Genomic DNA, 72,089 nt, shown 5'->3' on the forward strand with positions numbered 1-72,089 from the left:
CTTATTGTCTCAGGACAGAGTACAAAGTCTCTCTTCTCTTTAATTTCACCAATCTATTAGTCAACATTGCATTGTCTCCAGCTGTAGGAAGTTAAGGCCTACCAGAAGGTGAGATAAGCCAACACCTAGAGTCTGCCTGGCACTGTCAGAGGTCCTGATCACACCTAGCCAATGAGGAGATGACCACAGGATATCAATGGATCGGAACACCTGGGTGCTTGGAGGGTATATAATGTTCTCCCCATTGCCAAATAAACGAGTCTGCTGCTTGCCTTTTACCTGACTCCCAGTGTTGGTGTTACTGACACCTCGCCTTCTCACCCCCTCCCACAAGGAAGTCCTTAGGACCCAGCTATGCCTGGCATCCGGGACAGGGACTTCAGAATAGGTTTTGAGCTCACCTGGTCAGAGTTCCTTTTTTATTGCAGCTGTAATCTTCGAGTTTTGCCCAGAGCAAGTTCTAGTAGCCTCCCTCTCCTCTCTTGCAGCACTGGATGGTACCCCCAGGACAGTGTATTTCAGCAAGAAGGGCCCTCCATGTTGTGTGTTCTCAGTCCCTTTAGTGGGTAAGCATCGGGACCCCCGTCCTTCCCTTCGTTCGTGTTGTCAGTCATGTTTGTCTGCCTGGCCAATTAGGAAGACACATTTTTGTTCCTGTTTATGGTTTGCCCAGCACCTCCACTAAGCATCAGACATGAAGGTTCGACGCAATTTTTCACCCCTGCCGACTGCCGTCTTTTCTTTGATTGTTGCCTACGTGCTGTCTTCCTCTATAAAATGGGCGACCTCTCCTTTACCTCTACCCCTTCCAGGTCTGATCTCTCCATGACATCTGGTGACGAGGAGTCAGACAGCTCAAGCCCTCGGAAGATGCTAAGGAAAGCCACAGTTAAGACCACACGTGCTGCCTCCCTGTCAGCTCCGCTCCCACCACGAGAGGCTGTACCTCTGCCACGGTACTCTTGGCATGAAGTGCCACAATGGCCGCCTGCCTCTGGCGGCAGAAATTCCCTTGCACTGTAGTACGACACCAGTGACTGCAGCCCCTCCTCACACCCCATCTCAGGCCTCAAAGGCTGGTGGAAGCCTTCCCAGTCAAGCTGGGATAAAATGCCACTAACCAGCCGTGGATTCCCAATCCCACAGTTGAACACTCCCTTATCCAGAAGGCAGATGATAAGTTGGCTCAGATTCACCTTACTTTGAACAGGTCCTCACTCAATGGGCAATGCAGCTATAGACTTGCTTTGATTGGTCATTTGATTGCTCTGTTCAAAGCTGTGCTGGAGCCAGCTGACTTTTGGAACTAGAAATTGGCTTACAGTGACCAAACAGAAGTTCAAGCATGAATGAACTTCTTAATTAATGTCCCAGTGACCCTTGATATCCTCACTGGACGAAGTAACTTGTTCATCCCATCCATCAGGCACAGATTGGCCATCAAGGCTGCTATCAAAAGGTTTCCGACCTGACCTTCAAAGCTCTTACGGTATGCACCCCATGGGACCCTTCAGCTTACTTCCTTCTACTGATTTTCTCACACATGTCAATGATGCAGTGGATCAGAGAGTAGACCCAGCTCCTACTAGGGAAATATTAATCAGACAATTGGTTTGGGAAGGGCTTAATGCCACCACCCACAATGCAGTCACATTGGTCCACAGTGAGGACATTCACAAGTGGGTACTGGCAACAAGAGCACTTGACCCCAGAAACGGTCCCATTGCCACCCTCTCCACTTCCCTGGATGCCCTCCTTGTGAATCGATAGCATGTCAATCATACACCTAAGGTCCCCCAAGTAGATAGATCCTGTGGGGGATATGGCAAACCTGGCCGTCTGCAGCATGACTGCCTCTGGGAAAAACCTAGGACCCAATGTCTTAGCTACAATAAGGAATTTCATTGGGCAAAGGATTGAAGATCACAATCTGTGGGAGCATCTGCCCCTTTAAACAGCAGGCAGGGTGCTCCTCAGCCCTGCCAGTAAGGGAAGGCTCTGGTAATCCAAAAATCTACTGAACACTGCCCGTTTTTCCACACTCCACGATGCTGACCGTCTTTCTTGATGGACAAGTTGTCAGAGGCTTGGTGGATATGGGTATGGATGTCACTATATTAACAGAAATGTAGGTGCTCCACCTCCCCTTTTGAAAATTTAGACCTGGCCCTCCCAATCAGTGGAGTAGGAGGCCAACAAGATTCAAAACTTACCACCTGTCTGGAACATTGGAAAGACCTTCAAGACAACAAGGGAGTTATTCGCCTTATCGTTTCTATGGCACTGAGAAACTTCTGGGGCAGAAACAGCTTGGAGGGTATGAGTGTTGCCGTAATTACTGATGATAGAGTTTTCTTTGATGACTTTCAGGCCCATGAATAGACAGGTTTGGGACATTGTGATCCTATTCATGTGTCACACATCCAATTCTAAAGGCCACTGTCCCTTAGAAATCCACCACGACTGAGCCTACTAGCCCCCATCCTATTGACATGGCTCTTGAATCATGACGTTGGGGTAGAACAGTGGCCTGTAATTGGACCCAAGTTGTCAATCCTAAAGGAATTAGTTGCAGAACAGCTAAAGATGGGGCATATAGAACTGATCACATTTTTTTTTTGAAAGTCAGTATTAACCTTGAGTTTTCTTAATGCTAATGAAACAGGAATAACAGCTATGGAGAGACATTGGACAACAGAAAAACATCTGTGTTAAATCAGTATGAGTACTTTGAAGATGTAATGACCTCATAATGGAAACCAGGATATGTGTTATGTTGGGGAAGGGGTTTCACTTTTGTGTCCACAGGAGAAGAAAAGCTATGGATGCCATCAAAATGAATAAAGATTCAGTTTGAACAAGAGACACCTCTTAATGAGGAGAAATGATAGCTCATCCACTGGCGTGTCAATCCTACAAGTCGTAAGGAAAACTCACAAGGGTTGGGTCAGGGTTCTGTTTTTGTATTTACAGGAAAATAGAAATACCCATCTTTAAGAAAACAAAAGACCTTGAACATCTAGATGTCTAAAGAAGAAAGAAAAGCTATCCAGAAAAAAAGTTACAAGCAAAGAAAAAAATCTGATCTATCTACCAATATTGTCTGAAGAGTAGAATCTCACTACCTAAACATCCATATCTCTTTACTTCTCAGAAAAGTTGTAGTGCCAACTCAGTTAAAAATCAAAACTAGCTTTTGATTTAGAATGTGGCTCATTCCTTCTCTAAATCCAAGCATTTGCTTAAAGAAAAAAATCAGTTTCTGTCTCATATCAGAAGAGCCATCCAGTGTGGAACAGAAGGAAACCAGAAATTTGGGGACTATGTTGTCAAGATTCTGTTATCTCCCCAAAATTCTATTTCTGTCCAAGGTTAATTTTTGTCCCTTTGGTACCTTTTGTTGGATATTTATCTATAAAAATTTAAACTTTCAAAAAAATTTAAACTTTCTGTCTTGATGTTTAAGTTTTCCACAGTGAACAATAGATTTTCCTAACAGCAATCTCTAAAGAAGGAAGATGGGCCCCATAACAACAATTCTACCTGGTTCTTAATGATGCCATCGAGCCTATAACACTACTCAAAGATTGACTAGAACTAAAAACTGCTCAAGACAATTCCAAGTTGAGTAGTTGAGATGGTCCACCTTCTTACAGCACTCTGGCCAGAACTTCATGAAGTTCAGAGAAGCCTAACTCACTACTCAAGAGACTGGTTACAATGTTACAGCTAGTCCTTAAACATTGTTTTACGCTTTTTTATTTTACAGGATCCCATAGAGATATTGTCACCCCCAAGACAGCTGGAAGTAGTATTAAGAAAATGGTGGCCCTTTCTTAACAGATTTTGTTTCTCAGGTTTATGGACAATTGTCATCTGTTAAGAGTTGGTTATAAGTTTTATTTGAGTTGGGGGTGGAACAATGAAGCTTAGACTTGGGAATCTCTTTAGGAAAAGAAAAGGGGGGAATGGACAGGATGGGATAATAAGGTAGATTAGTGTATCTACTTGTGATCTATTTTAACAATTATCAGTTACGGATAATTTACATTGGTATAGATTCTTGTATAATGATACATATATAAAATTATTTTTGTATTCCTGTCTAAGATAATTCATATATTGATACAAATTCAAAATTTATATTGTTATAGTGTGGATATTCCTATTTCTGTTTACAATGTTTTTGCACACAAATGTAAAATTATTTTAGTTATACTGTATGTATGTAAGTTTCTATATCTACTTAAGATATTTTGTATATTGATACAATTTAAGGATATTTTTGTCATTATTGCACTGTACATTTCAACGTCTGATCAAGATATCTTTTTATATTGTTACAATTTCGAGATCGTTGTCCTCATGCTGCACATCCATTAAAATATTATATATTTTTATAAATTAAGCCTTAGTCTTTAAACTATATAGGTTATTAAGAATTACAGATTAATAGTCACCCATGTTTGTCATAATTATAGTTATGTTAGTTAGGTTCTCTAGATACACAGAGATGTACTCCACATAGATAAGTAATTCCCAAAGACTTCAAAGACCTATAGAATATGATATCATTTTCTTTCTCAGGTCTTTGATGAGTTGAAGACTAGATAGTCACAGTTACTATCTTCTCGTATGTTAGCTAAGACATTTTAGGTATAAGACTTAGACTTCTCAGGATAGTACAGTTTTTGAAATAATCTCTATTATTTGCTGACGTGGAAAGTCCTTCTGTCTATGTGTTGCTTTTATTGGTTAATGAATAAAGAAACTGTCTTGACCTGTGATGGGCAAAAAAGTAGAGCTAGGCTGGGAAAACTAAACTGAATGTTAGGAGAAAGAAGGCAGAGTCAGAGAGAAGCCATGTAGCCCTGCTGGAAACAGACGCCAGAACTTTACCAGGTAAGCCATAGCCTCATGAAGATAATGCAGATTCATGGAGATGGGTCAGTTTAGAATATAAGAGTTAGCCAGAAATATGCTTAAGTTATTGGTCAAACAGTATTGCAAATAATACAGTTTCTGTGTGATTATTTTGATGCTGAGCAGTCAGGAACAAACAAATGGTTTCTTACTACCACTTGCTAATTACCTATAGCCTGGGTAATTAGTATGTGTTTGTGTTTCTTGCTTGACATTTTTCTTGTTGGTTGTAGTTCTAGTTTTGTGTAGATTATTATATTTTTTTGTCTTGGACTATATCTGATATTTTTTCTTATTATGTGCAGTTTTGTATTAGGTTCAGAACCTTCTTATTTATATCTGTCCCTCCTTTATTTATGTCCTTGTCTTTCTGGGGAGAAAGCCATTAATGCTATCAAGGCCCTTAAATAGGCCATGGTAGGTATGGGGGCACCTTGGGCACTTAAGACTGATAATGGCCCTGCCTATACCTCTCAACAATTCAATAATTTTCTGGGATCCTGGAAGATTTCCCATACCAATTGCATCCCCTAAAATCCACAGAGACAAACCATTATGAAGAGGACCAACAGAGCTCTTATGGAGCTGTCGACTGAGACTATCTGGCCAGAGGCTAGGGGAGATCCTCATCTGATCTTAACAGAGGTCCTTTTCCATATGAACTTTCTCAGATTTGAAGACAAGGGGCTCATCCCAGCCTACAAGCACTGGGCATCGCTTCCAAGGAACACACCTCTGCCTCTGGTGAGCTGGATGCCGATGGTAACCTCCAGCTCCCCTGCTAACCCATGGGTGAGGGTATGCTTGTTCTTCCTCAGACTGACATAGTGTCAATATAATATGGGTCCTGGTAAAAGATGTAAACATGGCCATGGATCAACCTACTTCCACCAAGGAAAGAATAACACAAAATGGGTAATGTATATACCCTCCTGACTTGCTCTCTTTGCCCCCTCCTCAAACAAATTGCTTTATTAAGGGCAGAAGTCATGGTCTTTGAGTTTTCATTATTGAAAAAGTTTGGCATACTATAAAAAAAAGCTATTTGGCTATTTGGTCCCTTCTGGATGCTCACATGCATTAATTAATGAGGTGGTATTGTTAATCCTTATTCTCTTTAAATGTCCCCTGCAGTCTATCCAATAACAGTGGGGCAGCACCTTCCTTGCGTCCTAGTCAAACCAGCAATTGAGGCAAGGGTAGTTTCTTTGTCCCCATGGCTAGGTTTTGCCATAAAGAAAACAAACTCCCTATGGAACTTCTTCGATGACCATCATCTTCTCTGAAGCAGATTGGTGATGTCAGGATCAGATGTGTCTCACTGTCATAAAAAGTTTAAGGCTATTAAACATATTAAACATCTGTAGGTCTTTGAGGTGTTTTAAGACAACCTATCAATCTAAATATATCAGTGTAAGACCTTGAAAACATATCTAACATGACTATAAGTTAGACTATTACAGATTACTATTAATCTGTATTTCTTAATTATACATTACATTTTTAAATGAGCTGCATAAACAAAATACCTTAAACAAGAGTATAAATATACATATAGTATAACAAAATTAACTTTAAACTTATATCAAAAACACAAATGTAAAATGTTTAAGATTAATGATTGTTATTTGGATTAAAGTAGATTTAACAACCTACCCCTTTATCCTATCATTTCCATACCCCTTAGAGGTCCTGATCATGCCTAGCCAATGAGGGGCAATCACACGATGTCAATGGATCCGAATGCATGGGTACTTGGAGGGTATATGATGTTCTCCCCATTGCCAAACAAATGAGTCAGTTGCTTCCCTTTCTCCTGACTCCCAGTCTTTATGTCTTTGACGCTGTGCCTTCTAATCCTCTCCCCCAAGGAAGCCATTAGGACCCAACTACGTGCAGCCACTTCATTCTCAACTTCAAATTTGCCTACATTTCCTTCCTTGCCAAACTTCAGTTTTCCCACCTTTCTGACCCATTTTCTACTCCCTTTTCCTGTGAGCAAGAATAATGGCAGAGCAGTAAGCATGCTGTAGCCAGTATGCTATGATGTCTCATGCATTTCCTCTGGCAAGCCCATTGGTGTATTATTTTGAGCTATTCCCCACTCAACATTTCAGGAAATGGGCAGAAGACAACAAGATACGCTTAACATCAGTGGGCTATAGTCCAGACTCCAACAGAATCCATTCTCCTCTGAAATCTCATGAGAAATTTTTACTTTCCTCATTTCTTCAAGCATTCTGGCCTTCTTAACTCTGACCAGGATGTCTGTGAAAGTCTTATTTCCTTGTTACCTAGCTTCTCTGGGGCTGTAGATTGTAGCCTGGTTATCCTTTGCTTTACATTTAACATCCACTTATGAGTGGGTGAATATATTCCATGTTTATCTTTCTGGTCTGGTAGAAGCAGATGCAGAGATCCACAGTCAATCACTGGGCTGAGCTCTGGGAGTACAGTTGAAGAGAGGGGAGAGAGATTAAATGAGCAAGGGGGGTCAAGATCATGATGGGGAAAACCACAGAGGCAGCTGACCCAAGTTCATGGGATCTCATGGATCTAAAACAGCATCAGGGGAACTTGAATGGGATCAAACTAGCCCCTCTGCATGTGAATGATAGTTGTGCAGCTTGGTCTGTTTGTGGGGACCCTAGCAGTGGGACCAGGACCAGTTCCTGGTTCTTGAACTGGTTTTTTTAAAAATCTATTCCTTATGGTGGGATACCTCATCCAGCCTTGATGCAAGGAGGAGGAGCTTGTTCCTGCCTCAATTGAATGTGCCAAGCTTTGTTGACTCCCATGAGAGGCCTTACTTTTTCTGAAGAGTGGATGGCAGTGTAGAATGGAGGTAGGAGAGGGAATAGAAGGAGAGGAGGGAGGGGAAATTGTGGTTGGTATGTAAAATAAATAGAAAGAATAATAAATAAAATAATAAAATAAAAGCCTCTTTTCAGCAGTCTGGGGCTTCTCTAGCTCTAAGCACTAAACTTTTTTAAAAAAAAATTCATTTTTTTTAAAAAAAATATCCACAGCACTAAACTTCTTTTACATTCCTTCCATCAACCAGTGCCAATGACTTAACAACCATGTAGTATGCATATGTCATATACCAGTTTTCTTTGCTAGGAGTACTTTTTCATTGCTGTGACAAAATACCTGACAGAGATACTTAGATAAGGAAGGGTTTATTTCAGATGATGTCATCCATTGACAATGAACATAGAGATGCCTATCATATTGTGCATGTGATGGAGAAAGGAGTCTCAGGATGTGGCTCCATGGTAACAAGGCTGTTTATGGTTGTTCGAACAAGAATAGCCCTCATAGGCTCATATATTTGGATAATTTCCCAGTTGGTGAACTGCTTAGGAAGAATTGGTAGGTGTGGTCTTGTTGGAGGAGGTGTATCACTGAGGATGGGCTTTGAAGTTTCAAAGGCCCATTCCAAGTCCAGCCTCCTCTCTCTCTCTCTCTCTCTCTCTCTCTCTCTCTCTCTCTCTCTCTCTCTCTCTCTCTCTTTCTCTGATGTGTGCTTATGGATCAGATGTAAGCTCTCCAATTCCATGTCTGCTGCCTGCTACCCTGCTTGTCACCATGATGGTCATGGACTCACCCTCTGAAACTACAAGCAAGTCTCCAATGAAATGCTTTCTTTTTAAACTGCCTTGGGCGTGGTTTATCTTCACAGCAATAGAAGAGTATGTAAGACAAGTGTGCAGTACTACTTGCTCACATTGTGGCAGACCAGTAAACAGAGAGAGTAAAGCATGGGTTGGAGTCAAGGACATACTAAAACACGAAGGTTTGCCCATCACCAGTGACCCACTTCCCTTTTTTCCTAATGGTTACAAAATGGCCTGAAATACTACAACCAACTGGAGACTACTCAGCTTATAGATGACAATTACCAATCCAACCATGCAGGAGCTTATCAGTTAGAAATTCCTATGACTGAAAATACCAAAGTCTCAGAAACACCTGCCATAAATCTCAAAAAAAAATCCATCAAATATCCCTGTCCTTGTGTTATTTTAATGCCATGTAATAAATTCAAACAAGTCCCTGACACAGTTGTATTAAATCAAGTGGGAATGAGAAATGGTGATGGCACTTGGTGTTCATAGCCAAGGGCTTGAGAAACAGCAAACGGCATACCCATGTCTTCATTTATTTGGTCATAGAATAGGTGGGCATTGTCTGGAACTGATTCAAAGGGTGGATGCCTTCACCCTTGGGACTTTGGGAATACTGAAAGGCTTTTCAAATCTGGGTACTGCCACCACGTCTCACTGGGCTCTGTGATCCCTTCCGTTGATGGAATGCCACAACACACATCTGTGAAATGCATTTTCTAGACCCAGAACAGGATCAAGAATCACAGCTTTAGTGTCCTCCACCCATGCTACTAGAAATGAGATCCAGGTGAAAACTCTTACCAGCTGTGACTGTGTGGGCACAGAACTACTCAGAGGGAGCTGGCATCACAGAGGAGCCGGGCATTTGGTTGAGTCTTGCTCTGGATGAGGAAGACTGTCCCCCAGTAGCTGCATAACTCTCTTCCTGACTAAACCAGAGGTGGCACCTGGAACAATTTAAAGTCTCCCTCAATTACAACTATATATTTGCACTTAAAATCAAGTGCTTCAAAAACCAACACGAAACACTTTTGTTATTTGGCTTTATCTTGAGTCTAGGTCTTGCTCTGTACCTTAAGCTAACTTTGAATTTACTTCTTGCCTCTGTTTTTGAATAGCTGAAGAAAGAAGCAAATACCCACTTGGAACCAGTTTCTCTATTTTGAAAAAAAAATCCAATTTCAAGTCTGTTTTATCTTCCCTATTATATTTGGGCTTGACCTTTAAGTAAAGACCTTGCTTAACCTGGAGACCTTCTTCTCAGCTTCTTGACTTGAGAAAATGTTCTCTTTCTGTTGAGTTCTAAGGAATTAAGCAAATATTTGCCTAACCTTTGCTTCAAGCATAATCTCACCTTTTAATAAAGTACACCCAAAAGACTGCTCAACAAGTCTGTCACAGCTCTGAGCCGTGTTTCTGCCAGGAAGCAGAGGAATTAAAGGACTGTCTTGTTTGGATAGTAAGTCCTGTGTGATGAGTCTGAAAGAGAGGGCAGGCTGGGAATAGCAGGAAGCTAGGAACATGAGGTAGAGACAAGTCCTGTCGCGTCTTTATGTGGTGATGTGATCTTGAAGGGAGTTGAACATAGGCAGCTTGTAGTGTTAGCTACTGTCCTGGTAATAGCCTAGGGGTATCCTGGGGGAAAGATGAGCCTTTGGGAAGAGAAAGTTTTTTGCTTTAATTTTTCCCCTTGTTTGACAGAGGTAGGGTACTATGAAGTGGGAACTTAAGGGGAACTCTCCACCTCTTTGCTACTGTGTCCTCTAGGATCTTTTTCCCAGATGGCAAAGAATACCAAGAATGGTTGGTCAGTCTGAGCCACCCAAAGGCAAGGCTCTCTAAGAGCCTGGAAGACATACAGTTGTGTTACCACTTGGACTGTGGAGTGCTAAGCTTTCTCTCAGGCTCAGACCCCTACAGAGGGCCTGCTTGTTGGGGGCAGAAAAAAAAATCATGCTCTTAGTCTTAGTTTTTTGTTTTTTGGATTTTTCCCCAATAAGTAGACTGTGGGGGGAAAAAAGGACCAAAGTGTAAAAAACTTTCTGTAAGGAGTGAGTGTAGAGAACATCAGTAGGAGATCAGGAAAGACTAGCAGGGAGGAAAAGAGTCACAAGGATGGCTAGACAAGAAGGCTGCCATGTGTTCAGTCTTGGTCAGGGACATCTGGGAGACAGTGGAAACCACACAAGGAAGGCAGGCCCTTCCAGTGTTGGTATGGCCCTGTAGTATACACCACCACCCATCAATCGTTAAGTACTTACTCCTGGGGTGGGTGGTAAACTCCCTAGCATTTCCAGATTGCTTTAAAAAGGTACACTTCAATGCCCTGATATGTGATTAGGCACAGACACCATGGTCTGGACCAGGTTTCCATATCACCTACTATCCTCACTATTCTTTCAACTTTTTTGTACGAAGTCAGGAGGATTAATTATTGATCTTCATGGCTAGTTGAATTCTATTCTACATAATCAAATGACATCGATTCAGGCAACTTGTACCCGGAAAATCCATGTTGACTTCCCAGTCTGAGCCAAGTTCCCCACTCTAGCTTTCGCGTCAGAAACCCTGGATTGAGAGATGGAGGCTTTAGCACGCTTGTCTAATGGTCTGTACGCTATTCTATCACCCACTTGACTGTTTCACCCCATATATGTCTTCTTTATTTCCCTCCCAGGTCTCAGGATTGGAGAAGTTGGTAAGCGCAGGACTTTGAGAACCCTCACTCAGCTTCCAACTCTTGCTATGCCCTATAGCCATACTTCACAGCCCTATTGCTCAGAGTTCATCCTGGAAAACAATACAATGTCACAAGAGGACATGAGGCTGTAATTCATTAAAATTTAAATTCAATAGCAAGTTAAAAAATCATGCCAGCTTTATTCAAGCTATGAACAGGAACAATCTAGACTAGAGCATAAATTGGGTAGATTTTATCCAGCCTTTATCTTATATGCTTTGAAGATAGAATAAAGCAGCAACACATTTCAAATGAGGCATTAGGTCTCACCTCCTCTCCCTCTTCTTTCTGTCTCTGACAGGATCATGAGGTGCAGCTCAGGATGGTCTCAAACTCAAACGCCATAATGATGAGACTACAGGTAGACCAGCATGCCCGGCTATGTATCTCTTTTGAATTTGCTCTTCTTGTATATGAGCGTTGGTTGCTACCTTTCTCTTTTTCCCAGAGCTGAAGCCTGGGCTGCAGAGTATACTGCACAATTTGTACTAATATTTAAATTATTTCTTTCTCCACAAAATAAACAGTGTCAACATTGAACCCAGTATTCAATGTTTAAATTTTAATTGTACCCACAAATACAGAGATCCTCTAAATACAATGGGGTGCTTAGGAAGATCTCCAGATAAAGGTTAGACAGGTTGACAAGAGCAAAGCAAGGGATATAAAGGAAAACAGAGATGCAAGCCGGGTAGAGACAGCTGGTGCTATTGAAGTCGACAGTGCACTCCTTGGAGAGGGAAAAGGAAGTGCTATTTTTATTTGAAAAATAATGGGATATTGTAATCATCTTCAGGAGGAAGCCGTAAAGCAAAGAGGACATGATCGCTGTTTGAAAAGCAATTAGGCTATCTCCTGCAGGAGATGGAAAATGGATTCCAGAAGAAATGCACAGAACCCTCTTGACCTCATCACGTGTCAGCGCTTCACAAGCCAGGAGCCCTCCTGGAGCTGATGTGGTGGGGAGCGCATCGGGGGAGATGTCACAACAGGGGTGAAGCAGCCAGAGTAATGCGTGGAGAGCAATGGAGAAAGCGGATTGTGGTTGCTCTTCCACGTGCCATAAATTGCAGGTGGCAATTCTGACTGCATCTCAGACTGTGTATCCGATGAATCTGTTGCGGTAAGTTTGCACAAACCTATGTTTCAGGTACCAACTCATTAAAAAAAAAGATAGGCATTCCAGAGTGGACTTGCAAAACTAACACCCGCCCAGATTGTTGCTTAGGCCTGGCCAACCTATGTCTTTCTTCCAAAATCCACCTCTTAGAGTAGGCTATTTCAACCTCAGTGCTGCTCACACAGGGGTCCAGGGTACCCTTGCACAGGGTGCTGTCTTTAGCACCTCTAAACATAGATGCTCAGCAAGCCTGACTTGCTAAGTTTTGCAGTTTTTCTTTGAAATGTAGTTCATTGTGCTTAGTTACTCAATGTTAGTAGTTCCTCCCAGTCATGCCTGGAAACTGCCAAATGCTGGTGGCAGGGACAGACCACAGTGATGAGTCAGAACAGCCCTTGCTTAAGAACTATGTTGTTCACTGAAGCGAAAAAGGAAGGAATGCTTGTTACTAGCCATACCCCAGCAGAGTGTTGTGAACACCTTATAGACCGTCATAAGTCTGGCTGCAGATCTCAGCTCCTGTACTTTACAACTCAAGTGAAAGGGGACACAGTCCTGTCCTTTGTAGCCACCCCACAGAGCCTTTGAAGATACCAATTGTGTGAATTGTTTTCCAGTCAAGCTTCCGCTCTGAACACGGGGTGTTATTGCTGCTTTCTATAAAAAGAATTAAACCAAGTAAAACAAATTATAAACTCTGCAGGGCCCCATATCAAAAGGAAACAGGCAAGATGGGTTTGAAAGAGAAATGTCAGCTCTTCCCTAAGGTGTGGGTTTGCAAACCTGTCAAATTTATGTTAAGGTCTGCAGCAAAGGCAGTCGGTACCTCTGATCCATGCTAGGTGTCAAGCAGATTTGAATACCATGCATTGATGGCAAGAGGGGACATGGAGGCTCTGTGGGTAACTATTCTGGATGCTTCCATGACAACCACACCTGTTTTCCCTTGAAAACGGCTCTCATTGCGCTGAATCCAAGCCAACCACTGGAGGTCACCCTCGACCTATCAAAGTTTCCCAGGATTGCCATCTAAAGTTTCAGGATCCTCAGCAGAATGTAACAGAGGGATTCTTAGGTTAGACTATCTGTTGGAGCTCCAGGATGTGCAAGAGGGCTTCGTGCCTGTTCTGAGATGCTGAGGGGATGAACAAAGTGAAAATGGATCCCATGCAGCAGTAGCTGCAGCAGAGGAGGTCAGCGCAGAGGGCAGATGCTTCCCTTCATGAGCTTCTCGTGTTCCACTGATTTTCATTTCCAATCTCTAGCACCCACATCCTACTGGAACTACCTTTGCCCAAACACGGAGCTGCGTGGGAATGTTGCTTACCCTCTACAATCCTTAGTTGATGACTTGTTTGTCACCATAGTAAAATACTGGAGATACCGTTTATGAAGAATTGTTTAGCTCACAGTTTGGGAAGGCAGTATGTCCAAGGGAATGTTGCTGGCATCTGGCGAGGGCTTTGTTTGCTCTCTGGTGATGTAGTAAAGGGGGTGAGGCAGGACAGAATAAGTACATGATGTAGAGTCTGCTTTGAAAGTAAAGACACTCCTGAGCCCATTAACAAGCAGAACTCTCACGACTTGATGCTCTCTTAAAGGCTAAACATTTTAAATGTCTGTGTTGTGGATTAAATTTCCAACAAGTGAAATCTAGAAACTCATTCAGACCATACCAATGAGTGATAGGCTAAAAGGAAGCTCAGTCTCTTTGCCTTAGTTCTGGGTGACTCTGTGGTAATTTAGCACACCCCAGAGTCCTCCATGAGGTCAGGCCAAAACCAGTAACCAAGACTTTATCTGAGGTGGCACTGTGGCAGAATTCATCCTTTTCCTGCCCTTCTGCCCCAAGCTTCCCTTTTCCCCGTGAAGCCATCCTTTGATAAATAACTATGCATAGGTCTCCATCTTTGTCCTGCTTCTGAGGAACCAAGCCCAACACAACAGTGTGTCATCAATGCTCATACATGTTGATTCCTTCACGCCTGGTCATCTGCCTGGCTGCTGTATGTGGTGCTTGAGTTTGTGAATGCATCCTTTTAGAATCCCCTCTCTGCCCCTCTAGCATTCCTGTGGTGTTTCTTCTGCAGGACTGGTAAATGCCTATTCTTGGGCTATCGTAGGTTTCAACTGATGTCTCTTCTGTCTACTGTCCAGTGCATGGGAGAAGATTCTTCCTGAGAACCAAACTCAGTGTGTCCATCTATCTAGGGGGTCACTAGCAGAATGATTTAAAGCCCAGAAAGGCATTGGGAGTAGAGCTCAGAGGGAGGGAACTTGCTTAGCATCCATGAGACCCTGCGCTTGGTCCCCAATACAACAGTAATTCTATCTAGAGAAAATTTTAAATTTTCAATTTCAATGATTTGATTTTCCTCAAATCATTTTGGATTGATTGAGGGAAAGCAAAGGAGAGGAAGTCAGAAGAGAGTGGGCAAATCCCAGGTAGCTCAAGTCCAGTGACATGGGCACCCTTTGTCCAAGGCTCGGGTATTTTGCCTTTGGTGGGTAGAACCTAGACGCTCACATTGCCATTAATTTTCCCAGATCAACAAACCATTTTTTAAGCAAATTAACATTCTGATCTTGACGAATTTACTTGGCTGGAATAAATTTGCATGCTGCGGGAGAAGGGACAAGGAGAGGAAAGGCAGTGGTGGGAGGTGGTGAGGTACTTCACAGCAACCTCTCAGCTCACACTCCTGAAACGTGCTGACTTTAGCATGGCACACACTTGAGAAAAGTGATTAAAGCGATTGCTCACATGTGACAGAGAAGTCATTTCCATTTAGAAAAATATTCAAATCAGGAGTGGGGAGCCTTCTCTGTCTTGGTTAATAATGGGCTAGATTACACGGAGAGTACATTATATAAAGCCTGTGGATCAATACACCATTTTCCTGATTAAATTGCTGGTGGACTGGGGAATTTGTAGAGAGGCCACTTGAGGAGGTATCTGGAGACCTGAAACTGTGGTTCAAGGGTAGATAAGAAGGAGTGGAAGCTGGGGTAGTTTCTTTCTCTCTCCCTGCCTCGTGTTTTTAGATGGATGAGGTTGCCTGCTGGAGAAATGGGTGTCTTCCTCGAGCTTGCTCCTTCACTGTCTCCACTCAGCTGACACACTCACTCCCTCCTCCAGAGATTTGCTTAAATACTACACCAGCACACTTACGTCCCCGTCTCCCCATATTGAATTGATCCACGAGGGTAAACTCAACAAGCATGGGCAGCAGTGCCAGGCTGCATTTATCTAAGGTCAGGCGCGGGCGACGCTAACAGTGATCTTTCTCCCACACTTACGAAATAGCTGGAGTTTCAACTTTACTGCTCCCAAAGCCCATTGCTGGGTGCAGTCGCATTGTTTCCTGGGAACAATGAACTAAGTCCCGAAGAATGTCTTCATAGAAGTGACTGAGGAGCAGCGGGTGGGATGAAGGCATCTCTGTCATTTCATCATTTCTAGTAAAAGATCATTTCTGTGTTTTTTTTAAATAAAAATATGGCTGCATACTATAGTTCAGGTTACCCAGGAACTCACTGTGTAGCCCAGGTTGACTGTAAACTCATGGCAATCCTCTTGCTTCAGCCTCCCTCTTCAGTATTAAGATTACCATAGCCAGCTCTAAGTCAGCCTTTAAATTGCTAACTCTGACAGTTAATTCATGTAGTCATTCCCCGCTGCAACACCACACTGTAAGTCTGAGGCCTTACTAGGCCAGGTGCGGACATGGTCTTCTGAATTTATGGTCAGAAAGCTGAAGAATGGGATTCTGATTTTAGTATCTGACGGACATTCTAATCTGTGATTTACCTTGGACAGTTTTATAGGAAGCAAAAGCAGCTGTCTCAATCACTGATCTCCTGAGCAAGAAGTGTGGCTTTTTGCTTGTTGGTTTGTTTCCTTATTTCTTTCTTTGTTTTTCCTTCTCTCCTCCTTCCTCTGGTGTGTGTGTATGTGTGTAGCTAATTTTGAAATTAAGCAATTGTACATGCTGAGCATGAAGTCTTCCTCTGAGCCTTGACCCTGGCCCCTGGCCCCAAGAAGGACAGCTTCTACAAAAAGACACACTATAATAGCAGGACCATGCTGCCAGGTCTACAGGCATGACCCCAGGATGTTTAGCAAAATAAAAATAAACGAAAACCAAAACAACTACAACAATAAAACTGCCTTAAGTTGCTTTTTATTAAAATGCATTTTTATTTTACATTTGCTTGTTCTCAAGAAGTAGCCAAAAAAAAGTGTTTGAGAATGAGAGATGGGATTGTTTATCCACAGACTTATCAATTAGGTTCGTGTTATTGTTTCCACGGAGTCATAAGACTAATCTTCTAAAGATCCTTCGCCACTTATTTACGCACAACCCTAATGTCAAACACTCAGAGGAAATGTCAAAGTGAGATCTCTGGTGACTAGGTATGGGGCAGCAGGGAGAGGGAGGAGGGTTTTTTTTGTTTGTTTGCTTGTTTTGATTTGCAGCTTGATTTGAGGACCCAGAAATAGGCATACTAGAAGTTTTACTACAATGTACCTCCCTAGCTTGTTTACCCTGCACACACACACATACACACACACACACACACACACACACTCACACACACACACACACAGAGAGAGAGAGAGAGAGAGAGAGAGAGAGAGAACAAAACAAACAAAGAACCTTTATTGGAACATCTGACATTTTCCTAAAAATGAAGACAAAAATATATATACTACCACAGACATTAAGAATAATGTTTGTGAACCTTGAATGTAAGTATGCATGTGTGTGTGTGTGCACGTGTGGGTGCACACGTGTGTACACGGTGTGCTATTTATTTGCAACATTCCTTAAAGACAACTTCAGAAAAATATAAGCATAAAATCATGGGTTTCTGGAAAGAATAGATCTTTAAGATCAATTCACTTAAAAAAAACAAGAACACTGCTTCCTCAAATGTTTCACAGATGTTAAAAACCCTCTCACTTTAAATGTAATCTCATTGTTATTTATTTGTATATATGATGTGTTATATACTACATGGAGCGGTTTTGTGCAGAATGTCTCATCTACCTCAATTTTCATAATTATGCTCCAAGTTAATTATGACTGCCCCAAAAGCATTGCTATGTGGGAACACTTTGAGGATGAATGAATTGGGAAGCAAGACAATTGTTACATCAACAACAGAAGCCTGAATGCCACTCCCCACTTAAAGACTCTCCTGTGTCTGGATCATGCACGTCAGTTATAGGTAACTCTTGCTACAACCCAGCCCTGGAGGTGATGCTAATCTGTGAGAAGTCGCTAACACGGAGGTTTAAAGGAATTGGAACCTTTATCCAAACACGCATGGCCAGGATCTGGCAGCAGGCATTACTTCTAACAATAGCCTGGGCTGTCTACTCTACCCACCAGCACCTTCTCCAAACCTCCAAACTACCTGGCAAATTTGATATCAAGGAGGTGGTGAGTGCGCATGTGCATGTAGGGAGCGCCCGAAGAGGACTGAGGTCAAGCTTGCTGTTTGAGACAGAGTCTCTCACGGGAACTTAGGACTCTTTGATTAGACTCAGCTAGCTAAACAGTGACCATCAGGAATCTACCTGCCTCGACCTCTCCAGCTCTGGGATTACAAGTGTTCTCCAATATAGTTGTGTTTTGTATTGTTTGTTTTTGCACCTCAGTGCTGGGGACCAAACTCAGGTCCTCATGAGTGTAATGGTCAAGTTACATAATCTTTTATCACAAGAAACATAACTGAATTGCATCTCTGACTCTAGGTAGAAATGTGGCATCTCAACTGCTCAAAAGATCCGAAGATTACAAAAAACCAGGAGTAGGGCTCAGGTTGCCTTCACTACTACTACTACTACTACTACTAATTCATTCTCTCTCTCTCTCTCTCTCTCTCTCTCTCTCTCTCTCTCTCTCTCTCTCTCTCTCTCTCCCTCTCCCTCTCTTCCTCTCCCTCTCTCTCTCTCTCTCTCTCTCTCTCTCTCTCTCTCTCTCTCTCTCTCTCACACACACACACACACACACACATATAACAAAAACATGCTATTGTATACTCCCTTAAGTGTTAATCTGAATCAAAAACCACCACTCAAGAAAACTATCTGTTAAAACTGAAGACACATTCAGAGGGGCGGAGGGGAAAGCACCCCCAATGAGCTACACATCCTCCGTGTCCTCTCCGCGCCGTTGCTTATAGATCCTCACTGCTTAGCCTGCTCTCTGAGTTCTAATTTAAAAAACAAACAAACAAAACATAATCTTCCCTTCCTCCACTTTCTGTCTTTTTCAACTGCTAGCCCAAAGCCTAGCCCCCTTACCCTGGCATGTTGGGCATTCCCATTCTCTAAAGAAAGAGCACCCCGTTCTCTAAAGAAAGAGCACTCCGTTCCTCTGAAGCAGCTGACAAGAGAGCACCACCTCAGAAAACAGGGCTTCCTCTCTTCCTCTGACTCACTCCCTCCTCACAGAAGCTGCTGGGAGTTTTCTTCTGGGTCTGCTTTAAATGTTTCAGATCTCTGAGACTGGGAGCCTACAAAGGCGGTGGGAAAAGATAGGGGCGTGCTCATATGTTACAGCAGCACACTGGATACTTCTTGTAGAAAGGAATCTGCGGGTCCACACTGCAACGAGCCCGGCACACAACACTAACAGTTTGATCGGAGTTGACCTTTAACTTGGACACATAACCCAGTGGTGCCACTGTGCAGGCTCAGCGGCCTCGGGGTACAGAGGCACAGCTACACAAAGAAAGCTGATAAAGTGTGGGAACATAGGGGACAATAGGGCAGACTCACCAACACCGACTCTCAGAGGCAGAGCTGACCCACACCAGAGAACTAAGACTGTGCTTCGCAGATGTCTCTGCTAGCTACAGCTGTAGATGGGGAGAGAATGGCAGACTTGGGGACATTGACTCTGTCTTCCCAGATTCCAGCTCTCCGAATTAAATGCAGCTTAAATTCATTTTCTGGTTCTGCTCTCTGGTGTTTGGCATGACAGGCATCAGGAATCTCAGCTATTAGCTTACAAAAAGGGAACTCTTGACTCCTTGGTAATACTCCAAGGTAACTTCTTAATGCGTTTACACTTGCTAAGCAGGATTTGTATGGAAAGAGACAGAAGTGGAGGAAATAGTCTTCAGTCCTGGATTTGGCTATCCCTTTGCTGACTAAAAGCTTAAAAAAGACCAGACAGGCAGCAGAGCCAAAGGAAGCTGGGCCACCAGAAGAGCTTCCTAAGATTTCCATCCCAGCACATACGCACCGACCGATTTAAACACAAATTGATCTTTTAGAATGTAAAGCTATCTCCCACATGAAATAACATGTGACATATTTTTTTTTAAAAAGCCAGAGACATAGTCCAAATATTTACAAGTCCAAGTTTTTATACTTAACATTCTCACATCCAAGGGCATCCACTATAAGAAGTACCAATACTTGAACACCCTGACAAGTACAGTCTTAAGACTTTAGATGCCCAGAGAGACAAATAACAGAAAACACGTTCAAAAGTCAGACTTACGACTCACGGAGCTTACGAACCTGAAGCCAGAGCTGGGAAGAATAACCATTTAAATCTAACTACACACAGAGCACCTTGTGTGTGCACCACTGAGTGATTGAAGATTCTCTTCGCTGCAGATTGAGTCTCTAGTTATAAACGACTGATGTGATTTGAACAGTACTCCGTGGCCACCCATGGGAAGACCAGGGCAAGAAAACCAGGTCGAGTTGACAATTCCCAAAGATTGCCTCCTTCTAGATCCGTACTCCTGCCGTACGGATCAAGCAAAGTCAGAAAGGTGCAGATACACCAGCTTGGTGATTTCCATTTCTGGTTTTCATCATTGGTGTTTCCTTTTTATCTGTAGTGTTAGCTAATGTCTTATTCACAGAAGAAGTCAATCTCCTGGGAAGGGGAAAAGATTGAACTTTCAAGCTGGACAAAAAAAAATGCACATAAAGATTTTTAATTTAAAATAAGATTTAATAACAGAGAACTTTGGATTCACGATAAGTCAAGGCTGAAAACCTAAGGCTTTGAAAGAATTATCACTTCAAGTCAAATACCATTTAAAACGAAGGTCTTCGAGTCTACCTCAGGTTTGTAGTTATCTGACGGGTGGAAGGAACGCAGCACAGTGTGGCAATGACAGGTGAGCCCCGTCTGCTAGGCTGGACTGTGTCTGAAGCACAGCCATCAGCTTGGGAAACTTACTTCAAAAAAACCGTCTTGCAAAGGAGCTCAGAAAGGATCTTTTATTTCTGCCACTGTCTCCCCCCCCCCCACCCCGTGCCACAGTTTACAGGGCCCCAGGGCAGAGGGAAGAGCGGGATTTTATTTCATGCATAAGTACAGTCTAGCTGCCACAAAAATAAGACTCAAAGGATTTTTGATTTTCTCAAAAACAGGTGCTAATTTTTTTCTTCAGTCTACCTTTCACAAATAAATCTACCTTTCACAAAATCATCAGGGAGAACAGCTTAGTGATTTTTTTTTTTTTTTAGTTTCCTTCTTTATGCCAGAGATACCTTTCCAGGATAACTTGCATTTAAAACACAAAGAGAATTGTGCTGTGTAACTGAAACATGCTAGGTCAGTCTCCATTGCTATACACACATGAGACGTGGAGGTGGGGAGTGGGGGGAGGGGAGGAAGGGGAGTACTGTGGCAGGTGTGAATCGTGAATCAGCTTTGGTGGGATGATCACTTTATGATGTCAAAGCATCAAGTTGTACATATTTAATAAATAATTTTACTGGTCAGTTATAGCCCTGATAAAGATAAAATACAGTCTTTAAAAGTTGAAACATGTAAGAGCTATACTCAGAATGACTGTAGGGTGTGAAGGAAGTGTGCCATCCTCATAAGACTGATAGTCAGTATATACATCCTAAATGTCAGTCTCTCATAAAGCCACCATTGGCACCTCTGTCATGCAGCATATACTGTAAGCTGAAGAACACACTCCTATTTTTAGGACCTGTCTACATTACCCCCAAGATCTGAGTCATCCTCCAGCCACCCCTGAAATGCTTACCGTGGTTGAGACTTCCTTGGTGGCCTCCTGGTAGACACGCTGCTCTTTAACTAGGTTGCTGGGGAAATAACCCACAATTCCCATCTCATCCTGGTGGTCACTGTAAACCTGTGTGCCCAGAACAGCAACAGTCAGGGACAAGTTGATGTCAGGGGATTTGAGAAACTTCTTTCCTCATAATGAAAACTCCATGAGCCAGAGCTTCCTTTTCACTGTGCATGCCAGGGAATTCAGAGAAAATCTGAGATTCACTGACAGCACCAGGACTTGTGTGTCTGTTCTTTGGGGAGGCAGATCTGATTTGTCTCACTACTTTAACATTGCTTCACTTTCTGTAGTTTTGGACTTGCCTGAGATCCTCCAGATGCTATAAAAAAATTAAGGTCAATAAAAATTTTAAAGCAAATAGACCTTCATTTTAAAGTATTGTATACTTCCCACTCCTTAACAATTCTGAAGGACATCCACTGAATACATTCTGATTGAATCCTTCCTCAATTTAGGATGCATCTTTGAGATAACAAGAAGCATGCTTCATTCTCTCCTGGGCTCTGCGGGGTCTGTGGGTGCATTTTAACTCAGAGATGCATTTTAACTCGGAAAAGCAGCTCCTGAAGAATCAAAGAGGGTTCTAACTTTTCATAAAGGAATATTCTCATTTAGACAGACCACTAACATTCAACCCTTTCTCTCGGCAAATCTTCTCAGACATTTTTTTAATGAGATTCAACTTCTGTGTGATGTAGAAGCCTCACCATGCATGGCTCTTTGCTTCTCAAAACATCATTTTGACTTAACTTCAATTTTGTTATGAGATCTTTTCTTTAAATACAGTAACAGAAAATGAGTCTGAATTTTTGCGTTTCCATTTCCATTCGTCACGTTATCTTTACAGTTACTGTTAGGCAGTGGAGGGGCTGAAGGTAGGAAAACCAGGAAGAGTTCAAAGCAGCACAGGTAAGAAATACATATGTTTAAGCAATTTCCTCTTACACTGCCGGCCCAAAACTCTCCAGCTCCATTTTCTTTAACCAGCTTGGAATAAACATAGATCTGCTGCCCTTTCTTGATATTGATGAACCTACAGTCGGGGGCATTATAATCTTCCTGTGCTTTAGCCAGAGAAATAGTATCTGGAATAAAAAACAAACAAACAAACAAAACCAAAGTGACCGGTTGTCCTTGGAGTAAAAAGGCGGAGCATATGAGTAATGTATGAAAGTCCAGCTGGGTTTCAGACAGACGGAGAAAACTTCAAGATTAAAAGCTGCAGCAAAATCTAAGGCAAGTGAATTCTCCACAGTTAGACACCAAACACAGGCCACAGGACACAGTGCTGAGAACACACACATTTAAGATTCACTAATAAGTAAAATCCGGCTTTATCCAGACATTGTTTCAATCATGCGATAGGAAGAGAACGAAAACTGAGCCGTTAACAACTCCTTACAGACACACTCCTCATCTGCACACAACTTCTTAGAAGAAAGTTTATCCATAAATACTCCGTGCCCTGCGCACAGGGCCACCAGGCCCCCAAGCAAAAGGATCCATATTCTTGCCATCTTCCCCTGTTGCTGTTTTTACTAGCACTCTTTGCCTGACTTCAGTGGCTCTTTTATTTGAAAGTCCGACCCGGGGGTAAATACTCAGCCAATAGAAAGGGGCCACCCCCACCCCTGTTTTCATAACGCGTGCTCCTGGATTCCAGGGGCTTTTTTTAGCATTTCTTTTTCCAGAAAGAATCAAATTCCATGCCTGCGTTCCACAGCGACAATGCAGCGTGGTAAAGCTACATCTGCCATGCTGTGGTGCCCACCAGCGTCAGGGCACCGTTAAGAGGACTGTGAGAACACCAACCATTGTTTACTTTTCTGTTTTGTCCTCCCGTCCTTTCGGTTTGTGAGCAAACATTTGTTGAAGGCAGAAACCTGTTCAAGATGTAAAACGGGCTGGGGAGACAGCTCTGCGGATAAAAGCTGTGCAGGTCTGAAGAATAGGGTTCAGAACCCCAGAACCCACACAAGTACTGATCAGGCATGGTGGCCCACCTGTTTTCCCAGCTCTCTAGAGATGGACGTAGACATCCTTGAGGCAAGCTGGCTAGCCAAACCTACTGGAAACAGCAAGCTCTGGAGTCAACAAGAATATCAATATATAAAGTGGAGGAAAATTGAGGACGACATCCAATGTCAACTTCAGGCCTCTTCAGGAACACATATGCATCCATACATATGTAAACAACACACACACACACACACACACACACACACACACCATGTTGTACACATAAACACTTTAAAAATGAAAAATGTCATGAGTATAAAATTAATTTTTAGTAAATCTAATAAAATTCCTGATTTACATAATAAATAAAATAGTCTTATACAAATCTTTTATGATAGGTTTCTTAGGAGACATGTTTGGCCTGGGGCCACTGGTGGATTGTATAACATACCACAACCAGATCCTAGCCTGGGCCACTGGTAGATTGTATAAGACACCACAACTAGATCCTGCCAACGTGGAACCAAGAGATAAGTGAGTGAGGAAATGGTGGTAACTCCGTCTTTATTTCTGGGTACATTTGCTTTCCCTCTCTACAACACACACCTGGGACAATCAACTGATAAGCAGTTTATTCTGAATTACGGATTTGGAAGTTTAGAACCATGATCCTGCTCCCATTGATTCGGGTCTGTGGCATATCCTGATGGAAGCCAGTAGCAGAGAATCCCACTTACCTTATGGCAAGAAAACAGAAGACAGAGAGAAAACAGCCAGTGAGGCTCTGTGATCCCCTCTGGGTCACCCCAGAGACACTGTACCCCTTGGTAGGTCTCCCCTCTCAAAGGCACTGCTTCTTCCCAGCTGCCCCAATCTGGGGAGCACATGTTTGACATATGGGCTTTTCAGGGACATTCAAGATCAAAATCGTAGCAACTTCCTCTAAGGTCAGGTATTTAGTCTGAAAATGCCACGGTTTTCCACAGAGAATGAAATTTGAGGTTTGTTACTGTGGCAGTTTGAATAAAAATGTTCCCCATAGGTCATAGGGAGTGGCATTATTGGGAGCTATGGTCTTACTGGAGGAAGTGTGTCGCTGGGGGTGGGCTTCGGGGTTTCAGAAGCCTAAGCCAGGTACAGTGTCTCTCTCATCCTGCTGCCTGCAGAACTAGATGTGGAACTCTCTGCATCCTCTCCACTACCACGTTTGTCTGCATGTCACCATATTGTCCCCTATGACAATATTAGACTAAACCTCTGAACTGTAAGCCAGACCAACTTATTGTTTCCCTTTATAAGAATTGCCGTGGCCATGGTGACCCTTCCCAGCAATAGAAACGCTGAGTAAGACAGTTATCCCTGCATTTACGCATCTCTCCCATAGGAAATGGAACTGAATGGTAACAGGCCAGTGGAAAATCTCCCTCCCCTGGCTTGTCTAGGGGCTGGGAGTTAGAAATTCCCACCCCCATGACTCATGGTTAATGGCCAAGCAATACTTCATGTCACAGTGCACTCTTCCACCAGCTCACCTCTCCAAAAACCCTACAGAGCCCACCCTCTCCCCCAAGTCTGCTGTTGTCTCTGTTCCCACTCAGAGAGCCACCATTCTGTGTTTCTCCCCCAAAGAATTTCTTGTAAGTTTTGTTGCATTGTATGACTTTATGGTATTCCTTGGTTCCCGACTGCTAGGAAACCCTCACACTAGAAAACCTTCTCAGAAGCATTTTAGAAGCCATTACACAGCTCTCTCTGTTTGGCAAAGATTTGCTGAGCATGTACTGTATGCCAGGTACTGAATCAAGCATGTGAGATCTAACATTGAATGAAAAACAGCCTCGTTCCAAACAGGTTACCATTTATCAGGGGAGACAGACAGTATGCAGCTGCTTTTTATAGGGTGCTTGGGATAGGCATTTCCCTTATAAGGGGAAACCCTGCCCCCCAACCACTGTTTCTTAACTAGAGCTCTCGGTCAGTCTGTCCTCTCCAATTCGGCTGACCACGTGGTTTCAGAGACCCAGTATGAGGGACAAGAATTTAATTAAGCAATTTTGTATAGTATACTTTTTCTAAAACTTAAGTTGGTAATGCAAACTATACTTACAATAAAGTTTCTTATTTGGGGCAGATATATGCATAGATGTGAGCACATGTGTGCAAGTTTGTTTTGTTGGTATTTGTATAAAGGCTTTTAGGGTATGTGGGTGTTTTCAGGAAGGATTCTGTATACAGTTTGCCTGATTTGGAAGACTCTTTTATTTAGTATCTTTATTAGAGATGATAAAAGTAAAGCCCACAAGGGCCACCGTGCCCTTTCCTGACCACCTTATCCACAGGTCACCCAGAGGAACTATGATCCTCAGATACTGCCTCTTACCAATTTTAAATTAAAATGGATTTTCAATCCTCTTTCCTGTTTCACATCAAAGAAAGAATGAATTAGAAACCACCATGGAATGGCAGGGTGGGTTTTATTTTTCTTCCTTTAATCCACAGGTCTAAAAGCATCTGTGGGAAAATGCTTTGTTCCTCCCAGAAATCAGTTCTGTCTTCTCCGTTTACCTAAGTTCTGCCCTATCAAGGACCCAAAGCAGTTTTCTTTAATTGACCAATACAAGTAACACATAGAAAGAAGGACCTCCTACACCAAATGGGAGTTAAAATTTAATATCATGCTCCAATTGGATCTCACCATGTTCAGAATTCAGAGACTTGAAGTACAGCCTTGCCATCTGTTAAATCTGTAAGTTGGATCCTAATTCAGATGATATAATTCCATGGATGAGTCTGCTATACTAATCACTGATCAACTCCAAATTCAGTGGGGAATGAAATTAAAGTACAACTGCTGTAATCATTAAAAAGAAGAGTAGGGCAATCTGAAAATGTTCTTGGTGTCCTTCGAAACCAAGCCCACTTCCACTCTCACCCCTATAGCTTTTTGTTGTTTCTTGTTGGGAAGGAAGGTCACGCAAGGTGGGAACAGGTCCACTGGGGGACAGTTAGAGATAGTGTAGGTGCTTCTAGGAAAGGCCTGGTCACCAGGACCAATACTGGTGAATGATCCTGTGACGTCCAGATCCATTGGTTCACAGCCCTTTCATTCCTAATACCCAAATGTCTATCTACTGATGTTACAAATTGCTGCATCCGACACAGAAGATCATGCCAACAGTAAAATCTGCCCATTTTGCTGTTCTGTCTGAGTCTGGGCAACTGTTTACAATCATGCATAGTCATAATTGTTTACAATATTCCATCATCCCAGACACTTCAGTCCTAAGCAACCAGATATCTATCATAATAGTTTCACTATTTGGATAAATTTTACTTGTATTTGGGAAAAAAATAAGTCTTTGATATAGTAGTTTTAGGCATGGCTTGCCGTGTCCAAGTCCTGAGGTGCAAAAGGTCTCTTAAAAGGCACCATTTTAAGTCAGGCAGTGGTGGCGCATGCCTTTAATCCCAGCATTTAGGAGGCAGAGATAGGCGAATCTCTGTGAGTTTGAGGACAGCCTGGTCTACGAGAGTTCCAGGACAGGCTCCAAAACTACAGAGAAACCCTGTCTCGGAAAAACCAAGAAAAAAAGAAAAAGTAAAAGAAAAAAAGGCACCACCTTCCTGGATGGAGGAAGCCTAAGTGATAAGGGTGTTTTAAGGAAATACTAAAATAAGAATATCAAAAAATAGTTATTTTTATTATATGCAATATTTGAAAAATAAAGTCAACTTCTAAAGATGGCTTTATTAGCAGGAGGAAATTGGGCCATTAAGTATAAAGCAAAACCAGAGGAGCAGCTTTTGGACATCTGTAGCTGTTCAACAATTACAAAGAGCTTACGATATGGGCACGTGCATCTAATCCCAACACGTGGGTGACAGTTCGGTGTTACCCTGAACTACATTGCAAAATATTATCTCAAAACAAAGAAACAACCCTAAACAATGGGCAGGGGACGTGAAACCCCGTGGTAAACTGCATGCCTAACATCTAACCTGTGCACATCCTCACCATCACAAAGGAGGAAGATTAGCTATTTTAGGAAACATTAGAGATTCCCTTTGGAAGTCTGTTTTTTCATCTTATTTACCTATTTATTTGAGGCAGGGCTCTCTGAACAGCTAAAGCTAGTCTTGAACTTGCAGTGATCCTTGTCTCTGCGTTCACTGTGCTGGAACTGCAGGCAGGTACTACCAAACCTGGAACCCTTGAAAGCCTTTCAGTATTGAGACTAGTTACTAATAACCTTCTCCAAGAAGGAAAAAAGTAAAACATTCCACTGAAGGCAGCAGACCTACTGTTTGTTTTTCTAGAGAACAGTGAGCAGCTGCTATCAAACAGCCATAATTGAATACAGTATGAATCTACTCCAGTAAACGCTAGGCTCAGCGGGGTGAAGGAGGCACATGTCCGGTTTTCTAACAGCAGGCTGATCGTTTTACTGTTAACATGCTGTTCATTAGTTGCTGCAATCTGCTCCTTTCAACTTCTGTGTCATTTGCTGCTCCAAAATAACACCAACTTCCATTACGGAGTTTTACATACTTTCAGATGTGTTCTATACTGAAATAATCATTTGATGGTTGAACAACAGACCAGTAAACAATGTTAAGTGCACAGAATACAAATAAAAGTTTATTGTACAAAATTAAGGCTTCAGATTTCACAGTTCACCAAAACTAAAAAAAAACAAATTAGGTGACTCTATCCCCCAAACTTCAATTTCACTTCCAACCATTAAAATGACTTGACCGAATGTAATCCAAACAAACACTATAAATAAGACCAAGTCCTTTCAAACCGGCTATTCCAAAGGTTATTTCTTGGCATAGGTAATCTTCATTGCATGAGATGGTGTGATCTTAAACCCTTGCAAAGCATCTCTAGCAGCTCCAGCCTGCCCATCATTTTCAAATTCTACAAATGCAATGTCATGTCTCCCAGGTACCAAGCGAACTTCTTTGAAACCAGGGAACCTAGACAAAAAATAAAAGCAGTAAATACAGGCAAATGTATAAATATATTTGTTGAACAACTTCTTGCTATTGGTCTAGGAAAACTAATCACATTCAATCAAGAATCCCAATCAGGGTGGAGGCACCTGACATGAAATTTCACCATGAAGGGACTGTAGAGGTCACGCTAATTCACGCCTGTCGTTATATCAGTTTGTTTCCCGTCTTACATCTATTAGAACAGCTCCAACAGAGGAAATCTATCTTTTACTTGTTAAGCTTGGAGACAGGCTTCAATCCATTATTCCCCCAGACTTCCTCATGACCTTACAGAGAACTACTGCTGTGGGTGACAGACAAATGAACTCCGTCCACAGAAGGGCTACCTGTCCTGACAGGAGGCTCCACACAGATCTGTTCAGTAAAGAACTTACTGATTGAACAGCATGGATAACATCATCTCATTCGTCTCTTCTGGCAAATTATTAAGGAACAGGATATAGTTTGGAGGGTAATCGGGGACCTATTGGAAACAAAAGGCAAAGTTAGCTTGTGAATATCAACTGCACTGCAAGGTTTAAGAAGCATGAAAACGCGTCTTCAGAGAACTACACTGCAGCTTAAATGGGTCTGTGAAATCTTAACACACCAAACGAAAGCTGAAAACAGAGATACAGATAAAAACCTAACACCGGGGAAAGCCAACATTCAAGTTAAGACACCCCAAATCTGGAAGGTTACGAGTCTGTGAAAACAGTATTTATAGATGAAACACTTGTTGGTCAGTAGTAACTGCCACCTGGAACTCAGAATTCAAAGTCTAAAGACCAGAAAAGGCAGCAACACTGGGTTCCTCAGCTCATCACTTGACTCAGCTAACATTCCATGTGATTCCTGTTTATTACCAGACCATGAGAAAATTAAGAACTAAAACATTACTACTGCCAACCACAGCCTGCTGATTCCCCGTTCCGGCGCATGCACATACACAATAAATGGCATGTACTGCATCTACTTATATAAAATAAGCAGAACCAAGCAGAATATTAGATATTAAGTCACATGCTTGGTACCCCATCCTGAGAGAGGATACTTTATATACTACAGAGAGTGCATAAAGGATTTATATATAAGAAGACACTGTCTACTCACTACTTTCATGAACAGAAATGGTCAAGTATAAAAAACAATTAAAGAACAGCTCAAGATAGAGAATGAAGTGCTGGTATTGTGACTTCAAGTTCTGAAAGAGTTCGAAGAACAGAAAGATCACAAAAGAACGCAAAGGGTCAGATATGGTGACAGCTATCTGTATCAGCACTCAGGAGGCTGAGACAGGAGGATGGAGAGGTGTAAGAGTAACATCAAGACTATCTCAGTGGGGTTGAGGGTAGTAGGCAGCTCAGTAGCACAGCATAGGCTAGGCTCCAGGATTCAGTCCCCAACAACAAAGGAGAAGAAAATTCAAAAACGTGTGCTTTTATACTCTAATACGGCTGTGTACTCTAACACTGTAATTTTCTTGGTGGTGCAGAGAAGAGGTGGATCATGTCAGAGTTAATAATTTAAACTCTACACAAAGCAGACTGAATATTTGTGCTGGAGAAGTGGAAAGAAGGGTGACTGCAAACACCACTGCCCAACCTGAACCTGAAAAAGACAGGGCAGTGTGTCAGCCACCTGGGATCAAAAAAGCCCCTCACAAAGTCCTCAGACTACATATCTGTGAAACCCTGGCATGCGCCTTGCCCAAACAAAAGCCCTTTCTTAGCCCTCACAACCTTTGTCTTCTTGATTTGTTATCAATTCATGCGTAATAGGAATCAGGCCAGGTTTTATTTTCATCGTAGGGAAATTTAGGTATTCTGAAGAGGAATTTCTTAAAAAGACAGGCAATTATGTCTTGAGAACAGATTTACTTGCTTTTACAGTCATGCGCACTATTTTATATTGTCATAATTTTTATGATCTTAGGGTAAACACCCCATGGAGGAAAACATTACCTGAGGATTTGGTGTTGCGTTTCCTTGAGTATTAGCTGAATTTGGTGTTCCCTACAGAAAAAAAAATGGGATTAAAAAATGGTTAAATTTCTGGTCAGGCGGTAGGGCACATGCCTTTAATCCCAGCACTCAGGAAGCAGAGGTAGGCAGATCTCTGTGAGTTAAAGGCCAGCCTGGTCTACAAGAGTGAGTTCTAGAACAGGTAGGGCTGTTATACAGAAAAACCCTGTCTCAAAACAAAACAAAACATAAAAGAAATGGTTAAATTTCAGTCATGCTAAAAAAGTAAAAGCAACTTATAAAATAAACATAGCATAAAGCAATATTAAATTAACTGTAAATATACCTTATTCCATTTAAGATCCTATGTCTTAACTGTTTACCAATTTTTGCCAATTATTTCTATAATGTGTCTCTCAACACTGTAGACCATAACATAAAACTTAACATTTGAACATCTTTCTTTCCCCTCTGCCCCTCCTCTTTTCTTTTAGACAGGGTCTCACTATATATCAGCTATCTTGGAATTTACTATGTAGACCAGGCTACTTGCTTCTGCCTCCCCAGTGCCGGGAATAAAGGTGTGCACCACCACACCTGGCTCTATCATTTACCAAGCATGCTGTGAGGTTGAGGCAGGAGGGTCACAGGCTGAACAGACTTTATCTAGGCTACAAGAGCTGAGATCAAAAACATAATGATAGAGAAAAGGAACAGTCGTACTTCTTAAAAACAAATCCATATGAGTATTATACAGAGTCAAATGGATTCAAATAATTTTTAACTCAGAAGTAACTACTTTGCTTCTAACTGTTCAAAGAAGCTGAGTAGGATACTCATGATGAAGAGATTACAGAATTTAAGAAAAATGGCAACAGGTATGTCTTAGATAAAGATGTCATTAAACGGTAGGTAGTTTATTGCAAATCTCCATGTGTAAAGGCTGATATTCTAAATTGCTGCTTAAGTAGAAACACTAGAGTTTTAAAGTTTAGTTATTCCAACTTCTTAAAACTTCATCTTTAGCTGGGCTGTGGTGGTACACACCTTTAATCCCTGCACTGGAGAGGCAGGCAGATGAATCTCTGTGAGTTCAAGGCCAGACTGGTCTACAGAGCAAGTTCCAAGAAAGTAATGGTGATTACACAGAAAAATCCAATCCAATGTTCTCACACACACACACACACACACACACACACACACACACACACACACACACACTTTTCTGTCTCACCTGGCCAGGCTTTTTGTTTGCAGCTGCTGCAGCCTGTTCCATGGTTTTAGCTTTCTTCTTTTCCTTTTTCTTTTCCTTGTCAGCAAAAGTCCCACGCATTTTAGATATTATATCGGAATCTGTTTTTGCATACTGAATTCGCTGTTTTAGTTTTAGAAAAAAAAATTACATCACTTTGTGGAAGGCTGTTTACAATTGTTACTAACCTTTTAAAAGCTAGTACATAAATACACTGGAAACTAATTTTAAACACATCTTTAAGGAATCAGTGAAAGAAATTAGTGGAAATAAGTAGTGGCCTCTTATACACAAGTAAGGCAAACTTAGACTCAACTGTCTTTAGTAAAGGACAAATTGAGCTGAGTGGCTCAGACCTTGTAACCTTAGCTACTCAGGAGTTGGAATCAAGAGGCCTGCCTGGACTAAGCAAGTTCAAGGCCAGTCTGAAAAACTTAGACTATTTTTAAATAAAAGGTAAAGATACAGCTAAGTAGGAAAGCACTTGTCTATCATGTATGAAGTCCCAAGTTCAATTCCCACCACTATCACAAAAACAAACAGAATGCAACTAGACCGGACTGCATATGGTAAGACCAAGGCTGAAGAAGCTGCACTCCTACTGCTTCTTCTGATTTAATAACAATGAAAACAACTTATCAATGACTCACAAAAGGATCAATATGTATCAATCAGCTATAGATATTTACTTACAGTGACTGAAAGTACTGAAGTCTGTAAAAGACTTTCCTTTGAACCTACCATTTTTTAAAACTGAATTCAATAACTTAAATGTTGAAGTGGGAGGGAACAGAAGACTATCAGTTGCTATGACTGGGCTTAATCTTCCTATACCAGGCAGAGCCAGTAAACTGGCAGGGACCAGAGACCAGCGAGCAGAGAAACACTACGCTTAGGATTTTGCCAACTATAGTGTACAAAAGAGCCCGACACAAAGTCTAGGTAAAGCTTCAGAGTCTATGCTTTTTGCAAGCACAAAAGGAATGATGCTGAGCTTGTAGGAGTGGGTCCTTAGACAGACTAAATTTGCCACATGGCTAAATTCATCATTGAAAAGAAACGCCCTAGTATTTCTGCCAATGACCTATAGTATTTTGTCTGTAAGTTGCAATTTCCATTCAACCAAACACATCTTGGAGCTCAATGAGTCAACATTTCTCAGATGACAGAAAAAACACAATAATCCTACAATGTATTCCCATCCCAAGAATTTGATTTTTGTCTGAAAAGATGCAAAAGCCTTTTAAAGTAGTATGGATCAAAAGGCAAGAATTTCTTAACCAAAGCAATTCTCTTTCTCCTCCTTCAGCTAAGAATACACCAGGGGAAGAGGCAAGCAGGACACATCCCTCAGAACCCGAGGCTTTGCCTGGCCAGTGCGGACCATTCTATTGCATAGATGCCAGACAGCTCTGCGAACCTTCCCATCATGTCCTAACAGACAAGATGAGCTGAGACTCAAATTCTACCAGTCAGATGAATTCAGTTCTCTGGAGCCTTCAACTCTGTCCCTGACCTGAACAGATCTCAGGTACCTGACTTGTCCACCACTGTAACAGTCACCTAAGTATCTGATCTTAATAAAGGCTCTAACAGGACATAATGTAGCCTGTCCTGTTCAGGGACACTCAGCACTATCTAGAGATACTGCTAACCAGATGCTTTTAACTTCTAATGGGTAAAGGCCAAGGATTCTGCTAAACATCCTAGTGAACACTAAATGTCCCAGAGTGACATTACTAATAAACTCCAAATAGCCATAAAAATAAAATTCATCAAAAGACAGCAAAGAACAAAATTTACATTTATTCCAAAAGGCTCATGACAGAAGCCCTCAGGACGGCAGTTCTAATTTCCTGAAGTCATTTTGTTTTGAGTTAGAAATTGAAGCAAATTCTGTTCTCTGCTGATCTCACCTGAAAGCACTTAAATACAAGCATGGCAGCTCAAAGCATTATTATCCTGTCAAGATATTGAAGATCTGGCCACTCCTGCCAAGCTTCCTCAAGGTAGACATAGAGCAAACTTCTAAAATATTTTCAGTGGAAAATCAGACCAAGGGATATTTTGCCTTCATTAAAAAAAAAAAAAAAGTTGGAAGGTGTGTCTAGTGCCAAACACAGCAAATATTTCTTCCTTTCTTGTATCCAGCTAACCAGGCACATGCCAACTTGTCATTTCAATTCAGGCAAACTGTGCTCCAAGCACATGAGACCTAGATTATGTAAAGTCTTCATATTAAGTAGTAGTAACAGGAAACTTCACCTAACTGAAACTCAGGGAAGAGTACGATACAGGACAGAGGCTCCAAACTGCTACTGACAGCTAACACTATAGGTCTGGCTGAAGACAGCCACACCCATTCGCCTGGGTATGTATAGCTTTCACTGATGTCTAAGTAAAGAGCTACAATAAAGGAGCACATGGCTAGTGAGGCCTGGAATCTTACAACCTGACTGTATTCGAAAATATGCTCCCTTCTAGCATATAGAAAGCATGGTAAGCTTAGATGTTATTAGTGTCAGAGAGCTGATGCTACCACCGGCTACAGGAATACACCCTAAATGAAGAAGATAGCCTCATGCCCATTCCTTCTCCATGATATGCAGGGGCTAGAACATCAGTATGTATTACAGCCTTTACGTCAAATCCAGATCATGGTTTGTTTTTGTACAGTATGTGAGTTAACAATTATTTTAACACAATTTTAAAAGGTTCAAAACACGTAAACAAAACAACAGGTATCAAAAACTATGTGGTCAGCAATATATATCTAGTCCTTTAGAATTTCTGCTGATCTCCAGATAAAACCACTGATTCAACTTGTTCATATTTTAGTGGCAGTAGAAGTAAACAGAGATGCAGAATCTGTTAATGGCTGAACATGAACGAGGAGGGTTCAGATCCTCTAAGTCCCAGGTCCTAAGATTTCTTTACATGATTTTCCAATCCCAGCAGAAAGACAGGATGAGTCTTCATTCAGGGTACAGCATATGCATTCACACTTAAGACTCAATACTTCCAATCAGCTGTCACCCAGTCTTATGCCCAGGGGCCTGCCTCCTAATTGAGGTCCATACATGCTCTCTGGACCATCCCCTCCTACTTAGTTGTTTGAGACAGAGTCTCTTGTAGACTGGGATATCCTTGGACTTCTGACCTTCCTGCCTTTACTCCCAAGAGCTGAGAATCCATGCATGTCCCACGATGCTTACCTTAATTTCTAATGTTTTAAAGAATCTTGTCTGTGTGTACATTCCATAATATATTTTAGTTTTGCTTATTTTAACTGTAATAAATTAATAATTAATACAGCTCTAGGAGTGTATTTAATTAAATTACGTATATAGCCTTCTGTGGTAGTTCACATCTATTATCCCAGAACTTGAGGAGTAAGGAGAATTAAGCATTGGCTACATAACAAGTTTAAGGCTAGCCTAGGTTACCAAACTATATCAAAAGAAACAAAATACCTATGTAAAAAGAAGAAGAAAAAACAAATTTCTCTAAACAAACAAAAAACCAGAAAGCCTAGCATCAAGTCCATACTTAAAAACCTATTGTACCACTCAATAGTAGTAATTAAAGCAGAACAAATAGGATTAGCTCACCATTGGTTTACCATAAAAAGGAAATCCTTGTAACTGTCTCAAAGCATTTGTGGATGAGCCCAGTTCCTTAAATATAACAAAAGCCTGCCCCCTCATCTTCATGGTCTTCAAAGCCACAATATCTACCACGTGTCCAAACTGAGAAAACAGTGCATACAGGGATCTCTTCAATTCTGTACAAATAAGAAGGAAAACAATTTCTGAATGAGGGTTCTGAATGTTTAAGTTCTTCATAAAATAACAATATAATGACCACTTCTATCACTCATTTATTATAATAATTTGAAAAAAGAAATACATTGTACCCTTCTCATTAGCTACCTAATTTAAATAGTTACTTGAAACCATTTATGAATCAAAACAATTCAAAAGCACTTTAATACCTGCATATTCTTATATTAAAAAACATTAGAGTTGTGTAAAAATGAGATAAAGCATTATAGAGCACTATGAAAGAGGATTTGATAAGACATTAAAAGTCTCAAGACACAAGTAAATAAACATATTTTAGCTATGAACAAATATTTTTAAAAGAACATACCTTCTTTTTTAATTTTATCATTCATATTGTTGATATAAATCGTATGATTTGGCCTGATATCCATGTCTGGAAAAAACCCTTCAAATAGCCTAAAAGAAATAAATAATCTGTTACTAGCAAGGAAGGTTAAATCATAAAGGTATATGCCATGCCACAAGACAAGAACCATTACTGGTAAATTATTTTTCCACCCCAGATGTCAGAAAAATGTCAGCTGGCAGTAGACAATAATTTCTCCCTAGACCCTACTGGGGCTTTTTAGACAAATGGGAAATAGTTCTCAAGAATAAAACTTGGTAGAACACCAATACATAGATTTAGAAACATTTTATTCAAGGTACTACTTTTTCTAACCGCCAAATAAATGGTGCCGTCTTTCCATCTACATAATGAAATAACTTTTTAAAAGTAACTTACTAATTCTTTTGAGAATGTCATACAACGTATTTTGATCATATTTACCGGGAAAAAAATTTTTCAGTGAAGTAAGTGATTTAAACATTTATGAAAGAAACTAGTAAACATACACTTATTTTTTTTAAAAAAAAAAACAATGTAAAAAATATTGTAATAGAACAATAAAATTTACAATGCAGTTTACAGGTGCACTCACAAACCTATTTATTTGAACATTTCTGTGTGTGTGTGTGTGTGTGCACGTGTGTGTGTGAGTGTCACCACAAACGATGGGGTAAGAGAACCTTTCAAGGACAGGTCTCTCCTTCCACCACCTGGGTCTCAGAGGCTCAACTCTAAGTGTTCAAGGTTGGCAAAAAGTGCCTTTACCTGCTGAGCCATCTCGACAGCCCTCAAATGTATTTAATTTATATACATCACCTCCAGGGCTGCCCTCGGAATTCCCTCTGACAGATTTGAAAGGAATGATACTCTCATAAAACAATTTAGAATGATAGTCAAGAGCTCAGATTCTGGCACCAATGAGAAGTGGATTTGAATTCTGTTTATGCTTTTACACTCGGCTTCGTTGATAAAGGGGCAAGTTCCTTTATGGAACTTTATGGGTCCTCAGTTACAAGTTAGGGATAGTAACAGTACCAACAAAAGGAGCCCAGAAGACTAAATGAGACAGATATCTAACAGTCTGCATCAGTAAGTACCTAAAGTTACTATTTATTACTGATGGCTATTACAAGTTAAATGTCTTAACGTCACACAACATGCTGTGCTGAACATCCCGGGATGAGTGATTTACAAAGAGCACGTACTGTGCAGATAACAATTTATAACCAACGCTTATCAAAGACCTGCCTCCCTAAATGGGAACCTGGAGAAAGGCTGGGGTCTGAGGGAAGAGGACCAGAGCAGAAGCTTTGGCAGTAGCTCCTGCGGGCTGAAAGAGTATAAGGGAACCCGAAATGCCATCCTCCCTCCCACCCAAAAGGCTGCTGAGGGCGGTGAGGGCTGAGTGTCTAGAGAACCGTAAATGCCCCCAAGCAAACAACGGGTCATTCTCTACCCCAGGGCTAATTCCTATGAGCCAGCTTGAGCCTATTCACACTCCGGTCACTCTGCCCCGCACACGGGCCCCGCCGGCGTTAAAACCCCAATCACCCCGGATTGCCACGCCGGGCCTCGACCCGCCAGCCCTGGGGTCGCCGTTCCTCCCTCCCTTCCGTCGCACCCTCTGCCGAGTCGGGGACCACGCAGCCGACTACACCTTCGCCCTCGCCGGCTCGGTTCCGACTGGGAGGATCCGGTCAAGCTTCGAGAGCACCCACGGCAAAGGGTACCCGGACAGACCCACCTGAAGCCTGCGCCGTCCCGCTTGAAGACCAAACCGGAAGAGCTGCCTGGCGCCGGAAGAGCGCGGCCACACTTCTCAATCGAACGCAGATAAGTCGAGGAGCCGAGCACCGAGTCAATCGATGTTTCCCGGCTCGGACCGCCAGCGCCTTAATCTTTCTGCGCACGCGCATCTCTGAGGGTGGGAAAAGAGGAATTCTGCCAAAAGGGGAGGTACCGGATGAGCTCAAATAAGGATTCAGGTCCAAGCTGTGAACTGGAGAGAAGCGAAGGGAGCTGTGAAGGGAAGGGAATCGTTTTCCCTTACCGCGATTTTAAAGCTTCCCAACTTTAATGATGTGATACAGTTCTACAGGAGCAGTCATCAGGGGCAAGTAGGCAAACCTGTCAATGGGTGATGACCACCTTTTAAAAGCATGGCCATTGTCGCTCCCTGAAATGGGTCTCAGATATCTGGGAGTCTGAAGGAACACTCTAGCACTCTGCAGATAGTATTGGTGTTTGCTGGTTCTCTCACCTCGCTGCAGGATCATACAATCAACCTGTAGATCACTTGCCTAAAGTTACTCAGAAACCACTAACTTCCTCCCACCTGCCCACTTTCTCCTTTCCTCGCAAAATGCCTCGAGTTTTCTAGGTTAAAAATTGGGGGTAGGGACCAAATTGGTGGATTTCATCAGCTTGATGTTTCTATTCTTTTTTTTTAATTTTTTATTTATTTTTGAGACAGGGTTTCTCTGTGACGCTTTGGTCCTGTCCTGGAACCTAGCTTTTGTAGACCAGGCTGACCTCGAACTCACCAAGATCCTCCTGTCTCCGCCTCCTGAGTACTGGTATTAAAAGCGCACACCACCACCGCCTGGCTGAGGTTTCTATTTTTTAAAACCACCTGAAGTTGCAACGTGGAACTAGTGTCTTGAGGGTAGTCACTTTGCTTTGTTCACTGAAGTCATTAGAAGAATGACTGATACTTAGTAAATATGCATTGGATGAATGAATGAATGAATGAATGAATGAAGTTTTGGGGAAATCAGGCCACAATAAAACAAGTGTGATGTCTAGTGAGATCCTGTAAGTGTAGGAAATGATGTTAAAGAACCACAGAAAAGTGTTCTTTAATTATAGAAATATAGAATCCACTCTGTTTTGTAAAAAGAATATTGAGTATATTCTTAACAAAAGAACATCAAGTAAATATAAAAATAATTCCTAAGGAGCAACGAGGTTTCCACCCATTAACATGCACATCTGAGCAGCGAATTAACTGCTTGGTGATCGTGATAGTGAGAGCAGCTCAGATGTTTTTCCTGAAATAAGCTGTAATCTGACTGTGCTATAGAAACTGACTTGGCCAATAGTTCATAGCTATTTTAAAAAAAGAAAATTTATAAACATGCAAAGACATTCCTCCTGGGAAGAAAATAGCCTGGGAGAAAAGTATCTAAAGACACACAAACCTAGTCTATCAACAATTGAATCACAGCTACAGTACATTTTACATTGCAAAGAAGAAATTGCCCAATGACAGCTCAGTGCCCATGGTTTCCATGATTTTTTTCCAGGTTCATCTATAAAGAGGCAGCAAATTTTCATAACCCATAAGTAACCACTCTAAGCTTTTCTGAATAGATCTTCAACGGTTTTCTGAATGACAGAAAAACTAAGAATTGGAATTGGATCTGGTAGGGAATGAGGGGGAAATGGGTTTTCCTGGTTCTTTGAGAAACCTTGTAATCAACTGATTCCATATCTAAAGTTCCATATCATCCACATCATCCAAACACTGATTACATATACATGCAATGCAAAAGAACTTGATTGTATTATAAAGAAACCTATAACCTCTGACCTCTTGCTGACCAAACTAGGAATTAGATGTCAAAATCTCACATTTTTGAAACTAATAGAAGAGAACATATGTTTCCCTGGAGTTCCGCTCAGCTTAGACTCATAATTCTGTTAGCCAACAAGATTTACTTTCCAATGAAACAGGTTTTTTATCAAACTAAACCCAGAGGCAACGTTATAACCACCATATACAAGCTTCATGCATCTACTAACGATAAAATTTGCTTATTTTCGGAGCAGCAGAAAAATGACTACAACAAGTTGGGAATAAAACTGTATCAAGACACCTAAATTATAAAGATGGTGACTGCACTGTGTCTTAGTGGCTCTCAATACACATATATTTTCCCTACTTTATCTGCACATGTTTTATGGTTCTCATTAAATGTTTTCCAGTATCTTGCAACAGTGACTTTGGGAAAGGGACATGCTTACAGGAAAAGGCACCATAAAACTATACTGGATATATTTTGTCTTATTTATGCTAGATAAAGCCAGGAAATGTATGGCAACTTGCTTGCATCTTCCTTCTCCCTACAGGTGATAATTACACTAAAAAAGTTTATGTAGAGTGAATTATTTTCACAAAAAGCTTTAAACAAACCTAAGTATTATTGTTGAGCATCAAATCAAGTTTACATTTTCTCAGCTGGTTGAAATTATGTTCAGCTAAATTTTACTGAAAAGCAATCCTCTATTCAGGGAAAAACTTGTACAATTAATTTCCTTTCAATGCATTTCACTCTTAATATTAAATTCTTCATAAGCACACACTTATTTTTACAGACAAATGAATCAATGGATCAAGGCCAGAACTGATGGTTACTCACATGTAACCGTCATGTGACATGTCCATGTTACAATGCAGTGTCATCCATGTATATCAAAATGATACCCTCTCCCTGGAGTGGGTGAGATTTAGGTAGGCTATGAGAATATATACATTCTATAAGGCTTGGAAACAAGTTTTTTTGATTTGGAGATCTGAAAATCCGTTCAAAGAAAGACAAGGAGAAAATCAGAACACTTTGCTATTCTGTTTTGTGAGACACATAGGTTTTGCACAGTATCACAGTATACTATTGCCTGTCCTCACAGAAGTTCGGTGAAATAACATCACACAGTTCCCTGGAAGACAATAATGTGCCAGTCAGTCAGACCTAGGTAATAAACTCAATGATGTGTGGATACAAATTGAAGTGGTGGTACAGGCCTTTAATTCCAGCATTCTGGAAGCAGAGGCTGACAGAAATCTGTAAAGCCAGTCTGGTCTGCATAGCAAGTTCCATGCCAGTCAGACTATAGTGAGTCCTAGTCTCAAATACAGAACAAAATTTGTAAGTATAGTTAGCTGTGCTTTTTCTATGATTCGCCACTATGAATTCTTGGGACATCTGAGGTCCTGTAACTAGCTTAAATCTAAGTTTTTTAAAAATATATTTTATATGTTTACTAATCCCAGCTCTCTAATCAGTAAAACATCTATGTTTTACTGATTTGGTTGGCAAAGTACAGATGTCCATATCTAGTGTTCCTCATGTTAACATGTATGTAGTTTTCCTAGAGTTTTTGCTAAAAAAATATGATTGAGTTTAGAACAGGACATGAGAAGTTTTGACAATAGCTCCTAGATGATACTGCTACTGTACTAGGCTGATAAGATAAAAAAAGTAGAGTTTTTGAATTAACTTTTTAAAAGCAATTACTAGTTTTTAATATTTTCTATTGAATTGAATTTTTGTATATTGTATACAATTGTGTATATTGTATACAATTGTGTATATTGATACAAATTTGAGATTAATTTTGTTAAAACATACTTCACATACATTTCTATTCAAGGTATTGTACCTATTCAGCTCATTTAACAATGTAATGAAAATTTCTAGTTCTTGAAAGTTATTATTAACAGTTGTTTAGTATAATATGGAAATGCAGGCTAGTAATTAGTGACCTGTTACAATTAAACTTGTCATATTAGCCATGTTTTCAAGGTCAAACAGAGATATATTTTGGATAGACAGGTCATCTTCAAGCACTTCAGAGATCTACAGAATATGGCATTTAAGATGTTTCAATAACATAAGTTCTTCTTTTTTGATGACAGTGAGATATGTCTGCCCCTGGCAGCATCAATCCACTTCAGACAATATGAGGGACATTAAAGAAACTTCACATGGAGTTTATTTTCTTTGCGGCAAAAATAAACCATTGAGCAAGAGAGTGCACTTGCCTCTATTGATGACAGTATGCTACCCAAATTGGACAAGCAGGACACAAAGGAGAGTGACTGCCAAAACCTGTCAAGAGAAGGTAAGATAGTCCTTCAAAAATCCTTTTTCACAAAGAAGTCTGTCAAATATTCTAGGCCTATAGGCCAAAGATGGATGTCCCACTGTTACAGAGGAACCTCGGATGACTGTCCAGCCAACCAGCTGTTTCCGTCATTTCTCACATTTTTAGGAAATAGCTTGCTTGCACTTTCTGCTGACTCAGTTAATATTATTTCTTTCTTGGGTCTCTGAGAGAGTTGAAGGCTAGATAGTTATAGTTTTCTTTGTTTACTAAACTCAGAAAAGAAATTCAGTAGCGGTGTAAAGTTTATAAGATTGAGAGATATCAAAAGATAGTGTTGGATGATAATGCAAGTTAGAATAGAAAGTGAATTAGGTACAAGACTTTGAACTCATCAAGATAGGATAGCTAATGGAGTATTTTCTCTGAATTAGTCAAATGTAAATAGACTAGACATTGTTAATGTACTTATTGCTTGTATAATTGTATATAGTTACTGTACTTATTGTATTCAGTTTTTCTTATATTAGTTATATTATTTTTTATTTTAGGCAGAAAAGGAGAAAGGTGGTGATATTTTGTTTGTGATCTAACAAATAAAGCTTGCCTGAAGATCAGAGTGAAGAGCTAAGGCACTTCTTGGCAATAGAGGCAAGGCAGTGGTGGCACATACCTTTAATCCCAGTGCTTACAAGGCAGAGGTAGATGGATCTCTGTGAGTTCAAGGCCATCCTGGGCTACATGAGATTGATCCAGTTCTAAAAGAGAAATAGAGCCAGGTAGTGATGACTCACACTCCCAGTAGTTGGGAATCACATGCCTTTAATCTCAGCACTAGGAAGGTGGAGACAGGAAGGCATATGGCTGGGCAGAGAAGGCATATCAGGCAGAAGACAGGAGCTTGGGGTATTTAGTCTGAGGATTTGTAGAGACAGGATCTTGCCCCCTTTGGTCTGATGTAGAGATAAGAATTAGAGGCTGGCTGCTTTGTTTCTCTGATCTTTCAGATTTCACCCCTGATGGCTGGCTCTGTGGTTTTATTATTAAAACAAATTACAATTTATGCTACACTGCATTTTAGGAAAGCTCTCATCTTTAAAATAAACAGTAGATTACCCCACTATTGCATAAGAGTTAGTTATAAAGTTGCAGAGATATATCAAATACACTTTACTAGTGTCTTAGCACATATCTCATTGCTATAACAAAATACCTAAATGGGTAGTTTATAAAGAATAAAAATTTAGGCTACCCTCGGAGATCCCGTGGATCTGTGTCTTGCTTCAACAGTGTTTGGACGGAACAGACAGGGGGCCTCCCTTTGTTAGCTTCCTCCGCTCCTCATCCTCTCCAGTCGCAGCCTGTGGGATCATCTTCTCGCCGCCTTTAGCTCTTAGGACCAGCCAGCACTGTCTCTTTGCGGGTAGCTCCAGACTGCATCTCAGCCATGACCTCCCAGGTTCGTTAGAATTATTCCTCCGAATTAGAGGCTGACGTGAACCGCCTGGTCAACTTGCACTTGCGGGCCTCCTACACCTACCTCTCTCTAGGCTACTATTTTGATCGGGATGACGTGGCTCTGGAGGGTGTAGGCCACTTCTTCCGCGAACTGGCCGAGGAGAATGGTGAGGGCACTGATCGTCTCCTCAAGTCACAGAACGATCACAGAGGCGGAGCACTCTTTCAGGATGTGCAGAAGCCATCTCAAGATGAGTGGGGTAAAACTCAGGAGGGCATGGAAGCTGCCCTGGCCTTGGAGAAGCACTTGAACCAGGCCCTCTTGGATCCTCATTCCCTCTGTTCTCCTTGCACAGATCCTCATCTCTGTGACTTCCTCGAAAACCACTTCCTGGATGAGGAGGTGAAGGTCATCAAGAAGATGGGCAACCACCTGACCAACCTCTGCAGGCTGGCTGGGCCCCAGGGGTCTCTAGGCCGGTATCTCTTGGAGCGGCTCACTCCTCTCCTTCCGAGGGGCCCACCTCTGCTCTTTACCAGCCAGCCTCAGGACCTTCACCCCAACCTCCCAAGAAGCCACTAGGCAGCTTTGTAACGCCCTGGAGGCCCTCTCAAGTCTTAGACCAAGTAAAAATAAAGCCTTTTGAAACAGAAAAAAAAATTAAAATGTATTCAGCTCATTCTTCCGGAGGCAGAGAGTCCAGAGCACGACATGAGCACCTGATCAGCATCTGGTGGGGGATTCCTTGCTACATCACAATATGGCAGAGGACAACAAAGAAAAGCAGAGCATGTAGGCCAGAGAGAGTTCCTGTCACAACAAAGTCATTCCCAAGATAACCTCCATTAGCCCACTGCGGTGGGTTGAATGAGAATAGTGCTCATAGGCTCATATATTTGATTACTTGTCCCCCAGATTAGGACCTGTGGTTTTGTGGGAAGAGGTGCATCGCTGAGGGTGCGTTTGGAAGTTTTAAAAGACTCTCACCATTTCCAGTGTTCTGTTTCTCTGTCTCTCTGTCTCTAACTTGCTCTCTGTGTCTATGTCTGTCTTTATTTCTGTCTGTAAGTGCCTCTGCCTCTATCTCTCTCTGCCTTCTACTTGCAGATAAAATGTAAGCTCTCTGCTATTTTCCAGAACTATGCCTGCCTGTCTGCTGCCATGTTCCCTGCCATGATTGTCGTGGACTCTAAACCTGTGAAATCATAAGCCCCAAACTCTTCTATAAGTGTACTTGGTTATGATTTCTTACCACAGTTAATAGATAAGTAACGAAGACACTCATTCATTCACTAGTGGATTAATCCAGAGCCCCCATGACATAGTTTCTTCCCAAAGACCCCACTTCTCAATACTGCTGCACTAGGGAAGTTTCTGCATGAGACTTGGAGGGGAGAAACCCTGTTCAAACCATAGCAGCCACCTTCTTCTATAAACACATAACAGCTACTGATTTCAAACACGGTACCAGTTATCTTATGTCATTTATTTAAATGCTTATGGACAATGGAAAATGAATATTAAGAGGGAGAAGTCTAGAAGTTTGAATACACTTCAACAAGTGATTGCTTGTTTAAGAGTTCTTGTTACTTTCCTAATTATAGTGCTCATTAACATTGTGCAAAAAAAATCCAATTCTTGTCTTATACCAGGCTCAGAGAAGACATGTGCTACCCTCTGTACTTTGAAAACCTGGCATTGTCGTGCACTTTCTTCATATAAAAAGTGTGAAAATATGAGGATACAGTAGTAACAGACCAGTATATATGGAACACAGATGGTGAGGGACAAGGCAGAAACACAAAAAGCCAATATAGAGAATGCCAACTGCTTTTTGTCTTTGTTGTCTTGGAAACATATCCCAAAATATAACTTCTGTTTATCCTAGGTCTCTGAGTAACTTTAATGATTGGAGAACATCTTCTCCCTTCTATCCTCCATCAATAGTTCAACTGCTCATGTAACATATACCAGAAATAATTCATTGTGATTTAGGAGTTGTTTTTTAATGCACCCATAGCTTAACTTACTACGGGTTGCAATATTAATATCTTTAATAAATGATCATTTTACAATGTATATTATATAAGCCAAGCAAGTTCTCTACAAATTATTCTTATAATGAGGGCCATTCTTATTCAAATCACTACAATGGGTCAATGGGTTATCTTGAGAATGGCTTTGTTCTAACAGGAACTCTCTGGCATACGTGTTCTGCTTTGCCATGTTGCCCTCTGCCATGTTGTGATGTCGCAAGGAATCCATCATCAAATGCTCATGTCATGATCTGGACTCCCTGCCTCTGGAATAATGCGCTGAATAAATTTTTATTCATTTCGAACTACACAATTCTAGGTATTTTGTTATAGCAGCAGGATATGTACTAAGACACTAGTATTCTACATTTGATATTATTTAGTATTATTCTTATATTTGATGCTATCTCTGCAGCATTAGAGCTATTCATATATTCTTCTATGTATGACTGCTTTTAAGCACATAACAAGCAAAGCATAGATCTGAGGTGACTATAAATTTTTAAAGTAGAAATCCAAGTGATTGATAGCTACAAGATCCAAGTTTAGTGGTTTTACTATGAAAATGAATTCATTATTTATTGAATACCTACGTGGATGTGTCTTCCGTTGCAGTGGTGTTACAGCCTAATGAACCCATTGAAAATTGAAATATTGAGTCAAAATGCATTTAATGAACATAATAAATTAGATCAGCCAACTTAAATGGTCTTAAGACACCCTATGGCAAAGCAAGATCATAATGAAATGTTATCTTATGTAACTTGCTGCATACCAACAGTAAGAAGCAGAGTAGCTGTACAAATAATGTAGCATTGCTGAAAAAACAGCTAAAGTCAAACCATTGTAAGTGAGACACCAACAGCATAGGATGTCATTATATAATATATAATGTATTATGCTTTTTCCAAACTTAGAAGAGAGTCAGTGGTCTGTAGAGCCTTCAGAGATGGATTCTGGAGAAATAAATAGCTGCCCTACTATTTTACTACTCTTGTTTTAGACTGATCAGAATCACCTGGCAACAAAAGACCCCGGATGTGTATAAAGCATTTCAGGCATGATTTAACATCCAGAGACAGGATGAATTCTGATCACAAAGGAGCTGAGTGAGAAAGTTTTGAAGCCCTTCCTTTGTATTGCAGATTGTGTTCAGACAGGACAACCCTGAAAATTATTTCTGTCTGGGGAAATCCAAAACAATTATGTAAATGAGGCTGATACTTCCAATTCTGTTTTGCTTTAGGTGAATGTGGGGGTAGTTTAGCTCCTTTAAATTTCTCTAATATTCACTGGCAGAAATAGCATCACATGGGTTAATGAGTTTATTAAAACTGATGGCAAAAACCAAGAAGTGGCATTGTATTTTACTAAGATTAGACAGTCTTCCTTTAGTCATGATGACTTTTCCATCTCTAATATGAAGCTACTTTCTAACCTTTAATGTTAGCAAATTACTTCAGCTCCTCAAAGATAATAATATAACATAATACATTTTGTCATCTTGGTAGAGATCTGAATAAGAATGGTCAGCTTGGGAAGCCTGAGAGGAATTAGCTCTAAGTTAGTTCACTGTGACTGAGATTGCGAATGCCGGATTCTATTATGAGTGACTAGGACTAGAAGAGCTCATTCCTCCCTTACGTCAGCATAAGCTATCCCAGAAGTCCTTGTGTCATGCTAAGCTGTAAGTATTCTGAGATTTAACATATTATAACTTTGGGACTCTTATTTTTGTCTTGGTTTTATGGAAGATTGAGCCCCAAACCTCAACCTACACTGGACAAGGGCTTCTATCACTAAATTGCATCTGCAGTCCACGGCACTCTAAGTTTTATCGAATACCTGCAGAATAGAAAATTATGCTAGTTGCTGGGGATGAGCAAGAAAGACAGGCAAAATACCTCCTTATGCAGAACTGAACCCATGGGATGTCAGATTAACATGTACATGTTTGTAAGTTGTGGATAACTACGGAAGAGAGGTACCCGTGACTAATGCTGTATCACAAATTCCCCCCACCAACTTAGTGGTCTGAAATAGGACCTCCTGAATAATGTCTAGTAGATTTGTGGATTGGGAATTCAGTCAGACAGTGATAGGGTGGAATTATTTTATCCTTGTAGAGAGACTGCATATTACCCAGTAAAGCTCAGCTGATGAATAGGCTGGCTCACAAGAGTCAAACAGTGTGACACACACATTTGGTGATAAGAATAGCTAAGAGGTGGAGTTCAGACAGAGATGTCAACTGGAACATTGTCCCATGGCATTTCTAGCTTGGTGTATCAGACTGACTGAATCTGGGAAAATTAATTGACCATCATATATAGATTTAATGTGGGATGTCATACAACAAAGCTTTCAGGAAATTCTTTAATTCCAGCTGTGTGATAATGCTAGTCCACATTCAATGGAAAAGAAACCGAACTCCAGTTCTTGAGAAGAGAGCAGCAAAATCATACCATAAACACCTGTTGGATGTACATATGATCATGGCAGAAGGGGAGCATTGATAAAGCTGTGGGTAAGAATGAACTGGTATATATGTAAGTAGGGACTAGGAAGAAAGCAATGGGACATTCTCTGACGGCTAAATCTTTCAAAGGCTGTGGGATGGAAAGTAATTTGGCGGATCTGATGAACTGAAATAAGGGAAAGAAGAAAAAAAAGCAAAGAAAGAGACCTGAGACACATGAAAGAGTCAGAACCTAAGATGAGCCAGGTGTCAGAAACCAGGCAAGTTAGGACAATTGAGCGCAGCTATGGATAATAGAAATGAGACTCTTAAATACAGGAGTAGTGCAACCTGAAGCTTTAGATCAGCAGGTCTCAACCTTCCTAAAGCTTCAACGCTTTAGTGGAGTTCTCATGTTGTGGTGACCCCTCAATCATAAAATTATTTCATAACTGTAATATTGCTACTCTTATGAATCATAATGTAATCATATGATATGCAGGATATCTGATATGTGACCCCCCAGAGGAGTCATGACCCACATGTCGAGAACTGATTTTTACACGTCTCTTTCTGAATGGACTTCAGGTCAAGCCTGAACCTGTTAGGAAATGATTATGGTATCTAGACTGGTACTGAAGGTGACCTGGATTTATGGCAGTGATGACTTAGATGGACTACATTCTGTCTGAATCCAAGATTTATAAGACTTTTTGGTGAGCTGAACAAAGTAGGTGTGAGGGTTTTGAAGTATATTAAATTCTGGGGTCACTATAACAAATTACCGCCAACTTAATATCTTAAAACAGAAATTTATTCCATCATAATTCTAAAGGCCAGAGGATGAGATCAAAGTGTCAACTGGACTACAATCTCTTTGAAAGCCGCAGGGAAGAATCTGTACTATGACTTTCTCTTGGCTTCTGGGGGTTGCTGGAAATTTTTGTCATCCCTTGACTTACAGCCACATCATTCTAATCTCTGACATTTCGTGATGTTTCTTGTGTTTGTTTCCCTTCTCTTATAATGGCATGAGTCACATTAGAACAAGGATCCACACCCTGCTGTGGGATGATGTCATTTTAATTGTGTGTGTGATGCCATATTTCTTAACAAGATCACATGTACTGGTTCCATCTTTCTGCAGGAGCACATTTTAACCCACAATATGAGGTAAAGACAGGGATGATCAATAATTCCTTCCAGATTCTGAGGGCACATACCTAGAGATTAGGAGTGGGTGCTATTGAAACAAGAATAAATTAGAAGCAGGACATGGAGAATCAGTGTTTTATTTTAGATAAGTTAAGCTTCAGTTGATTGTGAACTTCTCAGGTATAGATGTTAAACAGACAGTTAAGTAGGTGGGTCTTAAGGTTCCAGAAAAATCTGAAGACCTCTATGCTGTGGGACACTGCTAATTGACAAACAAGTAAGCACATGATAATGGCTAGAGAGAAGAAAAAACAGTACAGAGCCCAAAGGACCCCTATTCATACCCGCAGGAGAAAAAGTCAAGGCTGATAACAAACTGGTGCATGTTTAACAATTAACTTTTCAAGAATAGGAGAGAAGAAAACCCTGATTTGGAGAATTTTCCAATTTCCATAATATTCTCCTCATGGTCAGTTGACTTGACATTATCATGAAAATTTAAATATTGGCTTTCTCAAGCTGGTACAAGCCAGCTCTTGCATGCCTCTACGCTCCAAGACATACTCATTAGTTCATAAGTAATTAAGCTGCTTTCAATGGGGTTTGATGTCTTTACTGTAAATGAGCAGCTGTTTTTAATGGTCTCCTTCTAGGCCCTATCTTGTTCTTGTATAGCACAATGTAACATAAATCCTAATAAAAAATATTTACTTCTGTCCCAATAGTCATGGGAGTTCTTGAACAGATACATGGTGCTTTAAAATTAAAAATCAAATAATAAGTATAATAGTAGCATTTCTGTTCATTGTTTGCTCTTGGCTTATAACCCTATATTCACGTGCATAAAGGAGGAAGCTGGGAAAAGCCTTACATATTCTCTGTAGTCTTGGTTACTGAAGTCTTCGGTAAAATCCATTATCTTTCACAGTAACATTGGTAATGTTTATCCTGTTCATCAGCCAAACAATTATATCGGTTAGTCATTCCAAAGTTAATTTTGACTGATAGTTTTTTGTGTAGCTCATTTCATGACATCATCAGTGACTCTCTTTTTAGAACAAATCTTAAGAATGGTAAAAAGTAAAATCTTGCCTTTTCCATTTATTGGCCACAAAAACTTCAAGACGTCTAACCCAAGACTCCCTTGTATGTTATACAAGCACTTTATCAACAGCGCTCCTTCCTCAGCTCCCTCTTCAACTTCTGTCTTATATGCTAGAACATGGAGTGTACTGAAGGCTAGCTTTTCTTTTCATTGTAGGAGAAGTCAAAGAATCTACTCCAATTTTGATTAGTTTTTATAAGAAAATTGACCCTTGTAATGGAGATGCTGTGTGACCTGTCAATGAAACAAAGCTGACTCAGGTTTTATAACAGAAAAGAAAAAGTGTAGTATCTACAGAATATTTTTTGAACAGTAACACTTGGCTTTCTTCAGCTGGAAGAGTCAATTTATTGACCATTAGCTAAAAGGTCAAGTGGACCTTAAGCAGGTTCACTGGGCACTAAATACAACCATCTTACTTCTTTGTGAACAACATGAGTGTTGAGTGGGCCTGTCAACAGTGAAGCATGGATTGGGGAAGGGGCATATGGCCTCTTCCTATAAAACTATTGGATACTGATACATTTTGGGAAGGGACAGACATTGTCTTTAGTTGTGTAGCCACTGGTGAGCCCATCAGATTTTAGTGAATAGTTTCTAACCTGTAATAATACATACTGCCTCTGATGAAATTCAATGGCAGACACACACACACACACACACACACACACACACACACACACAGAGAGAGAGAGAGAGAGAGAGAGAGAGAGAGAGAGAGAGAGAGAGAGCCATAACTGTATGGGAAACAAAAAACCTGTAGGGAGGAAGGAGCTTTGTCAGAGGTGGAAGATAGGATAGGATAGGATAGGGAGTTAAAGTGAACAGAATTCATTAAACATGTATGTGAAATTGTCAAAGGGCAAATTTAATTGATTTTAAATTTCTCAAGAGCTTTAAATATAAGTATCTTAACAGCATTTATAAAATAGAAGTTTTAAATATCATTTTGGTACATCCTTAAAAATCATTTTGATACATCCTTTTAAATTATATCATGTTTATTTTACATAATTATAGTTCTACTGAGTATCCAACTTTATTCTTGATTTTTTTTTCTTTTACCTTCTTCTGCATTACAGTCTGCTTTTGACCTCGCTACAAAAAAGTCTTTGGCTTTTTACCCTTATTTTTTACACCAGAGAGGGCCCTCAAGAAGTAGTCATTGATGTCTTCCTCTCCTGTGGTAATCAGTACTGAGCATTTGGAGAAGAGAAAGTTCTCAAGAAGCAAGAAAGATGCTACCAGTAGCCGAGAACTCACCTGTGGAGGTGGAACTGATTCAAACTGGTCCAGAGAGCTGGGCTGAGACCCAGAAGTAGATGCCATAGGGAATTCACAGAAGATCTGCCTGAAGAGTTGATTGAAGAGTATCCAGACTATTTATATTTCCCTTTTTGTTGCTGTTATAAAACACTTACCAAAAGCAAGTTAAGGGAAAGAGAAAGGGTTTCTTTCTGCTCAGGGTTGGAAAATCTGCATACAAATTACAGTTCATCACTGAAGGAAGAAAAGGCAAGGTCTCACGTGAGGAACTGAAGCAGAAACCATGAAACAATATTGCTCAATGATGCTTGATTACAAGATTATGCTTTGCTATCTATTTTATACATCCAAGGATAATCTGCCCCTAAAATAGAGCTACCCACGGTGAGCTGGATCTGCTTATATTAACCAACATTCGAAAACCCCTCAATGACATGCACACAGGTCCATTCAAACTAGGCAGACCCTCAAGTGAGACTCTGTTTTCAGACGACTAGAGGCTGTGCTAAGTTGTCAGTTAAAGCAAACTATGACAAGCCTTTCGGAGCAATAAGTACTCCCTCATCACTCAGTAAAATAGAGCCGCTCTGCAGAGATTTGTACATAGCTAAACAATGCTTTGTGTTGTGGAATATTAGTTGAAGATGTGTTACACTTGTTTATGCTGTGGAATATTTGTTTGATGATGCAAAGATGTGTTGCATACTTTTATGTTGCGTTTGTTTAAGTCTGTGAAGTTACATTACTATGCCTGTCTAAAACACCTGATTGGTCTAATGAAGAACTGAACAGCCAATAGTAAAGCAGGAGAGAAGAATATGTAGGGTTGCCAATCAGAGAGAATAAATAGAAGAAGAGGAAGAGAGAAGAGAGGGGGAGTAAAAGATAAGAGAACAAGGAGGAGAGAAGGACGCCAGGGGCCACTCACTCAGCAATATAGTCAACCAAAAAGCAAAAAGGAAAGAAAGAGATATAGAATAAAGAAAGGTAAAAAGCCTAGGGGTGAAAGGTAGATGGGAAAATTTAAGAAAAACTGGCTAGAAGCAAGTCAAACTAAAGCCAGGCTTGTTTCAAACAATCCATGATCAAAGAGTAAAAATACCAACTACAATTGTGGACCATGCTTAAGCCCAGGTCTTCAGCCTGTTGGGGTGATCTGTTCTTCTATAAGCTGTGGTTTTCTATAAGTTCATATCTTAAAATCACAATCTTTGTATCATTATATCCTTGTTATGAGATGACTCAGGTTTCCCATGTCAGAAGCTAGAATTAGGATAAACATGAACACTTCCTTATTCCTCTGTCTGGCATTTGAACTGGCAGACCTCAAACAGTTATAGGACTGGACAATGCCCATTCTGTGTCCATGCGGTCTTCCAGCATGGTGATTTTAACATAGCAGTCTTGCAAGATGGAAGCACAGAACTGGTCACATGCATGTCCCCAGCTCGGGTACCAGGTACCAGACAGAAGTTGTTCAGCCTTGCATAGCCAGTCTTGAAAACCATGTAATGCTTTCTCAGTTGTACTATCATTAAGACAGCCCAAAGATCTACCCAGATTTAGAAGGGAGTCTCCATACTTGGTTATGGAATAGTGTCTGGAGGCTACCATGGAGCCATAGACAGTATGTGGATATTTTAGGGGAATGTAATGAAATATGTGTAATTGTAGAACAAGGGGTTGATCACATTTCTGGGTGGTGGAATAATGTCTTCATACAGCCTCTCAAAGTGTCTCAGTTATTTTGTGCCACCAATATCTCTGATGTAGACATTATAACAAAGTTTGAGTTACCTATAGAAGAGGAGATCAATCTAGAATGGAGGGAAGAGAGAATGTTTAGACCGAATCGATAGTGCTTTGAAGGTTAGAGCAGGAAGCCAAACTCAAGTCAAGGTACCTGAGATCCCTTGGTTGTCAGTAGTCTATAGACTGGCAAAGTATGAATGATATACAACTATACCAGTTGGGATTTGGATTCAAATATAAATAGTAGAGTGACTGAATTTCATAGATATTTATTATATAAAAGACAATTGAGGGGGTTGGAGAAATGATTCAGTGGTTAAGAAAACATACTGTTCTTTCAGAAGACCTGTGATCGGTTCTCAGTGCCCATGCTAGTCAGCTCACACCACCAGTAACTCCAGTTCTAGGGGATCCCATATTCTCTTCTGATTTCCATGGACAACTTCAATAGGAACACATAGCCACACAGACACCCGTGTTCATACACAATTAAAGATCAAAGCAATAATTTTAAAAAGGATGACCGAGGGGAAGATGACCCAGTGGATAAGAGAACTTCCTATGCAAGCACACGGCTTGAGTTTGAATCCACCCATAAGAAACCAGATGTGATTCTGTGCACCTGTAAGCTCAGCACTGGGCATGGTCAGAACATGACAGGGTAACTGCTAGGACTTGATGGACATCAGTATAGTTTCAAGTTCAGTGAAAGACTATCTCAAAGAGATAAGGTGGAAAGAACCTGAGTGGATTTTCTAAAGACCTACACCACACACAAGACACAGACCATACAAATACACACACACACACACACACACACACACACACACACCCCACACCCCACATACAAACTCAAACATACAAATAAGCATGTATGACCAATGAAGAGCAACAGTCCAAGGTAGTTCCTCCAACTACTCAAATTCAAAGTTACTTCAGTTTTCTCTTATATATTCATGTTCTGCTTACATTCACAAGGTCATAGTACAAAGTGGCCGAGTTGGCTCCTGGAATTTCAGCCATATGCCAGGCCCCAGGAAGGAGGAACAAACTAAACTACCATCTCTATCTTTTTTTCTTTGTTGTTGTGTGTTGGTGGCGGGGGAGGGGATCATAACTGTGTTACCTGGGTTCAACAAGTTTCAAATAGCACTAGAAAATGTAGCTTCTATTATTTTTCCCAGTGGGGCTTTTTTTTTTTTGTATGTTTCTCGAGACAGGGTTTCTCTGTGTAGCTTTAGAGCCTGTCCTGGAACTCACCCAAGTAGACCAAGCTGGCCTCAATCTCACATAGAGCTCCCTGCCTCTGCCTCTAAAGTGTGGGGATTAAAGGTGTAAAAGCCTATGCCACCACCACCTGGCTCAGTGTTTTGTTTTCTAAAGACAAAAAGCCAAAGTGATATTTACAATCAAGGTCTCCTATGTCAAATTTCTACTGAAAGGATTTATTATAAGGATAGCCACTGAGGTTACTAATCTTTATTTCTAACTTGACCAGATTTAGAATCACTTCAGAGATACCCCGCTGAGCACATTCACAAGAGCCCTTCCAGTAAAGGGGTAAGATATCCTCAAAGTGAGCAACACTTTCCAACAGGCAGCCTGGATAAAAGAGGGCTAAGGAAAAGCAGTTACACCTACCCTTTTCACCTCCTTCTTGCTAGGCCAGTGCATCAATGGCTGCTGCTTCCACTGCTGCTACTACCTCCACTACCAGCAGCCTTCAGCTTTCCAACACGGAGTCAACATAGTGACTCTAGGAATCTCTGAGTCTTCAGTGCAGAAAGGGAATGCTGAGGTATCCAGCTTCAGAAATTGGGAAGTTTCAGATTTTCATTCTTTCCAGTGTTCAGATAGCCAGTGCTGGACTGCTCAAACCTGGTCATACAAGCTAAATCTCCATATGGTATGTACTCACACACACACACACATGCACACACACACACACACATGCACACATGAACGCAAGCACATTTGCGCACATGCACACACATGGTATTGATTCTGTTCCCCTGAAGAACCTTGCCCGAAATACTCATTAAGGTAAATGGGGCATAAAGTCCTTTCAAGTGATCTATAACAGTGTGTTATTTATTCTTTCTGCCTCACTATAAGAAATGAGAGATTTATTTCAATGATTTGCAATCAGAAGTAGAGAAATTTTGTGTAATTCACTTTCCACTCCAATAGCAGACAACATTCTACTAGAGCACGTTTCATTCTTGTGATCTAAACAATCAGAGACACAGTGAGTGCAAGAGATTTGAGGATGTCCTGAAAGTTCAATGACAGCCACTCTCTGCAACAGTCAATGAACTGGTCAGTCGACCTTGTATTTGTCATCGTGAGTGGCACACATGACAATTAAGGTCATTGTCAATATTAAAACATATGCTTAGTGTCACACTCCATAAGTGCAGATGACAGGAATACTATAGGGTTCTCCACCTGCAATTTTCTGGCTTTTGGATGCCCAGCTGAAGGGCAGTTTCCTTCCTAAAGTTTTCCCCAGCACCAATGCTCTGCCGTCTTTCCTTTCTCTGTACGCAGGCACTGAGCCTATGTTTACGTTCAACAGTTAGGACCAACATTTACCAGTCATTGAGCCAACATTTAACATTAGTTGCCGATGTCTCAGTCCTTGTGACTTGTTCAAGTCACCTGTAGAATCATTGCCTTTCCAAACTAAGACCTCTTTAGGTTAGATCACTGCTTCCTATTTATTCCCTATCATCCAGGTTTAGACATTCATTATATCTAGGGTGATAAGGCTTTAACAGAGCACTCTAGCAGCAAGCTTAAACTCAAGAGGAGTCCGTACCAATGTTTCATTAAATGCTAGGAAGAAAATTGCTCAACTGTGTTTTTGTCTCAAACATAAGTTATAGTATACCTTCAAGAATGGCTAAAATTACAGAAACAAATGTGGATAAGTGTGTGAATTTGTACAAGCATGTTGAAACTTGCTAGCCAAAGCCATAGTTAGGATATCTTATGACCCGAATTTTCTACAAATTTTAGAAAGAATTGCATACATGAGTATGATATGTGCATCTCTTCTACCCTACCCTCCCAGGCCTCCAACTCTTCTCAGGTTCCCCCACTTCCTCTCTAACTCACGGCCTTTTTACTATTGTTACATATATTCTTGAACAACACTATATCTACTCAGCAGAGGGTGTGTGTGTGTGTGTGTGTTGCCTGAATTTTATACTCAAAAAAGTACATGTTCCTATTTTTAAAAAAACACAAAAATATTCCCTAGAATCCCCAAGACAGCATATATGACAGCCTTGAATCGAGAACCTACATCCATCAAGTTGATCATGTTTACGCGAATGAATGTTGTGTGATGACAGCAGCAGAAGTGAACAGAACATTTTCACACACAGACAACATTAATGCCTCTCACAGACACAACTCTGAGAGTGACAGGAGCACACCATCCGGAAGCTCTTCCTGTATGTCTTCACTTACAAAAACTTCAAAAGCAGGTGAAACTGGTCTGTCCTCTCAGGAGTCAAAACAGTGGTTACTCATGTCTTTTTTTATTTTAGCCATTCCTGTAGGCGTGCTATGAGGATGCCCAAAGAGAGACATGGGTGGTTAATGGAACATTTTACTTTTCAACTAAGTTCGATAGATGTACTTTGCAAGTTACAAACTAAGCCATACATTTATGATCCATGTGCTTTGTCTAAGTATGTTGTCCTCTAATGAAAATCTTACTTTAACATGAATGCAAGAATGGCAAGTTCACACTCCTGTAAATAATTGGGCATTATAAAACAGAGAATTTAGATTTCTAGGAAAATCTCCAAAATTGTTTCTATCTCTAATAACCTATGGATGTTAAATCATCATTAAAAAAAAGTATTCCTCTTGCCTGAGAAGGAATTTGGGGTAGCATAGGACCTGAAATCACCTACCTGTGTACCTGTTGTGTTGTTCTGGGGCAATCATGTAGCAGAACCCAATAATCTTCGTTGAGGAGTAAGAGGCAAAGAAACTACAGTTGTGCTTTATAGATTGTATCCTTATTGTTTATTCTACCATCCCCCTTCTCTTCCCTTGTCAATGACTTCACAGGTAGGCACTCTTTATTTGCAGGGCTGAGAACTGGCTGGGTGACATGACCATCATTTTCTTCGTTCACCAACATCTGCCTTAGCTCTTCTTTCGGCTGCTGCTGTGAGCTCATGCACCTTTGTGTGGTGTGTTCCTCACTCCCCTAAGAACTGACCATAGTCTGTCGGCTGTTTCTGGAGGTGCATGATGCGTCAGAATTAAAAACTAAACCAGTTTTACTTTCTGCTCTTCTCAATGGTATAGATAGCAATTTTCTTGTCTCAGAATGAAATAATCAAGGGGAAAAAAATAAAGAAAAGAACTACATATGGGCAGATGGTTGGAAAAAAGAAGTGGACATGGGACCAGTTTTTCTGTGAATCTGGATTCACTCAAAGATTCCAGGAAGCATGGAAGATATCAGACAAGCTCTCCGCAGGCTTCTGACCTTCAGAGGTTGCAGGCTGTGGGCAAAAGCACATAGAATCAACAGTTGGAAAACTCAGTAATCCTGCATTGAGGAAATGGACATGACATCGGGGACAGCAAAGGCCATGGGGCCCTCTGAGAGAGTGCCAGTTTCATAAACAACGCCTTGAGGAAGGCAGACAGGTTAAAATTGGAAACACTTTCAGCACTGGCTAAAGCTGAAGCTGGTTTGAGAGATTAATGGAGCATGCAGCAGGCTGGCTCCACAGTCATGAAATATAGAAAGCCCAGAAGTTGGCTCTCTGCCCTTTACTTGGGGGTTTTAAAGCATGAAAGACTATTCCTAAAGAATGGGAAATAACTAGTGATGATCACGCGAAGCTAAGGAAAGTCTTGAACAGAGAAAGTAAAGCCAGATCCATAGTGGCCTAACTGTTAAAATGTGCAAATATTGCACTCAAAGTTATAGAAACTTGACTTTGCTCCTTCCCACTCCTCAGATATCTGTCCTGGCCAGAGTTCAGCCTACTTTGAATCCAATACACTAGCAGGGGCTCCAGAAAGTAAAACAAAAAAAAAGTCAGTTCATGCCTTCCACTCACAACTCCCACCCCATAATAAAACACTAACTAGTCATAAAACAACCCAACCTGTCTACGACAAGATCAACCATATGCAATGGATCCCATTCCATCTACTTAAACTTATGTGGTTTCTGTGGTGTGAAAACCATTTAGGCATATTGGCAAAAGAAAAATGGCCCAGGTCTTCCTGGTCCTATATAAAATAAAATACTGATGGTTTTCAAGATCCTATCTCACTGTCTAGTTTAAGATAATTGCTATTAAAATGCCCAACTGGGCAAACCACCGTGAAGCTTCATGGGAGAAACCATGAGGCTAAGCACTTGTATGGCTCTTACTACCTACATGCCACAAGCTCTGTTTTTTCGGGCCTCTCAGGTGTAGCTCGGTGATCACAGTGCCCATTTTAAGACATAAGGAAACTTGTAACTGAGACCAGTCGTTCATTCACTCCACTGATGGTTTGAACTCCTACCGCAGGAACTTAGAAATCTGTTCAATTCCAGAGGGTGTGTGCTGAACAGGTAGGGTCAAGAGCTGGTGATGGATGGATGTGTTTACTAGGGACGTCGCAGCAAAACAGCACAGAAGAGATGGATTACTTGAACCGTAGAAATTCATTTGCTCGTGGTTCTGGAGGTTGGAGGCTCAACATCTAGGCACTGGTGGGTTTTGCTGAGGCTTCTGTTTGGCTTGCAAGTGGCTATTTTCTCGATGTGCCCCCATGGGCTTTTTCTCCGTGCTTGAATCCCTGACCTCCCTTCCTGTGTGTATCCTGATTGTCTCTTCTTATACGTCACTGATCAAGCTGGATCAGAGCCCAATGAGCTCATTTTAATTTCATTGCCTTTTTAAGGGTGCTATCTCCGACGACAGTCACATTCTGAAGCACGTGGGGTTAGCGCTTCTGCAAATGAATTTGGATAGAACACAATTCTTTCTTGACAGCCGGGAAGACAATTTGATTCCTCCGTCAATATCGTGGGACTTGAACTTCACCCCCTCTAAGCTGGAGCTAGAAACTTTCTTTTCCCAAGCAAAGTCCGTATTCGCGGAAAGGGGAGTCTCTTAAGACGCACCCTTGAATCCCTGTGGAGCCCCGGGGAAGCAGCACTGAGGCAGTCCGCTCACATCTGAACAACCCACCAGGCGCCGGAAACGATGAATGGCTGCGTGGACCCACGGGAGCATCGGCGTCCCATTGCTCAGAGGGTCTGCTCACAGCTGAAGTGGGGTATCTCTGCTCAGCATACACACACATGTGCACGCATATACTTTTCCTTTCTGCCTTCTGAATGGCTCAAAAGAAAATAAACTGGCTTTCGGCAACACTGCACACAAAGCCGAATTCACGCCCTCCGAGGTTCCTGCTGCGAGTCACGTTCATCCCTGTTCTGGGGCACTTCAAATGCTGTTGATTTATTCGCCCATGAATTTGAATGAGGATAAAGCTCAGGAGCTGTGTTGTTCCTGCTCTTCAGATGGGATTTCACGCTCTAACTGCTGGCTTTTGAAGAGCACCTACTCTTTCCAGTTTTCGAAATTTATTCTGAGTGTATTTTCTCTTAGTCTTCTTAATCTCGAAATAAAGGGCTGGAGGGCCCAGTAGTATATTTTAGTCACCAAAACATTAGTTTAGTTCAGTCCCTCAAAACAGTTTAGGAAAACCTTTTAAAAATGCTTGAAAAGAACACCTATGCATATGGCTGTGCAACCACAATGCCTTGCCTGGATAATACCTGGAAACGGTGTTTCCAACTCAAATTTCCTGATTCCTCTAGAAAGGCCCCAAAATGAAGAGTTCAGAAATAGGCTTTCCTAAGAATATAAAGATCATTGTATGAATATAGCTATGAATACACACACGCACGGACACACACACGCATACACACACCACCACCACCACCACCATGTTCTTCTCTTCCTTCGAAACTCTTCTTAAACGCTGAAGATTTTGAAGTTTGGGTATCACGTGGTCACGTAGCTACTTGTCTTGAACATCAGCAGATAATTCGAAGCATAGAAACTTCCTTCTGTTTTGAGTTGAAAGCACTGACTCTGAGCGCCGAAAGGCACTATCTTTACCTGTTCTCCTTGTCAGACAGAAGCTAGAAGTTGACCTCATACAAGCGGAATAGTGATTACAAGTCTGGGAAGTGGTGGGGGTGGCAGGGGCGGAAGTGGAATAAGGATGGCCAATGGCGGTGGGATCGGGAAACAGTGCTAAAAGTCTTAGCACAGGGAAGTAACTATGGTTAGCAAACATTCATTGTACTTCTACACAGCGAGTACTGAGGATTTTGGAGGTGACACATGCCGATCACCCTGATTTGATCATTATACATTGTATGCATGCATTGAACTGTCACACCGAGCCCAATAAATAGGTACATTTGCTGAGTGCCAATTAAAAATGTAAAAGCTTTAAAAGGCTGACTGAGAAGGAGAGCAGAGAACATCCACCTGGTAGTTGACGAGAAGCATCCGTGCATGGAAGAGAAAGCGTCGCCGTTTTCTACATTCTGCACTCAGTTCCAACATGGATTCCCCCTGCAACTTAAGAGGTCATTTCACACCCTATTGCTTCACATTCCTTCTCATTAAGACCACAGTAGCTTTTCCAGGTCCTTCTGTCACAGAAGTGTTACGTGGAACAATTAAGGATTAATTAATTAATCAGGGAAGAGCCACATGAGAGAGATAAGGAGGATTTCTGCGTTTTCACAGGTTTGGGGAAGGCCACTTCTAAATCAATTTCAATCAGAATCGTAGGACCTCAATTTTTCAAATCTAGCCACCCTTTGAGGTTTAAAATGAACATGAACCTCTTAAATTTCTCTCTTCCCAGGTCAGATAATTTTTCCCCGCAAGACTAATTTCTAATACTTATTCCCTTGAATTAATCAACAAAATACCTTTCATTAAATTTAGTACCTTTACTGTGGATCATTGAAAATGGCAAGGAATTTTTTCTTGGCTTTTTAAATATTATGTTGTCATAGCTAGTGCTTATCTACATTACGTGGAAAGAAATTCCATAGGCTAGCGTAACATGAGGGGCCGGCTTGTTGGGGTTTCTGTCCCACCCGGTACCCCACAGCCGGCAACTCCCAAGGAAAATCACACACAGGACTCCATAAGATTATAAACTGATTGGCCCATTAGCTCAGTCTTCTTATTAACTAATTCTTAACATCTTATGGTAACCCATAATTCTTGTCTATGTTAGCCATGTGGCTTGGTACCTTTTTCAATTGTCAGCTCACATGTTGCTGCTTTGGTGGTCTGTGCAGGAATGGCTGAGGGAGCTTCCTCCTCCCTAGCCTTCTCCCATTCTCATTGTCCCACCTCTACTTCCTGTCTGGTTGACCCGCCTATACTTCCTGCCTGGCCAATCAGCATTTTATTAAAATACATGATTGACAGAATACAGACAATTCTCCCATACCAGGCTAGTATGGATTTGCTTTTTCTGTCTATCACTTTCTTTTCTTTTCCTTCCTTCTTTCCTTCCTTCCTTTTTTTTTTTTCCCAAGACAGGGTTTCTCTGTAGCTTTGGGGCCTGTCCTGGAACTAGCGCTTATAGATTAGGCTGGCCTCAAACTCACAGAAATCTGCCTGACTCTGCCTCTGGAGTTCTGGGATTAAAGGCATGTGCCACCACCACCTGGCTCTGTCTATCATTTTCAAAGAAAGATCTCAGCCAAAATCCAGGACAAGACAAACAATAATACATATTGAATGAAAAGTCAATGATATTTTGTCTGCTTGTTTGTTCGGTTGATTTTTTAAAATTTAATTCATTGATTTACTTTACATTTCTACCTCAGTTTTCCCTCCCTCCTTCCCTCCCACTCCCTCCCCTGCCCCATAAGGGAAAGGTATCCTGGAGAAGTAGAGTCAAGAAATACCACAAAGCATAGCCATTTACAGCTCTGCTCCAGGGAAATGGTTCCCTAATGCAAGTGTGACAACTCTTCCCAGGCAGGGGTGGGTTTCCCAGTGAAGTTCTTACAGCTCTGCTTCAGGGAAGTGTTACAGCTCTGTTCAAGTCCCACGGAGTGTAACAACCCTGCTCCACTAGGGGAGAGTGTCCCCAAAGAAAGTGTTACACTTCGGCGCTACTCAGCTTTCCCAAAGGGAAGATGTCACACTACACAATAAGCCGCACTCAAGACATTTGTTGGAAGGGAAGAATCCAATAGGGTCACTACTTCTGGTGAGAAGCAGCAGCAATCTAAACAGGGTACAGAGCACATAAGATTTCTTGGTCAGGAGTTGGGGAGGGGGGTGGCAAGCTTTCCAGGGTGGCTCGGGATTGGTGGATTTTAGTAGTCTGATTCTGGGACAAGCTTAGGGATTGGTGGGATTCTGTGTTCAGGGACCTCAGGGATTGGTGGGATTCTGCAGCCTGACACCTGGGACAAGCTCAGGGATTGGTGGGGATTTTGAGCCCTGGTCTTGGGGTCAAGTCAAGGTTAGGGTGTCTTTCCTTGACCCAAGTCTCGGGTCTAGTCAGGAACTGGGCATTTTTCCCCTTGGTCCTTTCCCCCCATACCTTCTAATCCACACCTACTCTGTTTCTGTTCAGAAAGGAGCAAGCCTCCCATGGTTATCAACAAAGTATGGCATATCGAGCTACAGTAAGATTAAACAACTCTTCTTATATTAAGGCTGGGCAAGGCAATCCATATGAGGAATAGTTCCTAAGAGCCAGCCAGAGCATCAGGGACAGCCCCTTCTCCCACTATTAGGAGTCCACAAGTAGACCACGATACACAACTGTCACATATATGTAGAGGGCCTAGGTCAGTCCCATGCAGGCTCCCTGGTTGTTGGTTCAGACTCTGTGTGTTCCTATGAACCGCGGTTAGTTGTTTCTGTGAATCTTCTTGTGATGTCCTTGACCTCCCTGGTGCCTCCAATCTTTCCTCCCTCTCTTTAGCAGGATTCCCCTAGCCTGGCTTGGCTGTGGGTCTCTGCATCCATTTCCATCAGTAACTGGATGAAGGGTCTCTGATAACAATTAGTGTCATCACCAATTTTTTCTTACTCAATCAATTAATTAATTTTTCCCAGCCCAATCACAGTTTCTCCTCCCTCCCTTCTCTGCTCCAAGTCCTTCCTTCCATCCACCTTCACATCCATTCCCTTTTCCTTCCCTTCAGAAAAGGGCAGGCCCCCCATCTATATCTGTCAGCCATGGCATATCAAGTTGCAGCCAGACTAGGCACCTCCTCTTCTATTAAGGCTGGAGGAGGCAACCCAGCAGGAGGAAATGGTCCCTAAAGCAGGTAACCGAGTCAGAGACGGCCCCTACTCCTTCTGCCAGGAATCCCACAAGAGGACCAAGCCACACAACTGCAACACATGTGCAGAGAGCCCAGGCCAGACCCGTGCAACTTCTCTGGTTGGTGGTTCAGTTTCTGTGAGTCACCATGAATCCAACTCAGTTGATTGTGTGTTTTGGTCCCTCTGGCCCCCATAATCCTTCTGGTTGCCTGCTGGCTCTCCAAATGCTGATTTGCTAGGGTGAGCTACTTTCCTCTATGTCTTCCTACTGTGCTTTGTTGTAGCTTGAATGCCCCAGATCAGTGATGCCCAGGCAAACATGATGTCTAGGTGATGGCTGGGATTCTCATCTCCCTACCTTCTACTTCAGAGTTAGTGGGGGCACAGTTAGCAACCCCTGAACATAGAGTTTCACCACCACACAGAGTGCCTTACTCTCTTTCCACTAAGACAAGCCAAATCACTTTCTTGTAGGAAGTAGAAAATCTCTACATCTGTCTTAGCTAGTGGTAGAGAGAGAATCTTCTTTGCTTGTTTCCCCCCTAAATACGTGCTGCTACAATCCCCAAAGAAACATATTCCCCAGTGTATCAGTGTGGAAAGCCAGTTCAATTCTATTCAATTCAACCAGCTAATGCTTGTCAGTCATTGATGTGATACCCTAAGACAATGAGGTAAGAGTTAAGGAAGAGAATATTAGGCAAAACAATGAAGTGGTTCCTGAGTCCCTTGGTCCTACCTCTTCACAGTAAATCTGATCAACATCTGTGGGAATAAGCACAAGGTTTGAAAGAAGATAAAAGTTCTTTTGGTGTCAAATGTCCAGAGCTGGGATTACACTGAAATCGTACTTATGAAAACAAATGCTTTACTTTTGCTGTATCCAAAGAATGTTTTGGGCAAATTCTTCCAGATTAACTCTTTTCTTTTATATATCTTGCATCAAACCTCTTTCTAATAATAGAATGATTGAGAACACTTGTAGATAATCAAACCTTTCATTTAATTAAAAGTACTTATTAATATTTTAAGTTATCATACCAAGGAATGGATGACATGATATTTTCTGCATATGTGTCTCTGTACATATATAATTAATTCACCTACTCCATGGTCCTTCAAGGTAATTATAGGGCAAATAATTTTGCTACAAGATGCTAGGCTATCCAACCCAGTGTAATATAATTTTAGAATAAGAAATTGCTACATAATCTCTACATTTTACCCATTTGTTTCTTCCCTAGTTTGGGGTTTTTATAGTGCATAGATAGGTTTCATTCACATAATTGATTAAAACACAACTTGACTGATTGTTGAATGGTCACAAAGTCTTTCTGTAGATGAACTTTTCTTTGAGCTTTCAACTCACAAAAAATGACATGGAGACTTATTATTAATTATGATTAGGGTTTCCCCACAAGCTGTTCTAACTTAAATCATTCCATTTCTATTCATCTACATATTGCCTCATGCTGATGGCCTTTACCTCTCCTCCTGCATATCTGTTCCCTCTGCCTCTGCTGGTGACTCTGTCTTTCTTCTTCTCAGAGCTCTCTCTGTCCAAAAGTCCCTGCTATACCTTCTGCTTTGCTATTTAGGTTTTTATTAAACCAGTCACAGTAACATATCTTCACACAGTGCAAAGGAATATTCCAAAACATTTTCCTTTTTTGTCTAAAGAGAAAGGTTTTAACTCTAACATTGTAAAACTATATAAAATAAGAACAATGATCAGGTAAGAATTACATTTATAATGTCCAGCTAATTTTCATTTGGCAGATTTAGTGAAAATACACCATTAACTATCCTATATTAGTCTAAAGTTTTATACCTTAACCATCTTTGTCATAACTTGTATTACCATCTTAAAAATATCTTTTTAGACTTTAAAACATCTTTTTAACAAACAATGTAAGCTTTTTTGTTTCTCAACCTTATAAACTTATATAAGTTTCTTTTCTGAATTTCAGTGACAAGGAAAAATGTAAAACTATAACTATCTAGTCTTCATTCCCCATCAGAGACCCAAGAAGATAGAATATTACTTTAGTAAATAGGAAGTGCAGAGAAAGCAATTTCCAAAACTACAGAAATGACAGAAACCTCTGGTGACCTGGACAATCACCCCATAGTTCCTTCTTTGGGGTAGAGGGGTGCTGCCAGGAACAGACATGTCTCATTGTCATGCAAAGCCTTATGTTAGTAAAACATCTTAAGTGCCATACTCTGGAGCTCTCTGAAGTGTTTGAAGGCAATCTGTCTATCTAAAACACATCTCTGTTTGACCTTGAAAACATACAACATGGCCACAATTTTATTGTTATTGATAACTAACTACTAACCTACATTTTTTATTATCTGTAATAATAGCTTTTAAGGACGAGAGCTTTACATTACATTTTAAAATGAGCTGCATGGATACAATACTTTAAAAAGATTAGAAACATATATACAGCATGTTAAAACAAAAATAACCTTAAATTTGTATCAATATCTAAAAATCCATACCAATGTAAAATATTTAAGACTAGTAGTTGTTCTTTTAGTTTAAAAGTAGATTCAATTGTCTACCCTTTTATCCTGTCATTTCTATATCCCCCTTTTTTCTTTTTAGAATGAAATTCCTGAATCTAATCTCTTGTATTTAGTTTTTATCTGATCATGACCAGTAACACTTTGTAACTAATCCTGCTAAACAATGACAAACATCCATAACCCACTGAATGACCCAAAGTCACCTACCCAACCTCTTGGGAATCTGAGTGTTGTATTTTCTAGACTACTTCCTTTTGTCTCAGGGCACTGGCGTCTTTGGGGATCTGAGAAAATCAGGATGATGGTCAAGTTCTGGATAGAATAGTTTATGAGGCTGAACTATCTCAGTCAGCAACCTTGAAGCTGCTCTGGATGCAGAACTCTGAAAAAAACTGCAACAAAGACACTCTGAGTGGCTGGATCACCTCGGCCACCCATTTTCATTGGTGTCTGGTCTCCTTGTTCTGAAAACATACAAACTTTTAAAGGTAATATCCATATCATCATTAACAGAAATATGAAAGATGCAGTGTTCATAAGTCAATTAAAAATGAATTTTTGTTCTATTTTTGAGCAGTTAAAGGCATCTCTTAACTTTATAAGTCTATTTGGACTGTATAACCGAACTATAGTATAAATCTCTATCCATACCATGTGGAAGAATGGCATGCAATAATAACAGATGAGGACTCCATAGTCAACATGGTTTACCATGTCTCATCTCAGCTCTGAGATGGCCCCATGTGAAAGGATCAGTTTACATGTCACCTGCCCTGTAGTCTTTCTTGGCTTCCTCCCCCATGTCTTCAGCCAGGATGCTCAGGAGGTTTCCCCTGGTCAAACCTGATCTCTATCAACCTTGAATGAATCCACAGCCTTTTGTTTTCTATGGAAAGAAAAGTATAACCTCTTCCCCAATAGATCATAATTTTTTTACTTCTATATTTAAGACTTTTAAAAAATATATATGTTGGTTAATTTAGAAGTTTTTATATTCCAATGTCTGTCAGAGCTATTGTTTGCTCATCAGTAATCAAAAGTTTAAAGTCAATACACCACCACACAGGGTCCAGATTGCCTGTATATTTCCCATCCAGTATGGTTTATTCTTTTCTTCACTTTACTTCTATCTTTAATGACTTTACTATTTTTAAACTATTTTATGTCTATATACCCTTTTTCTTAAGCCTACACACATTGTTAAACACACTGTAATCTATTTAGAGTTCTCTTTCTGTTTGAACCTGCTTTACTGCATATCTGTAACCTTTTTTGCCTGCATGAGCAAAGCCTTAAACCTATATTCAGTTTAGCTCATGTATGCTGGCAGCTCAAACCCACAGACAGTGACCAGGACATGTCTCTATAACATGGCCCATGTGAGAGACTGCAGAACTAGAAAGCCACATGTAACTCTGCTTTTGTGTTTGGAACCTTTTTAAAAAAGCTTTCTTGAGTCTTATTTAGAAATACATGCCCCTACATTGAGCACCATTTTTCATCAGGATATTTTTTTTGTCAGGGCTGATGGCTCCCCAATAATGGGAGGAGGCTTATTATTAATTATGGAAGCTTGGACAATAGTTTAGGCTTGTTTCTAACTAGCTCTTATAGCTTAAATGAACCATTTCTATTAATTAACTTTTGGCCTCGTGACTTTATCACCTCATCTCTGTACTGCCCATCCTGTTTTCTCTCTGTCTCCTGGCATCTCCATCTTCTTCCCAGTGTCCTCTCTGTCTGGAAGTCCTGCTTCACTATTGGCCTTTTTATTAAACCAATCAGAGTGATAAATCTTCAGAGTTATTCCACACATCTTTATTTCCCTGACTCCTTGAATATATTCTTCATTTTATGATGGGCTCTGATTCATGAAACAATGGCTAGAGTGACTTGTGGGGGCTGTTGACCATGTTCACACTGTGGGCTTCCACTTCTCATTGTCATCAGAACGCAGTTTTAAAAAAGAAGGAGCCCAGGGTAATCCAAGGAATGCTGAGAAACACATATCCCAGGTGACTCAAACACGCCTTCACTCCAGTCTATAACTCAGGCAGCCCTCAGCTTGTCACAAGACTATAAACACATGACAGGGCTCATCTGAGCTTAACCAAGTCCATGCTAGAAAGGAGAAACCTCTACTCCTTCCCCTGCCACCTCCAGAGCTAAATAAATGCCCACCTTTTAAGTCATTGATAGTAATGGAAGCTGATGGCAAAGCAAAAACTATATGAACTAATGAGCATGAGAATTAATGGTAAATAAGGAAGAAGTAAGTTCAAGAAGACAGAGCATTATTTAGTAGTAAATTGCCAGTGTCCTCTAAAGATAAAATAAAATAATTTCATTCAATTAATTCACAAGTAAAAACATGCCAATTTTGTTTAAGGAAGCCACTCAAACTTTTGCCAAATGAGTATTCTACATCTCAATGAACTTCTGTACAATTAAAATCTATTATGAAGCTATTGAGTTTCATTTAAAGTTTTACACTCTGACTGTCAATTGTGATTTTTTTTGGTTAGTTTATGTTTATTTTATGTGTATAGGTGTTTTGACTGCATGTGTGTCTGTATACCATGTGCATGCAGTGTCTGCCTGGTCCAGAAGAGGGTGCTGGATCCCTTGGGATATACTTACAGATGGTTGTGAGCTGTCCTGTGGGTGCTTTAAAAAGAACCCAGATTCTCAGGACGTGAAGCTAGTGCATTTAACCAATGAACCATCTCCAGCTCTTCATTACATTTATATTTACTTACACAAACATGTCTACACACACACACACACACACACACACACACATGCACGTATATACACACACACGATAGATAGATGATAGATAGATAGACAGACAGACAGACAGACAGACAGACAGACAGATAGATAGATAGATAGATGATAGATAGATAGATCAGAGTTGAAATTGGGGGGAGCTTTCTATCTATTTTATCCTTTTTCAAAGTGACTCTTTGGAAACATAAATTCTCTGTATAGCTCGGAACAGGGTCTCAGTGCTGAACTTGCTATTTTTTGAAAGGAAAGGCAGAGTTATATATAGTTTCTGTCTCTTACTTTTCTAGGAGAATCTTCCCCATGGGGTGGATACAAGTTTCCATTGCGCCTGTTTCCTAATCTCATTTCAAGTCCTGGCCAATTGTTGACCACATAAAGTTGCACACAGGCACACACGTCGCCATCTGAATGCAGAGCTGAACCTCTTCTCACAGGGGTGTTTGCCCAAAGGACTGCTGCTGTTTATTATGGAGTTTTGCCAAGATAACCTTTGGCATCCTTCAAAGACTTCTTACAACAACACAGTATCTATAATGCAATGCAACATGCTTTCAAGGACTGAAATATAACCCCGACAGAATATCAAGATAACTCTTTTTATAAATAAATGCAGCACTATTTCCTGCACTTTGAGGGAAGCAAAACTTCAAACAGTTTTCAAGTGTATTCACAAAGTGATTGTCTCCTGAGGCTCTCCCCACAGCTCTTCCTTCCCTTTGTGAAATTTAAGAAAATGTGAAACACACACACACACACACACACACACACACACACACACACACCTATGGCAAAAATGTTGGTGTGGTATGGACTGCGCATGTGAAAACAGTCTCTTAAGATTATTATAGAGCTAAAAATGTCTCCTAGCTGTTGTAGTATCTAAGCACAACTTTTTACTTCTGTGTTTGTGGTGAAGCTGGTGTAAGACTTAATGCACATAGCCAAATGTAAAAATGTACAGCCCATACCGTCCATTCAGTATATACTGTTTGAGAATGAATATAAATGAATATGCTATTACTTTATAAATCTTATCCTACAATGCTTAGCACATTTTAGCAAATAATCATTCCACTTACTAAAAAATTTACAATCAAATAATGTGTCTTGTTATACATACAATAGCCTCACCCACCTCTTGGTTAACTCACTCTTGATTACATAATTGTTATTTGTGCTTAAATTATCCTTGAGTTATTGCATCCATCTTAGCCCAGGAGTCAAAGTTCTACCACGTACCTACCTACGACCTGAGTGTTTAATATGTTGTACTCTCCAAGTTTATCTCAGTATATTCTATGATTTCATACTGATAAAATCACATAGTGATACATTTCTCAGAGTATTTGCTAGTGACAAATGGTTGTAATAAAAAAGAATGTAAGTTACAAAAACAAGAAGCAGTGAATTGAGTAGAAGCAGTGGCTTGAAGTTCCCCTCTAAAACCTCAAATTGTCTCAAATTGTCATTGTAATGGTATTAGCAGGTAGGATTTTTAGAAAGTGATCAAAAGATGGCAATATAGCTCAGTGCTAGAGCTCTTGTCTTGCATGTAAATGACCCTGGTTTCAATTCTCTAAAAAAAAAAAAAAAGAAAAAAAAAGAAAAAAGAAAGGGAGGTGACTTCATCAGGAAGGGCTCTGCCCTCACGCATGACCTGCTATTCACAGAAAAGTGAATCTGTCATCATGGAATTGCATCCCTGACAAGAAGTATAAGCTAGGATCTATTTCTCTTTTCTCTGGAGTGTTCACTTGCCCTTTCACTATGCTATAAAGCAACAAGGAATGTCTTAGATGCTGAGGCCACAGTCTTGGACTCCCCAGGTTTGAGAACCATGGGCCAAATAAAATTCTACTTCAAACTATCTGCCTATGATAACATAAAGAGTCAGAAAAGACAGTGAACCAAAGGAAAATGGAGTTATGCCAAAGAATTGAAAATCTATTATTACTAGATTTTCTAGGGTAACAGAGCCAATAGAATGTGCATGCACATGTGCACATGCATACACACACATATATGTATGTATGTATGATGTGTGTATGTCCATTCATATATGGGATTTATGGGATTGGCTTACAGGATAGGAGCTGAGTAGTCCAGTAATGTCCTCTGCACACTAGAAAGGGTGAGAACATTTGAACACCAAAGAAGATAGGTTCCAATGTCATCAAAAGATGGCAGTCCAGCAGCAACAGCAGCAATGACAGGAGGATAGGTTCAGTCACTAGCAAGAAATGAAGCCAGGCAAGCAAGCAGCACTGTTTTTTTCTAGGGACTGCTTTGTGTCTGGGTCACCTCGAAAGGTGCTCAACACAGGGGGAAAGTCTTCTGCCCTCAGCTAAGCCTTCTTTGAAATGCCCTCACAGGCCTACCGAGAGACACGCCTTTTTGCTGATTCCAGATTCAATCAAGTTGGTATAGAGTTTAGCCGTCATACCTATGCAGACATGGGCTGCTATAAAATGTCCAGTGGTTTGATAGGTTCTTCTATCCCTAGGGACGCAACAGTGTGATTGGGGAGGACCTGGGCATCACTAGCCACAGGTTGGGACACTGTCAGTAAAATGATCTTCCTACCCTTTCACCTCTCTGAAGGTCTAGCAGGTGCTTACTTAGTCTCTCTTAGAGGATCAGAACTGAAGTTGGCACTTGGGAAGGGAAGTCAGGAGAATATTCTAGAGATGAGTAGTGGAAACTTTCTTCCACCCAGAAAATGGCCCATCCTGAGATCCCAGAGGATGTAGCCAGCCTTTTGTTACCATAACAAATACCTAAGATAATCAGCTTCCAGAAGAAAAAAAGCCCCCTTTATTCAATTGTTGTTGCAGTTTTCAGTCCTGCGTCCTATTGCTGTGGGATTTGAGAAGGCAGGAACACATAGAAGAGCTAAACCCTTCACCTCATCAAGGCCGAGGAGTAAAAAGACAATGAAGGTGAGTCTTGTATCCCACAATCCCCACGTAGGACATAACCCCCTAACACTTAAAATACCTAACACTAGATCTGACCACCTAAAGGTTCCACATGCTTCCAAGAGTGCCTATGACCAAGCATTAAGCACATGGACTGCGAGGAAACATATAAGATCCAAACTACAGCACCGGGTTAAATCCTGCACGCAGGTGGCAATTCTCATTGGTCTCCTTTGATCTGCTGTACCTCCACCTCTCTTTGTTTTCCAAGGCATAGACATTTCGAAAAGTCCAGGCTGGTTGCTCTGTAAGCTGGGTTTATCTGTTTTTCCCATGCTCTTAGTGATCAAGAGCTACAGCCAGCATACCAAAGAAATGAGGCTTTGCCCCAGAGAAACGGCCTTATGGAAGATAAGAATCCTGCCAAACATGCTGCTTCTGGAGTTCAAGTTGCAAAATGATGAGTCACATTGAATTAGTCTTAGAGCAAGTCCTCAAGAGA

At 40.9% G+C, this 72,089-nt stretch overlaps 2 protein-coding genes and 1 pseudogene across 3 annotated transcripts; 1 reads left to right on the top strand and 2 right to left on the bottom strand.

Annotated features, from left to right (window-relative positions):
• Nucleotides 1-19,854: 19,854 nt before the first annotated feature.
• On the bottom strand, nt 19,855-23,162 carry Otor (otoraplin). The gene is made up of 4 exons (XM_087911428.1): nt 22,908-23,162; nt 22,451-22,590; nt 21,458-21,565; nt 19,855-20,325 (listed from the first exon to the last, which is right to left on the bottom strand). Exons 1-4 carry the CDS (start codon nt 23,020-23,022, stop codon nt 20,302-20,304), a joined length of 387 nt encoding a protein of 128 aa, XP_087767554.1. The 5' UTR covers nt 23,023-23,162; the 3' UTR covers nt 19,855-20,301.
• Nucleotides 23,163-28,076: 4,914 nt separating this feature from the next.
• Nucleotides 28,077-37,726, bottom strand: Snrpb2 (small nuclear ribonucleoprotein polypeptide B2). 2 transcript variants are annotated; one of them, XM_048455473.3, is made up of 7 exons: nt 37,596-37,726; nt 35,831-35,919; nt 35,290-35,462; nt 31,661-31,801; nt 30,427-30,477; nt 28,858-28,946; nt 28,077-28,444 (listed from the first exon to the last, which is right to left on the bottom strand). In XM_048455473.3, the coding sequence occupies exons 2-7, from the start codon at nt 35,892-35,894 to the stop codon at nt 28,285-28,287; spliced, it is 678 nt and encodes a 225-aa protein (XP_048311430.2). In that variant the 5' UTR covers nt 35,895-35,919; nt 37,596-37,726; the 3' UTR covers nt 28,077-28,284. The 2 variants fall into 2 exon arrangements, with proteins under 2 accessions (XP_048311430.2, XP_048311432.2); XM_048455475.3 differs by lacking the exon at nt 37,596-37,726 and adding an exon at nt 37,473-37,508.
• A 5,270-nt stretch (nt 37,727-42,996) lies between these two features.
• On the top strand, nt 42,997-43,781 carry LOC148120611 (ferritin light chain-like; annotated as a pseudogene).
• Nucleotides 43,782-72,089: the final 28,308 nt, after the last annotated feature.

This window comes from Myodes glareolus, chromosome 10 (assembly GCF_982192425.1).
Source record: "Myodes glareolus chromosome 10, mMyoGla1.1, whole genome shotgun sequence".
NCBI classification, from domain to species: Eukaryota; Metazoa; Chordata; class Mammalia; order Rodentia; family Cricetidae; genus Myodes; species Myodes glareolus.

Bases quoted from the DNA above. Each gene is read 5' to 3' on its own strand.
- Snrpb2 (XM_048455473.3), bottom strand. From the start codon at position 35,894: ATGGATATCAGGCCAAATCATACGATTTATATCAACAATATGAATGAT. The intron at 35,463-35,830 runs GTATGTTCTTTT...TTATTTGTACAG, and splicing joins TGATAAAATTAAAAAAGAAG to AATTGAAGAGATCCCTGTAT. The intron at 30,478-31,660 runs GTGAGACAGAAA...TTTTTTCTGTAG, and splicing joins CAAACAAAAAGCCTGGCCAG to GGAACACCAAATTCAGCTAA.
- Otor (XM_087911428.1), bottom strand. From the start codon at position 23,022: ATGGCAAGAATATGGATCCTTTTGCTTGGGGGCCTGGTGGCCCTGTGC. The intron at 22,591-22,907 runs GTAAGGAGTTGT...TTTTTATTCCAG, and splicing joins TGCAGATGAGGAGTGTGTCT to ATACTATTTCTCTGGCTAAA. The intron at 21,566-22,450 runs GTAAGAGGAAAT...CTGGGCACACAG, and splicing joins GAGAGTTTTGGGCCGGCAGT to GTTTACAGTGACCACCAGGA.